The 72,089-nt window shown below is 36.3% G+C and overlaps 2 protein-coding genes across 2 annotated transcripts; one reads left to right on the forward strand and one right to left on the reverse strand.

The window, feature by feature from the left end:
* Nucleotides 1–3,245: 3,245 nt before the first annotated feature.
* Nucleotides 3,246–4,851, forward strand: LOC143579773 (cell division cycle 20.2, cofactor of APC complex-like). Its single transcript, XM_077062983.1, has 4 exons — nucleotides 3,246–3,314; nucleotides 3,400–3,945; nucleotides 4,037–4,618; nucleotides 4,705–4,851. The coding sequence occupies exons 1-4, from the start codon at nucleotides 3,246–3,248 to the stop codon at nucleotides 4,849–4,851; spliced, it is 1,344 nt and encodes a 447-aa protein (XP_076919098.1).
* Nucleotides 4,852–11,001: 6,150 nt separating this feature from the next.
* Nucleotides 11,002–18,802, reverse strand: LOC143579782 (uncharacterized). The gene is made up of 27 exons (XM_077062988.1): nucleotides 18,719–18,802; nucleotides 18,500–18,638; nucleotides 18,356–18,427; nucleotides 18,200–18,271; nucleotides 18,051–18,122; nucleotides 17,606–17,677; nucleotides 17,423–17,494; nucleotides 17,266–17,337; nucleotides 17,114–17,185; nucleotides 16,969–17,037; nucleotides 16,816–16,887; nucleotides 16,648–16,719; nucleotides 16,491–16,562; nucleotides 16,080–16,151; nucleotides 15,934–16,005; nucleotides 15,777–15,848; nucleotides 15,636–15,707; nucleotides 15,487–15,558; nucleotides 15,330–15,401; nucleotides 15,177–15,248; nucleotides 15,010–15,081; nucleotides 14,849–14,920; nucleotides 14,683–14,756; nucleotides 13,593–13,724; nucleotides 13,183–13,521; nucleotides 12,238–12,608; nucleotides 11,002–11,492 (listed from the first exon to the last, which is right to left on the reverse strand). Exons 1-27 carry the CDS (start codon nucleotides 18,735–18,737, stop codon nucleotides 11,130–11,132), a joined length of 2,874 nt encoding a protein of 957 aa, XP_076919103.1. The 5' UTR covers nucleotides 18,738–18,802; the 3' UTR covers nucleotides 11,002–11,129.
* Nucleotides 18,803–72,089: the final 53,287 nt, after the last annotated feature.

Raw genomic sequence — 72,089 nt, forward strand, 5'->3', positions numbered from 1 at the left:
TAAGATTTGATGCTGAACCATATTGAAATCTTGATATTTGTAGACTTGTGGTTATGACTGCAAATCTTTCATGGGGATATTAGTCTCCTTGTAGATGTTGGTAACTGTGAAAGAATATTGTGTGAACCAGCTAGCCCATTATAGCAACTGTTTATTTGGGAGAGCTTTTTTCTTGAACTATAGTATTTCTAGAAAAGATGACACGTCCATTTCAATAAAAAAAAAGTTGTGACCGACAAGGTGAAAGTGGAATTCTTCAATTCCTCTTTTGACCACCATGATATCTTTGTTTGTGGAGTGATAGTCCTTTTCTGGCTCACCAAACGTGCCACTTTTGTATCCATATATTGATCTGACACCTTTGTCGTCTTCTGCAATTAGTACCACTGCCCAATACTCATCACTAGCTTCAGTCTGAAGGATTCTTTTGTTAGTTTGCGTGGGAATCTTTATTAATGGCATCACATCAGTTGGCTTATTTATTTCTTTTACAACATGTGGTTGCTTTTCGTACCACTGAATTGTATTCCTTTTCATCATGGGAGACCGGGGTACTGTTTGTTCTGACAATATTGATAGGGAATCAGGGACATGCTGTATTTCTTGGGTTACCTTAGGATGGGGAGAGTATGGGTTTTCATGGAGACTATGGATTGTGGTATATGAATTGACGTACTCCTTCCATTTAATTCCATTGTAACCAAAAAGCGTCATCTCCGGTAGCTCGAAAATAATATCCCAACCAAGGAGAAGGTCTCTTCCATGGATGCTAGATCCCAAAACCTATGTCTAATAACATACTTGGAAAATAGTCTAATGTATATTGGCTTGCTAATTTTTTCGATGGAGAAATTCTGACCATTAGTAGTTAGAAAAAACTGTTTGTGAGGGCACCAATAATGGGGGGTAGAATGCTTGGATTTAGGACTGATCTCTGTGAACCGGAGTCTAACAATGCAATCGCTGGGATGGGTTTAGTGCAGTGATTTAGCAGTAGATTGAACTTGACTAGAGGTTATGGAATTTGAGGATCTGGGGACGATTCTCTAGCTCTTGCCATAAACATTGGACGAATGTCACTGCTTTGGCTGTCTGTGTCTGAGGAATCTGTATCTGTTTCATCATCTGAATCGGAATAGCAGATTGAACATATTCCTCTATCCCCTGGTTTGTCACACCCCAACCTAAGGCAGAAATGTCGAGGTGCAAACCGTTGGTTCACAGCTCACAATGTACTATCATACAATATAAAATATGACAATATCTAATTAATTTATTTATTTCAAAAATTCCAATAAAGTGCACAAGTTTCCAAACATGACAATAATAATTCAAAACAATTAATAATTCTAAAACTAAGAAAAATAGAGCAAATATTATTTATTTTATTATCTAAAGTCTTTCTATGCGTTCTTCACCTCAGCTTCAAATCAACTAATAACTTGCATATGCGTAGAAAAAACATAGAATTTGTCAACAACACATGTTAAGTGAGATAATCACCAGTTTTGACACTAATAATAATATATAATGAATAATAAATGATAAATGAGCAAACAAAATAATGTGAGTATAAATCAATCAAACCATGAGCAAATAGTTGGGTCAGTTGACCGTTGCCTTGCGATTGGGCATTGGCTACTATGGCTAGCAAACAAATGTGAGCGTCCGGTTGACCACGCCATGCGAATCAGGCTTTGGCTACTAAGACGGCGTATGATCATACTTTAATCCGAGATGTTACATGGTTCGTCATCGAGTGAGTATAAGGACCTAAATCTGAGATATCAATTTGCTCTACTTAATTGATCGTCTGGAGTAAGGCCTGGGTTTTCTTTCTATCTTTGCAATTGCTTGCAAAATGGCCTTTTTGGTTGCAAATGTAGCATCTGTCTATGCTCTTTCCTCCAAAGGATTTTCTCCTCAGGAACTTCCACGTACTTCTTATTAGAAAATTTTCTTCTTGAAAAATAATGCTTACTATGCTTCTTCGAGAAGTGGGACTTTTTCGAACAGCTGCATGCTCATCTTTGCACTTGATTTTGAGATGACTATCATTGCAAGCTGAGCCAAGACGACTGGTCATCTTTTCATAATCACCTAGGAACTTTCTTTGATTACAAAGCTTAGCAAGAGCGTTTGTAATAAGTTGATATAGCTCTCCTAGGGATGCTTATGCACATGTTGTGTTCCAGCTTTCCAGGGTTCTAAATGCTTCCTTATAGAGTGATTCTGGAAATGATTGTAGGAAGATCTACTTGAGATTTACGTCATCTACGCCATTTACTAAAGGTTCGGATTAGTATGCTCTGTGACTGCCGACCTTAAGATTAAAAGTTGTATATAAAGGACTGCAACGTAGAAAATACAATAAAAAACATTATTTGAAATCAAATTTAATGTCGTTAAATCCTTGACTAAGAACAAGTAAAATAAAATATTATATTTAGTTGCAAAATCTAATATAAACACATTTAAACAAAATCCAAGTTCTAACCCACTTGACCCACCCCTTCACAAACAACATCGCCTAATCTAAATACAATCATTCCATATTTAGCGTAGTACATCGCATGTCAACAGAATTGGGAATCCTAAATTTAACCCTAGTTTGACAATGCATTCTTCGCTTATTGTACAATCATGCCATTGTAAGTTAACGTTACTGCATTAATCATTGCATAACCCAAAACCTAATCGATAAAAACAGCAGGGTAATCAATTAGAGTATATAAAATTCTGTAATAGATGAAATAAACGTTTTACCAAAAATCAAAGTTGAAATCCTCTATAGCATTCTTTTAAGTGATCAACAAACCAAATAATGATGACTACTCCTCTTGAAGAACTCGGTCGTTGAATCAAGTAAAGAATTTGTAAATAAAAAATGTTGAAATGAGAATTAAAAACAGAGATTTGGGCGCATGTCAAAAGGATTACAATTAACGGCTATATTTTAATACTCACCCGCCGACCATCAAAAGCCCTAACCTATATAAACCCCCATATTCACACAAACACAATCACACAATTTCAATCGCCAACGATCTGATTACTATTACTGTTTCATTAATAATCTGATTGATTTCTGCTGTTTATTCATCTCCGTTCATCATCCTTTGTCTTCTCTTCTGTTGTTGATTAATCTCTTTTTTGCAGGATTTTTTAATATTTTTTGCAGGTTTCTTTGATCTTTTTCGTTGCAGGTTTGTTTGATCTTTTTGTTTATTATTACTACTAACATCATGACTGCAGGATCACGAGACCCGCTACTCGATCGATTCTTCAAACGGAAAACTTTTTCTCCAGAAAACGTAAGTTTCTCGTTATTTCAATCAAGAAAGATTTTGCTTCTTTGTAATCGGTTACTGATCTAGGGTTTATTATTACTATTTGCAGTTGGATCGATTCATACCCAACAGGTCAGCCATGGATTTCGACTACGCCCACGGCGTGCTTACAGGAGCCATCGCAGGTGCAAAGGAAAAGGAGAACTCGTCACCTTCTCGGGATGCCTTCAGGAAGCGTTTGGCCGAAAGCCTCGGCATCAACAGGACCCGCATTTTTGCCTTCCGGAACAAGCCTCCTGCTCCCAAACAGACGCCTGCAGACGACTACTGGTCTTCCTTCCAGCAATCGAAACCTGTAAAAGCCATCACCAGATACATCCCTCAGACCTCTGAAAGGACGCTCGATGCACCAGATCTTCAGGATGACTTCTACTTGAATCTACTGGATTGGGGGAGCAACAATGTTGTTGCAATCGCCCTGGCAAACACCGTGTATCTATGGGACGCCACCAACAGCACCACCTCTGAACTCGTCACCATTGATCATCATATGGGCCCCGTTACAAGTGTCAAGTGGGCCCCGGACGGTCGCCACATATCAGTCGGACTATACAACTCAGAAGTCCAGCTTTGGGACTCTAGTGTTAGCAAGCTGGTACTAATCTTTCTTTCATGATTAAACTTTTTGCTTTCTGATGAATACTGTTCAAATAACTAAATTATTCTCTTTTTATTGTTTCAAACAGATGAGAACTTTAAGAGGATGCCATCATTCCCGAGTCGGGTCTTTGGACTGGAACAATCATGTTCTCACAACCGGAGGGATGGACGGTCGGATCGTAAACAATGATGTTAGAACAAGACAACACATGGTGGGAACATACTCGGGCCACCACCAGGAAGTCTGCGGGTTAAAATGGTCGTCGTCCGGTCAACAGCTGGCCAGTGGCGGAAACGACAATCTCCTCCATATTTGGGACCGATCAATGAGTTCTGTTAACTCGCGAACCGAGTGGCTCCACCGGCTGGAGGACCACACTGCAGCAGTTAAGGCGCTCGCGTGGTGCCCATTTCAGGCCAACCTTCTTGCTTCGGGCGGTGGTGGTGATGACCAGTGCATAAAGTTTTGGAACACGCGCACGGGTTCGTATTTGAACTCGGTTGACACCGGGTCTCAGGTGACTTCACTTTTATGGAGCACACGTGAACGCGAGCTGTTGAGCTCACACGGGTTCAGTCAGAACCAGTTGACTCTATGGAAGTATCCGTCAATGGTCAAAATGGCTGAGCTCACCGGTCATACATCCAGAGTACTTTTCATGGCACAGGTATAAAATAGTTTTCAAAGTCAAAATAGTTTTCAAAGTCAAAGTCAAAATTGGCAACTAACAACAATCTGATATGTTTTGTGCAGAGTCCAGATGGATGTACAGTGGCATCAGCTGCAGGAGATGAGACTTTGAGATTCTGGAACGTCTTTGGGAGTCTGCAAGTTGCTGCTAAATCTGCTTCTTTAAAACCAGTGCCCGGCCCGTTCACGCATTTGAATTGTATTCGTTGATTCATTGTTATTATTCAGAATGGTTTGCAAGCCGACGACTCTTGCAATGTCTCTTTTTCGGCAGTTGTTTTGTTATTTGACTGGTTACTTTTGAAGCTTTTGATTGATAGTTATGAGTACTGTTAAAATCAGTTGACGCTGGTGGTTGTTATGCGTTTTTTATTGAAGTTTTTGACTCCACACATGTACTTATTTACATGAATATAATAGTAAAAAAAAATAGACAGGCTTTATTACTTGTTAGTTGGTTGCATTTCTAGCTGCGCACATCGATAAGAATTTGCAATGTTCAAATCAAACCAAAGAAAATTGGTCACATAATTATGTTATCTTTGCATAGGTAGAATAAAACTATTTATCAAACATTTAATTTAATTTTAAGTTGAACAATATAACCCGAAACATAGCACAAAAATAATTAGGTTTGATCTATCATATCATCATGTAAGTATCTTCACCCACCATGTATGAGGTAACAACTATTCCTTCCTGAAAACCAATCACATTTTCATTTCTATAGTGAACCAACTATGGAGAGAAATTTGTCATGGTATCTAAACCGTTTTTAGTGGAGACAAGCAATTGTATCGTATAGGTGGGGTAAACTGACTCATGTATCTGTTTGTATCAAAGTCATCAATCTAATACTTGTAAAGACAAAACACCCCCAACTCATTTATCTCAACTCAAACAGTCTGATTGGCTGTATATTGGATTGTAATCATTGAATACAACAAGATTGTATTCAATAAATAAATAAATAAATAGGTTAAACAGGTAAGTTATAATTTTCATTCATACAGTTTGATGAAAACTCGGTTTCAGAGTTGTACCTATTCATACTTTTCCGTTTAGCCATAGAATGTAATGGATGTTACTCTCAATTACTAAAATGACTTAGAAATGAAAAGCTGGCAAAAACAAATCTAGGGAACGGAACAAAGATTTTTCGCTAAATCACATGAACAAAAACTATAATTAATTCAAAAATCTAATTTTATTTTTCCATATTTTATTGTAGTTACCAACATATTTAATTAAACGAGAAAAAAAAATGTCAATTTGGACCCAACCTGCTCAATTAAACGTAGGGCTGTAAGCGAACCAGACGTTCGGCGGTCATCCGGGCAAAGAAATTTTGTTCGGTAAGTTTAACAGACGAACACGGACAAAGGTCGCGTTCGTTCAATAGTGTTCGTGAACGACCGGTAACTTTCGTCTAATTATGTCTGGTAATGTCCGTTTCATAGTGTTGTGTATGTTGAAATTCCTTGAAGAAAGAAGAATTTGAAGCTTGTTTATCGTGAAACACTATAAGTTTGTGAGTTTTGAACACCAAAACATTATTTTGATATGATTATGTGTTTGATTACTCTTTTTAGTGTTAAGTAATGTGGTGTAATTTTCATTAGTGTGTATGTTAAGTATTTTGATATGTTTATGTTTGTTTGTCCATTAACGTTCATTAGTATCCATTGGTGTTTGTTTGTCCATTAGTGTCCGTTAGTGTTCGGTTGTTCATTAGCATCCGTTTACAATACTAACGAACGGACACAGACACGAATTTCTGTTCCGTAGAGTGTTCGTGAACCGTCCGTTTGTCCGACAAAATCTTAACAGACGAACACGAACAAGGTCTCGTCCAGTTTAGATCAGTTCGGTCCACTGTTAAACGAGTTATATTAATATAAGTGAATGTATATAGTATATTTAAATATGGTTGGGCCCACACTACATTATTTTCAAAATTCCGTTAGCAAGGGGGAGATTGTGGTCGCTAATTTTCAACCGTCGCTAATAATTGGCGGTTCATATTAATATGAATATGAATATCCATCCATCCACCTCTCTCTAATTCCAGACTCGGTGGTTTCAAATCAATCGGAAACTCAACCTTCTGCACCCTCCGTCCGTCCGCCATTGATTCCCTTTGAACCCGAAATGGGAATCATGGAGGAGTTTGTCGGAGGCGACCCCTCGTTCTCGGAAGATATTGATTCCGAATACGAGTTTGATGCTTATCATTATTATGACTTTTCCAAAGACGAAACGGAGTCGGAGGCCGAAGAAGCAGAAAACTGGTTCCGATACGCTCGTGAATATCCACCGTCACGTAAGCCGTTTGATTATTCGAGTCGATTGTTTTTTGATAAACGAATTTAATTGCTAATGGTTTCATTCATAAATCATGACACAGTTTATGCAAAATCAAAATTAAACACCAAAACACCATTATGTTTTCGTAAACACCCAACTTATGGTTTGGTTTTGGTTTTGCATTTAAATAACACCCAAAAAACCATTCGAATTTTATATTTTTACTTTTAAGACATTTATAGTAACTTAGTTTACAGTGTAATCTAAATATTTTATTCCGAATTTATAATAATCAATTAATTATCAACTAGCCAGATATCCAAAATATTCATACCCAAGTTCATTATTTTTGGCAAAAAGAGATTTGCAGTCCAAAATTTTTAATTCCAAATGGCATAAACAAAAAGTTATAAACCGAAAGGTTTTTCAAATACCAAAATATCAGTTTTTGGTTCGGTTTGTGCCCAAAACCGAATCATGCACACTAATGCAGAAAGATTATGGCATTATTATGATTATTATTTTTATCTAATAGAAAGAGGCACTTGTAGATTTGCTCTAACATGCCCATTTATTTTATCTTAGCTTTTATTTTGAAGATGAAGTTGATGAAAGCAGCCAAATCCATTCCTAGGAAACCTTACAAAAGCAGATCCTTAAAAAAGGAAGCCATTAGCACATCTAGCAATTCAGATTGTGACAATGATCATAAAGCTGCCTCAAGAGAAGTCAATGGTAGGACAGTGACGGACCCAACAATATTTTTCATGGTTTCAATCGTTTGTTCAAATACATAATAACATATTAAAAAGTTATATATGTGTCAAGTGGCACAGTGTTTAATATGTGGGACCACCCATGTGTATGGGTCTCTTAATTTCTATATAAAAAGGATCAATGTATAAATGTACGTCAGTCTCTGTCATATCATACATGTTGTATGATGTCACATGAACTGTATGGCATGACTAAAATTGGTCATGTGATCATTTTCTTTCTGTTATGTGTCCCATACGACATGTCATAGGCGTCCGGACAGTGGTGTTTGTTTAGCTCTTCCCTAAAACATAATTAAGAGTTTTTCATTATCAAGTTTTAAATTTTTTTGCACTTCAATGATTGAAGACACAGACAAGTATGATTATTTCTCTATTTGTTTTGGTTTTCCTTGTTCTTTAGGTGTGAATTATCATAGTCAAATTCATCAAGATAAAGTGAAAACCAAGTCAAAGTCCTCGGTCAACTTATCGTTCATGAAACCTACGGCTAGCCATTTGGCAAAGCAAAATAGACGGTCTGACATACATTTGGGCGGCGGTTGTGGAAGGTTGTTAAACTAGGTTTATTTCTGTAATCTTTCATTTCCTTTCATATATTATGTTTTCCATTTATAAACTCTTAGGCTGCAGAAACCATTAGTGATTGCAGGTGAGAAGTTGCGGTCTCCTATCCGAAGTCAAAACCAAACCACCAGAAGGCAGAAGCTAGAATTCGGTTATTTGCATAAGGTGTGCATGGTTCAAGTCCTCCATTTATGAATTTTCGTTGTATATATTTATACAACGGATAGTGTAAAAGAGACCGAATGCTGTGATAAGAACCCTCGACATATATAGGAAAGCAGACATACTAAAAAACCTATAATATCAATCAATCAATCAATCATGCCCAGTAAAATCCCACCGACAGCAAAGCTATAAGTAGGGTCTGGGGAGGGTGGGATGTAGGCACACCGTACCTCTATCCAAAGGAATAAAGAGGTGGCTTCCAGAGAGACCCTCGACTCTAAGTACATGTGTATGAAGCAAAATAAAGGAAATCAAAGTTTAACAGTTATATAAAAACTACTACTAATTATAATAATATTAATAATAAGATCACAGTTTAACAGCTATATAAAAGCTAATAATAATTATAATAATAATATATGTAAGGGAAATACCATTATGGTATGTGACCTAAATAAGTTAAATCTAAGCCCTAAGGTATTCAATTCTCTCTAAAAATCCTTAACTTTAATTCTACTTCTCCACGAATTCCTATCCTCAACCATGTCCTCGGAGAGGTTTAGGTCTATCAAATCATGCCTAATCCTCTCATCCCAAGTCAATTTCGGTCGTCCTCTACCCCTCCTCCCCTCTATAGTAATGTTTTCTACGGATCTAACAGGATTCGTCGTCTGTCTTCTCTTTACATGTCCAAACCATCTCAATCTCCACTCTCTTATCTTGTCTGCTATGTTCGCCACCCCTAATCTCTCGCGAAACACAAAGTTTCTTATTCGGTCTAGCCTTGTGTGCCCACACATCCAACGTAGCATTCTCATTTCTGCTACCTCCATCTTCCGCACTTGTGCCTTCTTGATGGCCCAACAATCTGTTCCATATTGCATTGCAGGTCTAACTGTCACCCTATAGAATTTTCCCTTTAGTTTAGTCGGGAAACTCTTGTCGCACAATATACCTGTGGCTGCTTTCCATCTACACCATCCTACCTGAACTCGGTGAGTCACATCACTGTCTAATTCCCCATCGCTCTGTACAAATGATCCTAAATACTTGAACTTCGTTACCTGCGGGACCACCTGCCCTTCAATTGTGATCTGTGCGTCTTCATTGTCGTTTATCCCACCAAAATCACATTGGAGGTACTCCGTCTTAGATCGGCTAATCTTTAAACCTTTTGTCTCTAAGGTTGTTCGCCACTCCTCAAGCCACATGTTTAAAAAACCTATAATGAGTAAAGAAATCTAAACTCTAATAATTACTAATGTTAGTTTATAAATAAAATTTTCAAATGCTAACATTGACTGTCTTAAATTGGTATTATGATTTACATTAAAAATGGCAAGCTGCCTATGAAAGTTTTCCAAGCGTCTGGTCTAATGAGACGTTTTTGTTCGTTCCTTATGTTTGTTTTAAACACTACACTAATGTTTTTGTTTTGTAATTAGGCTGCACAAGTGAAACACAGGGCTTTGTTTTTGCACAAGATTGCCAAGAAGGTAAAACTTAACTCTACTTTGTCATAATAGAATTTAAAAAACAAAACTCGTGCACGTATTCAATGAAATAATCGGTTTTTTTTTTCACAGGCTGCAAAGTTTGAAGGCAGCTCAAGTTTTAGAGTTAAAGCTAGTATTCCCAAAAAAACCTGCATTGGTAGCACAAGAGAAAACTCGTATGTGTATTAATTTTCAGTATTTTTGCTACTTAAATTGTTTGCAGTTGTACAAAATAGCAATAACTAACTGCTATTTCTTGAAATTTAGGTCCCCGAATAAATATAACTCAATCCAACAACCGAATATGTAAAAGCTTGCACTAATGATAACTTGGAAACAGCTTCACAAAGTTATCTTTCAAGCGTCTGAATATTCACTACTAGTAAACCAATACTCTTATATATGGCAGCTGGTTTACATTGAATGCAAAACACAATTCTCGCTTGCCGCCAAAAGAATTGTTTAAAAAGGTAACAATTTTTTGGTTTACTCTGAGAACACGTCAAGGAAAACAAACTCTATTTATTAATTATCTGGTTGTTTAAATGATTTTGAGTTGTTTTTGCTATTAGTTACCGGTGCAGGAGCTTGGATAATCAAGGTTGCAACGAAGGTTGTTTGAAAATTATTCGGAATGAAGATAGACACGCAATGTGCACAACTTCTTTCTTATTTGGGCTACCAAGTATAGAAAAAAAAAAACTAACGTAAGACAGAATCCTTAGCATTAGGAAAGCTTGATTACCAAAGCCAAAGATATATATCCCAAAATGCATCTGCATTTCTATAATTAGATGCTGTTACACATGGAGATCTTGTGTGTTCAATTAAACGTTTGTTTTCTATGATGGCCCTATGCTTTCGGATTCATGTTAATTTTCTTGCATACCATACTGATTGAAACTTGCAAATGGAAAGTGAATGTGATTAACTAGTTACAGATAAAAAGTTAAAAAAACCGTTGCAATCCATCCTATATAAACGAACTAGATAGACACAATATCTGTTACTTGTTAAACCGCTAAAGTATGCCATACAAAAAGTCTAACTACATAAATATATTAATATCAAGACAAACAAACATTCAATCCTAATCTCAAACTATCCTAAGTTTTTCCAAAGCACAAAACATAATTCTAAACAATTCCCAAAACAAGTTTTACCATAAAACCATAACCTAAAAAGTGTTATTGGATACAAGTTCACGGAACCTGAAAAACCACTGAGCATCAGATGAATTCTCATTATCGTTGTGCTGCTGCTGCTGATGTGGTGGCTGAGAATGAAGCTCCTTTCCCGTCACATATTCTGTATATCCCGTCTTCTTCTCACCACCCACACTTGGCTTTTTGCCAGCTGGCAGTAATGACTGTAGAATCCCTGCAACTTCATGCATTGTGGGCCTCTCAGAAGGGTGGCGCCTCGTGCATAATAACGCAAGTTGAAACGTCTTTTTAACGTGAGATAAATCCATGCATGTAACGGAAACTTCCGGATCAACCGCTTCCATTATCGTATTATCATCCGCCTTTGATAATATCTGCATGATTGGTAACTAGTCAAAAAGAGCTCGGAACCCATAAAATAGATTTTGGGATTTTAAACCAGGGCATGACAATTTCCAACACTACCCTAAACATGACACGGAAATAAATAAATGAAAATTTTACAGATTTTGGGTTGGCGTATCTAACCCCGTGAACAGGTTGACCTGTTTGGTTGACCTTAAACAGGTCAACCCACTAGCCCGCGTTTAACCCATCTCTTTTACAATCCATCAAACCTGATTGGCACGTTTAGGTAAATGGATTAAACAGGTCATATCCAGTTAATGTGATTTTAAATGAATACGGGTTATGGTTCATCTTTGTGACACAAAGATCAAACCTAAGCCAAACACAGCCCATTTAACCCTTTTATCCAAACATGTCAACCGGGTTGCAGGTAATAATCAATTTGTAAACGTGTTAACTGCCAGAGGTAGTAAAGAATGGGTTAAAAATAGTTAAATGGGTCGGCCCGCCAACTAATTTAGCGCTTAACCCATTTTTTTCACAATTCAACCAGATTAACATGTTTACAACTTGATTATAACCCACCAACCAGATTAATATTGTGTATCCAGGTTACACAATATTAAGTATTTTGTGTTCGGGTTGATCTTTTGACACGAATAAAAATACGGATCGTGTAACATTTAAACCCATTCAACCCGCCAACTTATTCACAACCATTAACCTTAAGCAGCAACCTCAAATAAAAACAAGAAAGAAATTGGTTAGTACCAGTTGATGCAAGTTGGACTCGTTATCAACCGCCTTTCTTCCCGTTAATAGCTCCAACAGAACAATACCAAAACTATAGACATCTGATTTTTCTGTAAGCCGAGAGATCCGGGCATATTCTGGGTCAATGTAACCGATGGTCCCGAGAACATAAGTCGATGCATATGTTTTAGTGGTCGGGAGGAACTTCGCAATGCCAAAATCAGAAAGATGAGCTTCAAAATTCTCGTCTAGCAAAATATTTGATGATTTGACATCCCGGTGAATGATTCTCGGGTTGCAATCATGGTGAAGATAAGCAAGTCCTTGTGCAGCCCCCACCGCGATCTTCTGAAGGGATTCCCAATCAAGTTTAACCTTCTTTGATGGCCCTGTCATAAACATGAATCACATTACACCGATGTCGTTTTATTCGTGTTAAGTTTAACCTTCGAGCTGTTTATCTAAACGAGTTAAACAAGTCAACAAAACACAACCCATTTATCTAAACATGTCACCAAGTTGTAAACATGTTAATGGTATGGTAGTTTTTAAAAAATTTTGGGCTAGACGGGTTAGCGGCTCGACCTACTAACTTCACGGGTTAGGCTGACTGTTTAAATGAGAAGCCAACCCGTTTTTATTCATGTCAAATGTATCAACCCTAACCCACATACACTTAAAATCTTGTAACCCAAACACTACTTGTTTTAACACATTATATCTAAACGTGTAATAATCAAGTTGTGTGTGTGTATCGGTTAAATAGGTTAAACAAGTCAACCCGAACACAGGTGAGCACGACCCGTGTAGCTAAACTGGTCATTAACGAGTTACTGGATAGACCTTTTTAACTAAACCAGCTAAAACAGGCAACACGAGCACAACTCGTTCCTTAAATGGGCTAGATACGCTAACCCAAAACCCGTTACCCAGCCCAACTAAATTCAAGACCGTTTTACTCACCATGAAGAAGATCCCAAAGAGACCCATTTGGCATGTAATCATAAAACAGCAAGTTTCCGGTCGGTGAAAGTGAATAACCATGCAGACTCACAAGATTTCTATGCCTAATGCTTCCAACTGTTTCAAGCTCAGTTTCAAACTCTTGAAAGTTATGCTGGTATTGTGTGTAAAGCCGCTTAATCGCAATAGGTCGGGAATTCTTTAACGCGCATTTGTAAACCGTGCTCGAAGAACCATATCCAATTATATATTTTTCACTGAAATTCTCAGTTATTCTCAAAATATCATCGTATGTGTGAATTGCCATGTCCATGTGAAGAACCACAAGTTTCGGTGGGCCTACATGAAAGTTAGTTAGAAATTATAAAAAGTTAATTATAATGTTAGTTATGAGATTTGAATATGGAAACCTTGTAATCCCTTGCTTGGTTCTTTCGTATATTGTTTCGGTTTGCTCGATCTTAATATGGTTAGGACCACCATGGCAACGAGGACCACGAAGCCTAATGTCATGCAAACAACTGCCGTTTTTGAAAATACAACTGCAACAGAAAATAAATATTAGATCTTTAATTCACTTTACTAAGCCTGGTTTAATGTTAAATTAAAAGATTAAAGTATAGCTGCAGCAGTAAAAAATTACAGCTTTAACTAACTGAACTAAGGTTGGTTTAAAAATAAATTAAGATTTTATAATAGCTGCAGCGGTGTCTTAGATCACTTAATTAAATTATGATTTAAATTTAGCAGCTGCAGCAGTAAAAAAAGGTACAGCTATTATTCACTTAACTAAGGCTCATTTCAAAGTATTAAGGTTTAAACATAACTGCAGCAGTAAGAAATTTACAGCTATAAACACTTAATTAAGGTTAAGTTAAAATTACTGAGATTTAAATATAGCTTCAGAAATAAAAAAATATATATATAGCTTAAAGTAGCATAATTAAGGTTGGCTTAAGATTAAATGTAGATTTAAATATAGCTCAGCAATACAAAAATGGTACAGCGTTTAGTAAAGGTTAAGGTTAGTTTCAGATTAAGTTAATTTTTAAGATACAGCTACAGCAGAAAAAAAATGATACTTAATTCACTTTAATAAGGTTAATTTGAAATTGAAACTAAGATTTAAATATAGCTGCAACAGTTAAAAAAAATACAGCTTTGATTCATTTTGTTATGGTTGGGTTGGTTTAGAATTAAATTAAGATTTAAGTATAGCTGCAGCCGTAAAAAATATTGCAGTTGTAATACAATTAACTAAGTCAGATTTCATATTAAATTAAAATTCAAATATGGTTGCAACAGTAAAAAACTTACAGTTTTAATTCAAGGTTAATTGGAGATTGAAACTAAGATTTAAATATAGCTACAATAGTTTAAAGAAATACAGCTTTGATTCATTTTTATATTTGAAAAAAAAAATACAGCTTTAATTCACATTAATAAAGCTGGTCGCATTATTAAGGTTGGTTTAAGATTAAATTAAACTTTAAACAATACCTCGTTGTTTCGGTGAATACGGGTCACATATGGAACCCAACCAATTCCCACATAGTAATGGATTTCCAAGAAAGCTGGAAAAGAGCATTTAGAACATGAATTATTAGATTAACTGAATAAAACAAGTTCAGATGTACTAATAAACAAAAAAAATACAAAATGTTACCTAACGGGTGGAAACCGAGAAAAGATTTTAGTAGGTGGTACGACCCCGGAAATGTTGTTGTAAGAAACATTTCTGATGCACGTGAGATGATTATCAATTAATGTATAAAATTAGAATAATTAAAAAGTACGGGTTTAAAAGAATAAAAAGTAAAAACTTACAAGTTAACTAAACTGAAACAGTTAGATAATTGGTTGGGAATTTCCCCGTTAAGTTCATTATTGTTCAAGATTCTGCAAATAAAAATATTATTAATTAGAGAAGTTAATAATAAAGATGAACTGTCAAATGCGGAAAGGTGAGCTAAGTAAGAAGAAAATCAACTTACAGAGAGAGAACATTTTGTAACTGGCCCATTTCGATCGGTATGGCGTCATGGAGTTTGTTAAATGACATGTCGCTAAACGTCAAAAGTTAGACGAGAGAACAGTTTGGTTTAAAGGAAGTCAAACTGGGAAGGAAAGTGATCAAGTAAACTTACATAATTTGAACACTTCTTAGATTTTCAAATTCTGGAGGTATTGGACCCACAAGGTGATTTCGGCTCAAATTCCTGTTGAATAAATAGAAATTAAATTCAGGAAAACATGATTATGGATATTATGAAATTATGATATAACAGATTGCTTAGTGCTTACAGGGTCAAAAGATGCTCCAAGTCCCCAATAGATGCGGGAACAGAACCCGAGAACTGATTACTTGAAAGATCCCTTCATTCATAGCATTAAGACTACATTATATGAAAAATATAAATACGACACGATTTAAAGTTTAAACATGAGCTTACAATGTATCTAGATTGATTATCCTCCCGAGCTGAAACGGTATACTTCCCTTAAATTTGTTTGAAGAAAGATTCCTGTAGCAAACATGTTAAGCTTATAAATCCAAAATAATAACTAATGTTGCTTATAAAAATTTGACATACAAATAAGTTAAGCTCTCTAGATTGCGAAACCCCAAAGGAATAGAGCCATTAAGGAAGTTTCCATGCACATTGCTGCAAAGAACATGACAGAATGAGTATAAAATAATAAAATATTAAACACAATACAAGATATTACTAATAACATAATTAGACTTACAGTTGATTTAAAGCAGTGCAAGAACTAATCTGTTCAGGAATGGGCCCTTCAAGGTTGTTGAGTGCAAGATTCCTAGGAAAAACCGAAACCGTTAAGATTTTTTATTTTTTTAAAAGTGTATGAAAGATTCCAGGTTGTGAACTCACAGTTCAAAAAGTTGATCCAGATTCCCGAGTTCAGCTGGAATCCCACCCGTCAACTGATTATTGTTCAACTGCCTGAAAAAAAGACATCCATCCAATTTTATTTATATTTATATGGTATATAAGGTTTTTGACCATATTGCACAAATGGTCCCTGTGGTTCGACCGACCATATTGCAAGTTTAGTCCATACAATTTTAAAATGGCACGTGGCTTTACTTTTCCATTAAAAGCTAACTGGAATTAATGGTGGGGGACTAAATCTACAACCATCTCACAAATGTCTGACTAAGCTTGCAGTTCTTTAAAATACGGGGACACACGCAATATGATCAAACCTTAGGGACCGTTTGTGTAGTTCTCTTTAAAATATTAAGAGTTTAAGACACAGGATTTTATAGGTTTTGTATTTACAGATAACTAAGTTTTGTCATGTTCCCAAGCTCGGATGGAATTGGTCCTGTGAGGTGGTTCCCATGAAGATACCTGTAGGCGTTCACAAACGTGTAAACAAAGAAACCAAACATGCGGGACGGGTAATCAAGCATGAGATACTTGGAGCAATACTTACAATTTGCCTGTGAATGATAAGTTGCCAAAGATTGACGGGATTGGCCCGACCAATTCATTCTCACTTAGATCCCTAAAAAGTAAGTAAATCATCAAAGAATCAATGTATTAGTCACATAACTAAAACAGGATATGTTATTCTTTAAATAATAATAATGGAAATCCTTACAATACAGCAAGTGCTTGCATAAGACCAATGACTTCTGGGATTTTTCCAGTCAACTTGTTACCTTGAAGTGACCTAAAATATAACAAGGTATCTTAGACAAAGTATAAATATGTAACAAGTTAAATAATAACCAAAAAAAAGACAGATGTTTACAAGGTTGCCACTTGAAGAAAACCGATATTGTATGGAATTTCACCGGTAATCTGATTATAAGATATATCTCTGCAGATCAAACAATTTTAGTATGCATATGCATACATATATAAACAACTTATACTTCAGCGAAAATGAGACTTACAGTATCTCAAAACTGGTACAGTTACCGATGCTATCTGGGATTGTGCCAGTCAAGTTGTTACCGCGAACATCACTAAATAAAACCATAACTCCGTAATTTTTAATAAATGAGCCAAGAATTTAAAGCGCAGTTAATAAGTTGGGAATACATACAAATACCAAAGGCCCGTTAACTGGCACATATCAGCAGACAGAGTCCCGGTTAATGAATTGCCTCGCAAACCACTACACATGCAATGCCACATAACGCTTTAGATTAAACAGTTAGTAAAAAGTGTGTCCGATTTAACCGTGTTTTAATAATACTCACAGATACTGCAACACTTCATTCCAGTATATTAATCTTGGAATCTCACCGGTCAGCTGGTTTTGTGCCAAATCACTATAAAAATCAAATTAAGAAAAGCAAAACCGCACGTTTAAGAAAGGTCTTCAGATTATTGGGAAAAAGACGTCTTTTTATAGGAAAACGAAAAGGACGAATACGGCTTACAGTGTCTTAAGGTTGGGAATTTGAGTCAGCGTTGAAGGAACGGGGCCTGTGATTTGATTGTTCTTCAGATTCCTGTTTTCATGGAGATTCTGACCATCATAATCGGCTCCTTTTTGAACGAACAGAGCCAAGCCAGCTCAGATTGTAAAAGAGTCGCACTTGGCTCTTTTTAATTTTATAAATATTATAATCAAAAGTATAAACAAATCATAAATCCTGCATTATGTGCATATTAAAAACTTCAAAATATTAACTCTGTTTTTGTATATCTCAACATGTGTAAAAAGCAAAAACATAAAATTATAACTTTTTTTGCTAACGAGTTGGCTCGAGCTTTTAATGAGGTTGGCATTTCAGCTTGTTAAGGTAAACGAGTCGAACTGGGTCGGCTCTGTTTGTAAACGAGCCCATTTTTAACTGTTATAGTGCAGGATGATAAACTCACAATAATTCGAGGCGTTTGAGCTTGGAGATGGAGAAGGGTATGTCCCCGTAAAGCAGGTTATCCGATAAGTCACTGCAAATTTAAAACAACATAATATATATATATATATATATAATGTTTAGTTAAATAAAGAAGGGGGGTGGGGTTACAGCAAGACGAGGTTAACACAGGTTCCGATTTCATCGGGGATTTGTCCGGTGAGCTTGTTCCCCTGCAAATCCCTGTTCATCATTCAAATGAAAACTAACTGTTTCGGGTTATAATAATAAATTTAAAAAATAAAAAATAAAAGGTTAGAAAGGTACAGAGAGAGTAAATTCCTGAAATCCCCAATTGCTGGGGAAATTTCACCACCAAGGTTCAGATTGGACAGATTCCTAAATTCAAAACCCAAAGTTTAAAATAATGATAATAATAATAATAATTTATGAAATGAAGCATAAACTTACAAAGCAACGACAGTAGTGCTGATATTATTACACAAAACCCCTCTCCATGAACACAAATCGTCGTTATGATCTTCGTCCCAATCCAACAACGCATTCACCACGTTGCTAAACGACGCCTTAATCGCCATTAACGCTTTCCCTGCACCACAACACAACAATTATAAAATAAAACAGCTGACAACTGGACTCCCGATTTTACAAGAAGCGGTACACGCATACCTTGGTCACTGACAGACATGGACGACGGAAACAGAAGCAGGAGAAGCACCGAAATAAGAGCACAAACAACAAACTCCTTTGTTTTCACCATAGTTGATGAAAGAAAGAAACAAAGCTTGGACAATAATAATGAGGTGCAATTAAGTGAGTCAGGGCATGATAGATGGTAAGAGTCACACTGTATGCGTGCGTGAGAGGGTATTTAGAGAGAGCAGGCGTTTTGTTACTGTATTATAGAGGAGTAGAGTGTGTTAATGGCGGAGAGAGAGAGTGAGTAAACGGCGGTGAATGGACGTTAGTAAATGAAAAGAAAAGTGGCAGCGGCCGTCACTCATGATCGTACTGCCGTTTCCCCTACTGCCTACATTTTTACACATTTGTCATTGTCTCACGCGCCCCCACGCACGCTACTAGGATAATACGATTTTATTCCCCCATCTCGGTTTGCTTTGGTGAATTTTTCTTATCTGTCTTCTTCTGCTGTATTTTGTTATTATGATTTAAATAACACTCTTTTTAAAATAGTTAAATATAGGTTATGTAAGGAATTCATTGGAGAAAGCAGTGTCGAATCCAGAAAATTTTCTTATAGGGGTCGGAAATTTTTAGGGTTGGTACTAAGTTATATATATATAAAAGTCGGTCCAGTTCCAGCTTTGGGTCAAGTCAAATCCGCATATAAATTATTATTGATCCGTTTCCCCGTTCCGGTCGGGTCGAATTGGGTCGGGTCATATATAAAAAAAGGATTACCAAATAAAATATTAGATAACTAATATATTTAAAGTTGTTCTCTACGAGTTTTCATTTTTTAAAAATCTAGCCATTACATCATATACTTTAACATTGATAAGCAAGTCTTTCTCAATGTAACAAACACAACTATCGCTTAAATTTTCATCACCCATTCGATTACGCAAATCGGACTTCACATAGTTCATCGCAGAAAAGGATCTTTCAACGGTTGCGGTTGCGACAGGTAATACGAGAGCTAACTTTAATAAGCGATACACCAATGCAAAGGAATGATGCTTCTTTGTTTGAACCATCAATTGAACAAGACTTGCTAAACTATTCAAATTTTTAAATCGTTCATCTCCTTTCAAATTATCGATGTATGTCGCGAGTTCAACCGGGAGTCTTCTTTTATCACTTTCATCAAAATCGACTAATCGTAATATTTTTGGAATAGAAAATGCCCGAAAATTATCACAAGGAGTCAAACAACTCAAAGAAACAAGTAAGTCGGATGTTACCTCGTTATAACGGTCCCCAAACTCTTGGATTTGCAAATCTAGAACCGCATTGAAGCAATCATACTCATAATAGTGACGATTTTTCATGTTTGTTTTCTTTCTTGGCGTTAGTATGTTAATGTAGTCATCATCCATCTTTACTTCTAAAATATCATGTTTTTCGCAAAAAGAGCTAACCTTCTCCACAAACTTGTTATACCCCTCCAACCTAAAGTCTTCAAGTTGGCGCTTGGTTGAAGAAACCAATGAACTCGCGTTCACCAAATCTTGCTCTTTCCTTTTAAGACATTGAGACAATAGGTTTGTGACGTCTAGAATATGCAACATCAAGTGCAAGTAAAATACAAAGTCGTATTTTTTCATTTCCAATTAAAGTCCTTGTGCTTGGCTCATGATAGCTTTCGTCTTACCCGTTTCTTCAACATATTTAAGCACATTCTTGATCATTGGATATAAAGTAACCAAACGATCAAGTGTTTTATAGTGGGAATTCCAACGTGTATCCCCGGGCCTTGTAAGAGATAGCTCTTGATTCAACCCACTTCCGGTAACAAAGATACCTCCCAAGTGTTTTTTTTTTTACTTTCTCGAAGCTTATCTTGTCGTTTACTTGATGCACAAACGACATTTGCTATAGATGCAACCATTTCAAAAAATCTCCAAATAGGCTTATGTTTGTTCGCAACACCCACAACAACAAGTTAAAGTTGGTGAGCAAAACAATGTATATAAAAAGCCGAAGCATTTTCTTTTAAAATTAAAGCCCTTAACCCGTTGAACTCACCCGACATATTACTTGTTCCATCATAACCTTGGCCTCTAATCTTACCCAAACTAAGTCCATGTCAGCTAAATAAATCATCAATAGCGGATTTTAGAGTTAACGCGGATGTCTCCAAGACATGAACAAGCCCAATTAACCTTTCCTTAACCACCCCATATTTATTCACATATCGAATAACCACGGACATTTGTTCCTTGTTGGATACATCACATGATTCATCAACTAATAAAGAGAAATAATCTTCACCAAGATCTTCAAAAATTTGTTTTAATACCTCTTGAGCAAAGCAATGTTTAAGATCTTGTTGAATTGTTGGACTTGTCATTTGGCTATTCCCAGGTGCATTACCTAAAATAACCTTGCCAAGCTCTTCGTTTAGTTCTCCCAATAATTCTAAAATTTCCAAGAAAAGTCCTTTATTTAATGAATCTTTTGATTCATCATGACCACGAAATGGCGCCCCTAACTTCACTAATCTTTTTGTAAGACTACTAGAAGCACCTAATCTGAGTCGATAATTGGATTTTTCCTTCTCACTCTTTTTATCAACAAAAGTTCGTATCGATTGATCTTGGTTAAGCAAATCTTCACTGATATAATACTAAATCTTCACTGAAACGAACCGGACCGGTCACCCCCCCTCATCCAGAGCGTCGCGCGACCGGGAGGCCAAATCCCGCCGCGCAGCGCGCCGGGCATCCCGTTTCGCGTATTTTCTTCGGTTTTTATCAGTTTTGGGCTCAGGAAACCTATTTAAACACCCCTAAACTTAATCCTGAGCATACCCTGCGAACCAGAGCCGAATTTGGAGTTTCCTGGAGCTTAGGATTGCAATATTTGGTGGGTTTGAAGGCTAGGAATCAGCCGGCGAAGTGCTTATCATCCAAGAACGATGACCACGGGTTTATCGTCTTTAATCTTCCGTTCTTATTTATTTTCGTCATGATTTCGTCTATTATTGTTTTGTTTGATTTTAAGATGCCATGCTAAACATTATAGACTGCCTAGGCTTATGATGAACCTTTTTTGACGTTTGATTTTGAGTTGGGATTTATTTATCGTTATGGTTTTTGTGAACTAGTTAAAAGGTTTAATTATATTAAATTGATGCATATGGATATTTAGGATTGTTTGATTAATTATTATTATTCCATAGTTGCCTTGATTATTGTTTGTCATTATGATAGGTCGCTATTAGGTCAATTACTTTGTGTTCTTGATTATTTTATGATTGATATGCATTAAGATCATAGGAATAATATTAGTTAATCAAATAAACCTAAGTGTGATGCTAACCTAAATAGCTGTAAGGTGCTAGGTTATTGATAGGTCTTTGTTGATCAGGATTGCTAGATTTAGTTCTTCGTAAGGAGTCCGTCTAGGTTTGATCGGTTAACTTTGTCTATCGAGTCAATTGAATATATTAGACTGCCTTTGATTTCTGCGCTGTAAGTTAGGATTTCGTGTAAAGGAACTAGTTTGTAATCAATTAGGTGACCGTAAGGAAACTTTATTTTTAGTACTGGTGTGCGTTAAAACTTATTAGAAATCCATAGGTGTCTCTTGAGAAGGGTCAGGGGTCCTATTCGGGTTTTCTCTTAAGCGTCTATTTTACGATCCCAGTTCCATAACTAAGTATTATCCCGGGTTAATTGATAACTGAAATTTAGGGGATTCTAGCCTAGGTAGTTATCTTGTCATCATTTGAATTAAGTCCAGGGGTTAAGTCGTTTTTAAGTCTTTAGTTTTATTAATTAGTTTAATTTTAGTTTTTAAGTAAAAACCCCCTAATAATAATAGATAAATAGTCGTGTCTGTAGTTAAGTCTAAATTTAGCTAGTTAACGTAATTTAAAGAGTCATGTGGGTTCGATATTCGGACTTACTTAGCTATACTAGAGTCGATCGGTTCACTTGCCGGTTAGTAGTTTAGTTAAGTTTAAGAGTCTATAATTTATTACTTAGTGTCTAGATTAGCGTGTTTTTATATAACTACTTTTAGCACATCATTCACCCATTTTAAATGCTTTGTTATGCAAACTATTAAACTCCCCTTGATGACGTAGAACCTTATCTTGTTTATTCCAACCGTTAAACCCCTCACTAACGAAAGCTTCTTGGAGATTTTTAACTTGATCCTTAAACAAGTAGTAATGTAAGCAATAAACACGATCGTTTTTTATACTATACTCTAACCACCCCTTAAAATTAGTATACCAAGTAACCGGAAAACGTCTTGAATCATTACCGATCATTCTATATGAAAACTCCACGCCGCTTGGTTGACACGGTCCTCTAAGTAGGTATGTTCTTCTTATTTCATCTCGTTGATTCACGTTATAAGTAGAGATTGGTTTTCTATCGGCGGGATCCGAAGGAAGATCATCCAATTCGACAAACTCGAGCGTCTTAGAAGACGATCCTTGATTACCTTTCTGTTTGAGAAATCTCTCCATTATCGGATTCATTGTTCTTTTTTCCTATAAGATTAGCAATACAACAAATTTAGTAAGTAAACTAGTCAAGTAATTAAACATCATTAACCTAAAAATCACAAAATTCCCCCTTTTTTTACATAATCTAAACATCATAAACCTAAAAATCTAAAATCCTAACTAAAGTGGACATAAATTAAATGTATTATCTAAAATCCCTAACCAATATACCTTGTGTTTGTGTGATTATATAAAGGCTGGAGGGGCACAGAGTGGTAGACAATTTGTGGTAGTGGACGGGAGGTCGGAATTTTACCGATTTGTGGTGTGACTGGTGATGTCGTGAGGGTGAAGAAGAGGAAACGGCAAAAACAGAATTGGAAATGTGGGTTGGTTTGATTTTTGAATTGGTTTATCAAATTAAAAAGAAAATATATTTTAGTTAGGGATTGGGTATTGGGCTAAAAATTGAGTAGGGTTTAAATTAGATTTTGGGCTTAAAAATTGGATCGGATATTGGACTAATAGACTTATTGATATTAAAGTCAAATTAATAGGAAAAATTGTTTATACAACGTTTATATAATTATATTTGTAAAATTTTCTTTGTATTTTTATTAGGGTTAGTCTCAAAATCTCATGGGGGTCATCTCGAAATTATACAGGGGTCGGCTTCAAAATTTCATAGGGGTCGGTGCAAAAATTTTACAGGGGTCGGTCGGGAATTTTCCGGTATATTAACACTAAAATTTTTATTTTCACAGGGGACGGGGGACACCCCACACATGTATGTATGTCCGCCACTGGGAGAAAGGGAGCGGATTCGGCATGGAGCGGGACGGGAACCACTAAAGGTTTAAGTGTCACCTCCAGAGAGGGGATATGGTGAACATGAGCTTGCATATTTAGGTATAAAGCAAAAAAAAAATCTTTCGTCCTTTGTTCCCTCCACGTCACCACCATCACTTTCTTTCTTCTCTTACACTTTCTTCTCTCTCCTCTCTTCCTTCTCATAAAACCGTTCGGTACTATAGGCGTTTTCTTATCTCTCTCTCTCTCCTCGTCCTCATTTTTAGGCGATGCATGTAACCACCATCAGTAATGCTCTAGGCTCAACCAAATGTGCGATTTATTTATTTTTATATGGAACATATTTTATTTACGATCACATGAGCTAAAACTATGGCGACATGAGTTACGAATGTGAGGGTATGAGAAAGATAAATAAAAACAAATCTATGTATGTGTTAAAAGCGTCATCAAGTAGGACTAGAAGAAAAAGAAAATAAATAAAGTTGTGATACAACGAAGACAATGGAGAAGAAAGCCAACAACCAAGATTTTGCAGCAGAAGAGAGATAAGAATGAGAAAGGAAAAAAAGACAAAAGCCCTAGAGTTTTAATGTCACGTCTGATAATGAAAACAACGAAAGTTATTATATAAAATTGATCAGCTATTGAAGAGGTAGGTCCCAGCAGAGCCCAGTTGGACCCGCAAGACTCACCTCAAAGAGGGACGTCTGCGCAGTTGAAACCGCAAGACTCACCTTCAACAGGGACGTCTGCGCAAAGGCTAAACTCGCAAGACTCACCTTGAAGAGAGACGTCTGCGCAGAAACCAACTGGATCCGCAGGACCCACCATGCTCAGAGACGTGACGTCCTTACGCGCAGTACGCAAGCTGTTCCCACAGAAAAAGCCTCCCAATGGTCGACGTACTCCGCCTGTTCCCGCAGTAACGGATACTAGCCATCAGGGAAGGCTACCCGCGCAGCAAGGCTACACGCACAAGGCACTTAACTCTTGAATAATTCAGTAATGTCACCTGAAGAAGGAGTGAGCAAGCCGGGAACACTCCCGCCCAAAGCCGGGAATACTCCCGCCCAAATGAGCCAGTCCGTACGCTACTGGAGGACCTTTTGTATTATACCTGACGAGGTATGGACAAAAGGTCTGACCAAAGCAGCGACAGCTCACTGTGACAAAGGAATAGTACACAGCCGGCCTGGTCACTATCAGCCGCTGCCTACTCACCAACCCCTGTCACTATTAGCCGCTGCCTACTCACCAACCTGTCGTAGCACGTGCATAGCCCGCAGTTGGTGGAAAAGAATAGTACACAGCCGGCCTGGTCACTATCAGCCGCTGCCTACCCACCAACTACCAGCATGGCATGTGCGTAGCCCACAGTTGGCAGAACATGAATACTATTCAGCCGGCTGTACCTTCTTGGAAACCTACCTTCGGCTATAAATACTCCAACACCTTGGAATGGTATGGACACATTACATTATCTTACATTACCTGATATCTCATTATCTTATCTTCTCTAGCAATCTCTTAATATACACTTATATTCAAGAGCAATCTAGTCTGATTCTCACGCCGGAGGGTGGTCACAAGGAGGTACCCCCCCTTCTCAGTGACGAGCTCACGGTGTCTGTTTTGCAGGTCATCAGAACCATCTTTGCCGGACCTAACCCCTCGTGGGAAACATCTATTTAACCCCCAGATTATCCGTAATCCGCCCGGGGTCAATTAGTGTTTCTTCATTGGCGCCATCCGTGCATAAAAGCTAGAACTAATTCTCTCAGTTTTCTCAAAACCTCCGAAAAGATGGTTAACGTTACTCCGGTCCCCAGGCCAGGGAGTAACCAAGATACCCCGGTAATCACAACCCCAGCTACTGGGGGGAACACCGGCGAATACACACATTTTACGAACACTACCCCGGTTACCCGAGCCGGGGCAAGTGCAGTAAACAATCCTCCCATGGGATTCATTGATACCCAGGTGGAAAGACAACAGACGAGGCCCCCCCGCCAAACACTTGAACAAGTTAAAGCGTGGGAGGAAAAACGTCAAAGGGAATTCCAAGCTGAGTTGGACGAACGCTTACGTTCACTCCAACAGGCTGACGAATTCGGAAGCACTCGACAACAGCTCAACATGAGCAATGAGTGCGAGTACTTGGACGATGTTTCGGAGGAATCCGACACCGACGTAAAGCCTCGCCATAAGGCGAAAGGGAAGCGTAAGGAAACGGACTTCCAACCAAGAAGGAATTTTGGAGAAACCTTCAAACCAAAAAACGCGGGTGGAAACCCACGTGACTTCTCTAAAACCTTCAGACCAACCGCTGCAAATGCGGGAACCTCCAAGTTTGCAAGGGACATTGCGGAAGCAATCGCCCCAAGAAGTGCCAAACAGATGTCCAACATCGGCACCTATGATGGTATATCCGACCCAGACGATCATTTGAACAGATTCATAGCGGGGGCAACCGTCAGCAACTGGACGGAACCCACGTGGTGTTATATGTTCCAGATGACGTTGGTTGGAGTAGCCAGAGCGTGGTTCGACCGTCTACCGGTCCACCACATCTACGATTGGGCGGACTTCCAACAGAAGTTCAGCCAACACTTCAGTCAACAAAGAAAGTACACTGAAGAGCAATGGACAATCCTCAACTGCATCCGAGAGGAAGATGAGTCTTTACTAGACTTCATCACGCGCTTCAATTCAAAGAAGCTAAGTCTGGGCAGTATTAGCGAAGATCTTGTTCGCGCTGCTTTCATCCAGGGCGCGAAAGACCCAGAGCTCATCCGCACCTTAACGGGTAAAGATGGCATGCCATCCACATGGGATGCCATCATGACAGCAGCTAAACGCTTCGCAGAAACGGAAAAGCAACTAGGTAGAGATCTTCCCCAAAGCACAAACCTCTACACCCAGAAAACAAGAGAAAATAACGTCCTTACCGCCCGACTAAACAAAAAGAGGAAGCTAGGTATTTGGCAGTCAATGGTAAACTTCGACACCTCATCCGGCTCGCACCCTCGGTTAGGCGGAAAGGACAACAGGCAGTCGTCGAACCGGAACCCCCGGTGGACGCCGCTCACCAAAAGTGTCACCGAGATTTTCGACACCGAGAGGCTCCCATGGCCAAAGGCTCCAATAATCCGAGAGCGTCACAACGCTGATCAGAGCAAATTCTGTGACTCCCACAGGACAAAAGGCCACAACACCGACGAATGCGTAGACTTGAAAGACATCATCGAGACATTCGTCAGAGATGGAGAACTTGCACACCTCGTGGCGTAAAGGATGCTGAGCAGGCCAACGCGTGTAGAACCCCAGTTGGGAAAAACACGAAACTACAGCTACAATGTTGGAGACTACATACTGCGTAAACAACGAGATTCCGAACCAAGTGCATATCGGCTCGATGGCACTCCCATCCAAACAACATGGAAGGGAGCTCAATTACACAGTGCATGTAGATCAATTCCAAACTTGTAAAAGAAAAGGCCCAGAGCCATTTCTAATGGAAATGATTCTCCTTATCACATTGACGCTGATAATCTTACATTTATACTTATGAACTTTCCACACTGATATGCCGGTCTTCACCGCATACATAAGTGGGGAAGTAAGTCGTTGCGTGTGGAAGGCGGCAAAACCCGCATAAACACAAAAAACGGCCAACCTTCACGCAGGTCAGTTATAGGTAAAGTTGGGTCATCCCACTAAATGAAAGTGCCGGTCCTACCCGCACAAATCATGATAGAGGAAACCGAACTAACCTATTGACAACCGCGCGTCGAACGGTTAATTTATTCAAAACACTGATATGCCGGTCTTCACCGCATAAATAAGTGTGAAGAAGTCGTTGCGTGTGGAAGGCGGCAAAACCCGCATAAACACAAAAAACGGCAAACCTTCACGCAAGTCAGTCATAGGTGAAGTTCGGTCATCCCACTAAATGAAAGTGCCGGTCCTACCCGCACAATCATCATAGAAGAAACTGAACGTTAACCTATTGACAACCGCGCGTCGAACGGTTAACTTATCCAAAACACTGATATGCCGGTATTCACCGCATAAATAAGTGTGAAAAGAAGTCGTTGCGTGTGGAAGGCGGCAAAACCCGCATAAACACAAAAAACGGCAAACCTTCACGAAGGTCAGTCATAGGTGAAGTTCGGTCATCCCACTAAATGAAAGTGCCGGTCCTACCCGCACAATCATCATAGAGGAAACTGAACGTTAACCTATTGACAACCGCGCGTCGAACGGTTAACTTATCCAAAACACTGATATGCAGGTATTCACCGCATAAATAAGTGTGAAAAGAAGTCGTTGCGTGTGGAAGGCGGCAAAACCGGCATAAACACAAAAAACGGCAAGAATTTCTAAGGAAAAGATGAGGAAAACCTTCACGCAGATCAGTCATAGGTAAAGTTTGGTCATCCTACAAAATGCAAGTGACGGTCTTACCCGCACAATCATGATAGAGGAAACTGAACATTAACCTATTGACAACCGCGCGTCGAAAGGTTAACTTATTCAGAACACTTAGAAAATCTCTTAAGGAAAAATGAGGAAAACCTCCACGCAGGTCAGATATAGGTAAAGTTTAGCCATCCTACTAGGTGAAAGTGACGGTCTTACCCGCACAATCACGAAAGAGGAAGCAAAACTTTAACCTATTATCTGCCACGTTGAAAGGTTAACTTATCCAAAGTACTTAAGAAATTGCTAAGTTAAACTAAAGTATGCACAAGCGAATCATATATTGTTTATGCGGCAAAACAAGTGCCAAATTAAACTATAATATGCATGAGCAAGTCGTATAACGTTTATAAAGCAAGAGTGACGGTCCTACCCGCACAAAAGATTTATATTCCATAAAAATTCAACTGCTACAAGAATGGCCGGGTATCTACCCGCCTACAAGAATATAAATCTATACAAAGACGTAAATCTATCCTAACAGTGGGAAAGGATTTAAAAGATCAAGCTTCAGGGCCACTCCCTCCAAACCCACTTGTACCCGCACCATCAGTTGGCTGTGGCGGTTCAAGGAAGGTCTTGAGAATGGTTAGCCCATCATCAGCAGCAGCAACTTCGTTCACCTTCTCCACCACCGGGTGCGGGAAGGTGGCATACTGGTTCACTGCTTGGTCATATACAGCTTCAGTATCCACATCATATAAAGGGAAGTTGGAAGGCGGGATGCCCTTCTCAACGAACCCTAGACCAAGCAGGAAGCCAGCCTTTTCCCCATCCTCATGAGAAGCGTTGAGGGCTGCGCTCATGGCATCGTCATATGATGTGTCCGTGAAGACCCGATGCACAACCTACAAAACAAAAATACAAGTATCAAAACCTTTTCTAAGTACAAAGAAAAGCGTAAAGATATTATGAAGCTATACATACCTGCGACAACGCTTCTCGTAGAAGCCATTCCTTGGTAACTAGAGCCTCCTGGAGGGCAGCTTGAGCTTCATTACGGGCGCGTTCGGCTTCGTTCTTTGTAAGGTTGGTAAGCAACACATCTTTGGCAGCAGCCTCTTCGACGCCCTTTAGCTTACGCTCAGTGTGGTCAAGCACCCCCCTCTGGTCCAAGATCTCTTGGAGCTTCTTGGCATCTTCCATGGCCAAGGCATCATGAGCCTGCTGGAGCCTCTCTAATTTGGCTTTGAGCTCCTCATTCTCAGTGCGTAGAGGCTCAGCAACAGCTTCAGCCTTGGTGGCCCTCTCAGTTGCGTTCCGTGCAGTTTCTTTAGCCAACCGAAGCTGTTCATTACCAGCTTGGGTAGCCTTGGAACGGGCCTCGAGACGGGCCTGAACTTCAACCTCGAGGGCCTTGAAGGCCTTCTCCTTCTCCGCAACAACGGCGGAGAGTCTCCTGTTCTCCTCCCGGATAGCCTGCGCTTGAGCTACTTCTTGGATACGAGCCGCCTTTAACTTGTCGTTTTCACGACAAAGCAACTCGACGCGCGGCTGCATCCGGGCAAGGAGAATTCAAAGCTCTTTTGTCAGCCTACCCTCTTGGTAGCTCAACATAGCTTCTCCCAGTGCACCACTGGGGGCGGCGTGGCGCGCCCACTCGACGCAATCCACAGCCGTCCGAAGGGTGGTTCCCCGGCGGATGTTCCACCGCGGAACAAACACCTCATTCGAATCCGACACTGCAAAAACAAAAAGCAGTTAGGAAAAGATGATAAAAAACAAAAATATATATAAAAAGGCCAAAATAACCCTACGCACCTGTAGGGTCGATAGTAGGCCGGTAGCCGCCAAACCCATCACCCGAACCTAACGGATATCCATCCAAGAGGTCAGGCAGATGGGAAGGAGGCAGAGATTGGCTTGAAGCCCCGAACATACCTGCTGAACCGGCCGGGGACGAGGTAGTCGCCGGCGCCGGAGGCACGGTCGAAGCCGCTGCGGTAGAGACCATCGGAGGTGAACTCACTGGAGGTGAACTCACAACCGTGGCCGCCGCTGCGGAAGAACCCGCGGAAAATATCACCTCCGGCTCAGTGAAGGATTCTGTGAAGATCGCACTGATAGCCGGCGGGGATGATGTTACAGTTGGAACAGTTGCCTCAACCGAGTGAGCAACTGAACCAACACTTGAAGCAGGCGCAGTTGCCTGGGTCATCGCCTCGGGTAGGTTGACAAAACCTATCGTCATGGGTCCAGAGGTGCTCCTCCCCGCTCCACCCTGGAATGCAGTTGCATCCACGCCTGCGTGAAGACAAGATAGTTAAATATAATGGCGGAAGGATATGCAGTTTAAGTAAATGAAAATTATACTTACGAGTTCTCTTCAGCTTGAAGGTTCTGATAGGCGGGGACGAACCCGATGGAGCCGGCCTCTTCACGCCGCTCACCGTCGTACTAGGCTGCCCGGAGGTGACAGCTGTCTCAACCTCCGGAACAGTGGTCTCGTCACCACCGGGGTTCCCCGCCACCTCTTCACTCTCGGTCTCTGACTCTGACCGATTCCCCTGATCGGTAGTAGAAGCAACCTTCGCCTTACCCTTCCCGCCAGCAGCCTTCTTCTTCCGCGTGAAGAAAGGACCATCTGCGGATTCCTCATCAGAAGAGGACAAAATTAGAGGAATTCCAGCAGAGGTTTGAGCATTGACAGGGCGAGGGTTAAATAACTCCTTACCTGGCCGCGTGGCGCTCAGAATCGGGTGGCCCGGCGGGTAGACCTCCACAAACCAATCCGCCGTTTGCTCCAAGATGGGCAACTCGTTCTCATCAAGAGCACGGGTACCCATCCGAGCGGGACCACCAGCCTCCCGCGGATGCAGGAGCGATTGTAGGTCGTTTCCTTCTGAAAACAAAAGAAACAGTTAGAAGAAAACTTTAAATCAGCAAAGAAGATGAAGCATACCGTAAGGGATAGAGTTCAAACCGTATTCAAGGACGATGGGAACCTGTGGCGCCTCCGCCCCAGCATCTTTCCACACCCGGCTCATCCCGAGCATCACCATCCCGGACTCCGCAAAGCGGTAAACCGGAGACTGGACCCGGGAAATCTTGGAGAACCATTCCGCCTCCTCATAGTTGAAGGCGTGAAGGTTCAAGAGAGCTCTCCCGTTCTTAAACGTCATCGCTATGGGGACGACGCGAGCGGAGATATAGAAGAACTCCCGTTTCCAAGACCGAAGACTGCGCTCGGTAGCGCATATCTTCAAACCCTTGATCCGAGTGACCAAGGTATACCACCCCTGGATGCACCTCCAGGAATAGAAGGTCATCAGGCGATCGACATGGGGCTCCACGCCCAGAATGAGGCACACCCATTCAAAATGGGGAATCTTGGCGATCGCCATTGGGTGTACCTCCGTCAGATGTACACCGTGTCTCTCCAAAACACGGTACACAAACTTCGTCAATGGGAACCTGAGATTCCCATAAACGAAGAATGCGGCATACACCCCTATCTTGCCCTTGGGGGCATCGTACACCGTCTGATGAGGCTTAGGAAACTCAGGCTCGAAAGGCTCGAGCATGAACTTCCTAACAATGTACTTGTACAGGTCGACGGTAAGAGCACACTAGCACTCACCAGCAGTACTCTTATCGTCCTTATCAGAAGTAGACGACGGATTCTCGGCATACACGTCAGACTCCTCGGCGGTAGCCTCAAGATCATGAACGGAAGACATGTTTTGAATGAAAAGAACGATTTCAGGAGAATGCTCGACAGAAAAGTTAAGAGTATTCGCCGGAAATCGTTTAGAAGAAGAAGAGAGTTGAAACTGTGAGTTGAGATGCAACATCTCCTCCCTTTATATACTCATCGCAATGAATGCGATGAATTTAATGCGGAAGAGAGAGGAAAACGCAGGTGCAATGAAACTATGACACGTGGAATATGCAAGCTGGCAACAACTGTTGACAGGACGCGTGCCGTAAACTTCGCGGCCACGCGCCCGAAAACTCGCGCCCACACGCCTGAAAAAGCGTCTGGAATGACCATATACTGTCACGTCGCCATAACTTCCTGCACGTCCTGAAACTGTCAGAAGAAACCGTCGGACGACGTTTCAACAGTCTGGACTGTTCTTATCCTTTCACCAACTCTTCAAATTTCAAAAAGATTCAAAAAAGATTCAAAATTAAGCGGGACTATACCCCTTACCTTGGCAACCAAGTAACTATAAGACAGGTGCGAGTACAGTGTTAAGGCAAAACCCTTCACATACTTAGCACCCGCAGGGAATTGAAGCCAGGAATACCTTGGAAGTAAAGTAACTATAAGACGAGTGCGGGTACAGTGTCAAGGCGAAACCCATCACATACCTAGCACTCCGCAGGGAATTGAAACCAAGAAGGATCTTCTGGGCCATGCTTGCGGAAACGGGAATAACATCCCCGCATAGCGGGAACGTCGAGAACTAGATTGTTTGAAGCTCCAAGATGGAATTGGTTGTTTAAACATAATTGATCACTATGTTCAAAACTACCAAAACCTCATGGAGAATCTACACAAGTGGAACTCAACGCTCCTGACTTGCGAGGAGGTTACAGACCTACCCGCATCATACCCAAAGATCAAGCAGAAAAGTCGGGAATTTCTGCATGTGACATTAGGACTTCCGCGGGAAGAATCCCCATGGAAAACCTTAAAACTAAACCATTTTCAAAACCCTTTGCTTAAGTCCAAAAGTTCACCTCACTTATTAACAATTCATGAGAAGAACATTGGACTGGGGGGACTTGAAGAGGTAGGTCCCAGCAGAGCCCAGTTGGACCCGCAAGACTCACCTCAAAGAGGGACGTCTGCGCAGTTGAAACCGCAAGACTCACCTTCAACAGGGACGTCTGCGCAAAGGCTAAACTCGCAAGACTCACCTTGAAGAGAGACGTCTGCGCAGAAACCAACTGGATCCGCAGGACCCACCATGCTCAGAGACGTGACGTCCTTACGCGCAGTATGCAAGCTGTTCCCGCAGGAAAAGCCTCCCAATGGTCGACGTACTCCGCCTGTTCCCGCAGTAACGGATACTAGCCATCAGAGAAGGCTACCCGCGCAGCAAGGCTACACGCACAAGGCACTTAACTCTTAAATAATTCAGTAATGTCACCTGAAGAAGGAGTGAGCAAGCCGGGAACACTCCCGCCCAAAGCCGGGAATACTCCCGCCCAAATGAGCCAGTCCGTACGCTACTGGAGGACCTTTTGTACTGTACCTGACGAGGTATGGACAAAAGGTCTGACCAAAGCAGCGACAGCTCACTGTGACAAAGGAATAGTACACAGCCGGCCTGGTCACTATCAGCCGCTGCCTACTCACCAACCCCTGTCACTATTAGCCGCTGCCTACTCACCAACCTGTCGTAGCACGTGCATAGCCCGCAGTTGGTGGAAAAGAATAGTACACAGCCGGCCTGGTCACTATCAGCCGCTGCCTACCCACCAACTACCAGCATGGCATGTGCGTAGCCCACAGTTGGCAGAACAGGAATACTATTCAGCCGGCTGTACCTTCTTGGAAACCTACCTTCGGCTATAAATACTCCAACACCTTGGAATGGTATGGACACATTACATTATCTTACATTACCTGATATCTCATTATCTTATCTTCTCTAGCAATCTCTTAATATACACTTATATTCAAGAGCAATCTAGTCTGATTCTCACGCCGGAGGGTGGTCACAAGGAGGTACCCCCCCTTCTCAGTGACGAGCTCACGGTGTCTGTTTTGCAGGTCATCAGAACCATCTTTGCCGGACCTAACCCCTCGTGGGAAACATCTATTTAACCCCCAGATTATCCGTAATCTGCCCGGAGTCAATTAGTGTTTCTTCAGCTATTTATGTTACAAGATTGAAGATAATTACTAATGAAACTTAATAAAAGATCATATATTCTAATTATGGTAATAAGAAGATAATGATAAACACTAGCTAGTATTTTCAACAACCTCATGCATCTTTAATGTCGACCTCTAAGAAGTTTGAACCTATTTAAAAAGATATTTGGAAAACAAAGTGAAAAGCTTGTTGAATTTGATTAAGTAGTTCAATTATTTTTTCTAAATGCAAACATGAATGGGGCTTTTTTTTTTTGTCATAACTACCTAAATAACTTTACAATAATTAGTTTTAGTAGCAATATTGTCATAATTTATGTAGATTGTTGAGTTGGAAATTTTCTAAGTAAGATTGGAATCTTCTCAACCTTCTTTGAAAATGGCTAAGTATGGACTTCGAGCAAGCTTGGGCCTTCTAGCATGAAGATTACTACCTCGAGCATGATATCTTACGCTTGTAAGATTATCTTCTGGAATTTTTCTAAGTGTTGAATCATCGAGCAAGGATGTTCTTCATCACGCAAAGTTTGCTACTCGAGCAAACACTTGATCTATCCAGCTTAAACCAAGTCATTCGAGCATCTTGGTGGGTCGAGCATGGATACAATAAAGGAAGATCTCAATATGTTCTAAGTATAAGCTTCGAGCATGGTTCAATCTCGAGCAAGTTTCAGTACATGAGTATGCTGGAGTTGTTCACAATAAATCCTAAGGAAAGATTGAAGAGATCAAGGAGAACATGTTTGCTCGTGGGACCTATTTGAGCAAAGTTTGAATATGTTATGAAGATTGAAGTTTGTTGGAGTAGAATATTTTTTAAGGAAAATATTATAAGTAAAGTCTGCTCGAAGACATGTTTCGAGCATGTTGTGCATTACAAGGTCTGCTCGACAAGGATACATCATACTCAAAAACCAGTTTACACTTATATTTATTTGTCAATCATTATGTAATCACTAGGGTTTCTAGAAGGAATGTCTATGGGTCTATAAATAGAATACTAGGTTTACCTATTAGTGTAACGGGTGCATAACGATCATTGAGAGAGTATTCCTCATTTATGTTACCTAGTACGGCCGTCATTCAATACATGAAACCCTAGACATTCCATGCAAACCCGATAAACTATTCCACTGTTCATCAACGATTTACATAATATATTGGAATATTTTGTTTATTGTGTTTGTGCTTGCTTTAACAATCATTTACTCAACCCAACACTTTGTTTATACTGATTCCGCCGGTATAATCAGAAGGTCTTCATTATTTCTTGTGTGTTCTTGTCGACTATTGTTAGTTTTACACGAGATCCGGTCCTGACATAGATAGACCCAGCTGAACATAAAGAGTATGTGCTTAGTTAAGAGGCATTCTCGCATAAAAAAAATCGGCCCTGGTAGAAAAAAAAATTGGGTCTATCACCATCTACTGAAGCGATCGGAAATGTTTTGTATGCAATATGATTTGTCGAACGTGAGAAAAAACTTTTGATGTAAGAAAGCGAGTCAAGAATGCCTGTATGCAATATGATTTGTCGAACGTGAGAAAAAACTTTTGATGTAAGAAAGCGAGTCAAGAATGCCATATCAACCACATGCTTTGGAAAAATTGAAAAAGGATGGATATCCCACTAGGTTGTTTTTAAAGGGGTAAAGGTGGATTACTTTTGTCATGAAACTCTGTATGTGGAAACCAACCTATAAATTAGTAAGTGTAACATCTCAGAAAAAAATCCCATATTTATTTTTTACTAAAAATGTCAACTTTGAAAGTTTAGGGATTAAAAATAATCTCAAAGATAAGTGATGGAAAAAATGAGATAAGAAAAACAAAACATCTTATGTTAAGGAATGAGAAAATTTCCATCTCACATGGAAAGTTAGAAGAAAGTGGAAGCATTCCACATGGATATAAATAAGAAAGATAACTTTCATCTCACATGGAAGGGGGAAAGAAAATGGAAGCTCTTTATAAGGAAGAGAGTTTCCATAGTAATATTCTTATGTGGCTAACCACTCTCCATAGTTCTAACGGAGGGTGCGAAGCACCCGACGCGCACGGACTCGGGCGAGGGAGATGAGCGTAATGTAGCGTTTTGATGGCACACTTTGCACTTCGCACGCTCGCATAGCCGCGAACCACATAAGGGCCGCTTTAGTATTTCTGGATAGTACAAGGATTGGAAATGGAAATATAAATTTCCTTCCTTCGCGTGACGCGAAGGATCAGGTTCCAAGTCTTTGTGCCACGCAAAAGACAAAATACATTAAATCGACTTTGAGTATCTTCGTGCTACGCAAAGTAACAAGATAAGGTTTCTTCGCGCGACCCAAAGTAACTCTTCTGCATGCATGACACGTGTGGACAGGTGGCACCACGTCAGGCTACGTGGCAAGACGTCTGATGACTCATCCAACTTTATGGCGGTTCACGTGACTCGAACGGCCAGGTCAGTTGTCCTTCGGGCGACGCGAAGAAGCAGAAATTCAGCTATAAATAGATGGGTGTTCGGCACATTCTAACTCACACCAATCACACACTACTTTCACACATATAGCCTTGTTTTGCGTGCCGCATTTCATAGTATGTGCCAAGCTCCGAAGCTCTGACAGTCTAGGCTCTAGAACACAATATAGAGTAGAAGTGCTGCTCGATCAGTCATAGGCATGTAACTCCGAATACTCGTGTGAGGTAGGGGTTCTGCTTAAGTTATTATTTTATTATTATAATGGCTTAGACCATAGCCGGGGTATAGCCCAAACATTGATTACAGTTAAGCATAATATAACTTTTCATAAGCAAATGTTATAGTCAAATTATTGTTTCTTCATGATTAAGAAACGCAAGCATTCACACACAATGGGTATGGTTAAATAGTATTTTCTTAATGATTTAAGAAATATACTATTCACAAAGGTTATAGTTCAAGTAATGTTTTTTCTTGAAGAAGAAAGCCGATATAGATGTTTCTTCCTAAAGAAGAAACCTAGCATATAATTGATAAATAAACAAAAGGACTAAAGGTCCAAATGTTTTATATATAAACAAATGATTTGTCAAGGTTAAATCTGTACAAAAAAACTATGTGTCTGAAGCTAGATCATTGATATAGTTATTTATACAAATTTTATTCTCGTACTATAGGTCCGAGATAGCAATCAATCAGAAAACAGAAATAGGAATTAGTAACAGAAACTGATTACAGATAGGGGTCAATAACCGAAACTGATCATAAACAGGAATCAGTGTCAGAAACTGATTACAATCATAAAAGGTGAATACGCCATAAACTTTTACAACTCTTTTAGAGTCTGAATGTTTGCATAAGATTTACGAATCCATAAAACTTTGTGTTACAATAATAAGAAACGGGCATACTCAGATTAAGAGTATACATGTGCCTGGATCCATTCATACATGGTGTCTCAGATTTACCCGGAGCCATGGTGTATATGATTTATTGTACATGTACTTAAGGTAATTTCATCCCAATTAAGTTGGGTGCCTAATGAGTTGTCACAAAGATATTATTGTTGATTACACAATGATATTGAAAAGATTTCACAACTGAGTCAGCGTCATTCACCGGCTGTGTGCTGACGTATTTTTCCCCACATTTCAGGAAAACTGTAAAGAATAGAACTGACAGGAAAGACATATTAGAAGATTGGATATATAGTCATTAAACGTTATTTGATGGCTCAGATATTTTATTCAGAATATTATAAAGAAACATATTTAAAAAAAAACAGGTATTTGAAGTATTTAACGGGTATTCAAATCCCGAGATTTCAATATAATAATATTATTTTTTTTGAAAGACTTCTGCTCATATTTTATCACACTATATTCAATAGGTATTTTAACCCGACATTTTAAATGAATTTAATATTTAAAAGACTTCCGCTAAAACAAACCCGCAACTCTGATATATTTTCAAAACATATACCAACTAACGGACGTTGCACCCAGGCCTTATGCCGGGGTAGCAAGACATACAGCTTGATCAATGTAGTTGCTCTACAAAGCAAATTAGTTTATGAACATGTCCAACATACACAGAACAAGATACCAAGTCAGTTTGCCACAACGCATGAATTCAATAACTAGTTTGATCTTATAAGCCATAGGTGAACAAGACTATAGAAAACTAAAGTTGTAGCATTGTTGTGTTTTTTTAATACATAAAAATATTACACAAAAACTTATTTCTATGTTAAAAGGTATTTCAAAGCGTCTCATGGAGTATCAAGTTCATGGTGACATAATTATCATTGGTATTCTCGAAGAAATATGTTTTTACTCTTTACACATGGGGAGTCCTTTCATTCCATTTTCCTCATTTTATCTCGCATTCCACATCAGTTTTTTCACAATTTCTTCCCTTTTTACCCAAACATCATGGTATCATCCTATTTTCTCTCATTTATTCCCAAAGCCCAAAACCACTCAAAATGGAATAAGGAGAAACCAGCTTGTACATCTCGGATTATGTGGAAAATACACAAGACAAAACCAGGGGCGGTATTTCTGGCCTGCCCCGTTTTTTTCCCACCATTTCCCCGCTTCCCATGGAATTCATTTCGTATGCTTTTATAATTTAATTATCTCACACACTTATGTTGAAGAGCTATTCGATGTTATCATTTAGACACACCCTTCATTTAAGAACACATGGTGAACAATTGACATGTGGTTTCCAGAAAGAATAGATGATATTGTCAAGTATTTGTGGTGGAACAAGAACTTTTCAAATATAATAAGAAAAGACATTTACCCATCAGGATAAATAAAATATATAGACTATAATAGTATAGTTTTCACTAGTTTAATTATTAACAATCATCAAATAGCTTTTGACCTAGTGATATCAAAGTATTAGTTAAGAGCATTAATAACTATTTCTCTATTTTTTGTGAGTGGGGTTTTCATAATTTAAGGTGTGGTTTTGAGTTGTTGTGAGCGATTGTGAGTGAAAGAGAGAAAATATTATTATTCACCTGTATATTTGAAAAGTTTTGTTACACCCTATTAATTTTTAATATTTTTTAAAAGTGGTTGTAACTTGTGAAGAGAAAAAGATAAAAGATAATGATAAAGAAATAAAAATATTATTTAATTAAAAAATAGAAAGAAAACATAATAACTTTTAGTGTAATTAAAGTTTGGAGATGTAGAAGGGATGCATATGCTCTAGGCTATAACAATATATAAAAAAACGCTAACAAAAACTATTAACAATCAGTTTGTTAAAAGTGACTTTATTTTTAAAAACATATAAGAGCATCTACAACAACAAACTTACAAACTTATATAAACCGTGACATCACATTACAAATTTTTACCCAAACACTTCATTTTCTTTCACAATAACAAAGATTCACAAATCACATTAAAAAATGTCAAATGTGTAATATATATATATATATGTGTGTGTGTATGAGTGAGAGAGAGAGAGAGAGAGGGAGTGTCACGTCATTCGTCCGTTGCAGGTTTGCAGAACCGAACTTCTCACCTAAGAACTTCACTCCACAATAAGGAGGTTTGCGTTTTCCAAGTCCGCTCATTACCACATACATCTAGAACTTGGGACCTAGAGCTCGTTATGGGTGCTATAAGAGCATTCTCATCTCATCCATCATCTTCTCTCTCATCTTTAAATTTTAAAAAAATTTACTAAAAACTAACTCCATCCCATTCACTACTTGTATACCCCAACCTTAAATTATAAAAAGTTGCTACACCAACTTTTTATATATAAAAAGCTACTATTCATCATTCTTTAAATTATTGTAAGTGTATAAAAACGAGAAATATAATAAAATAATTGTTTGAGAGTATGATAAAGATAAAAATGGTGGATGGGTTGTGAAAGATTTTTAAAACTAAGTATCAAATTTTGAAAACTATAAATTTTAGTTAAATTATAAGATAAAAAATGATAAATAAAATGTGAATGCTCTAATTGCTGTAAACATATAATAACAAAAAGAAGTTGGTTTAGTAAATACATTATTTAGATTGAAGAGGAAAAAAATAATACATTTTGTTTTATAACCAATTTACTAGGCTTGTTTAACATCTATAGTTCTTATAATTTAACTTTTTTACTTTTATATTTGATTTTAGAAATCACTAGAACATACGAAACATTGTCTTGTAATTGTTAGTATTATGATATAAGTTTGCTATTCTAATATATTATTACTTTATGGTATTTACAACAATAGGGGCGGCTCCGTAAAAACAAAAAAATTTTGGGGCGAAGACGAAAATTGTTTTGGCTCTTAAGTAAAAAGAGTATTTTGTTGGGTTTAAACAATTTAATTTTGATATGGGCTTACTTGGTTAAAATTAGGTTGTGTAAAAAACTTTTGTATAAAAATAGGATAAAACATGCATCAAATGAGACTAGAACCCATAACCTTTTGGTTGAAAGTAATACGCCTTTGTCACTAGACCAAGATAACAGTTATGTAATTGAGTTTAAACAGTAATATACATAATGATTTATTAAAAATACATATAATTTAGAAAAAAAATCTGGGCCTAGCGGGGTGTCGGGCCTGTAGCCGTCGAGCACCCCGCTACACCTCATGGCCGGCCCTGCACAACAGGACCTCCAATTTTTTGTGAGTGGGTTTTGCAAATTATATGATAGGGTTTTAAGTAATTGTAAGTAGAGTAGAGAGAAAAGTTAGTGATTTTTTGAAAATTTGAGGGAAAATTGATGCATTTAATTTTTAATATTTGTTGAATTCGTTGTGAATAGATAAGAGAGAAAACTGTAATGATGAAGGTATAAAAATATTATTTAATTGAATAAAAAAGAAATGTAATGATTTTTAGTATAATTATAGAGATAGGGATGAGAGACCTGCTAGGAATGCTCTGATGAAGTTAAATTTAGGGTTTTACTGTTTACACTATATAATTTTTTAATATTTTATGAAATGGTTGTGAATAGAGGAGAGAAAAAATTTAACAATAAAGATATACAATAATATTTAATTGAAAAGAAAAAGATAAAATATGATTTTAGTGTAATTATATGGATATTGATAGAGAATAGGCTGAGCATGCTCTAAGATGGTTAAGATGTGAAATAGGAGGTTATTAGTTTAACCCTATATAATTCAAAAAATTTAGTCGTTTTAAAAAAACAAAATATTTGAGAATATTAAACCATACGTGAAATTAAATTTCATAGTAAGAATTTGAAAATTTGTGCCAAATTAAAGTATATGATTGGCTTACTAAATTATATAAGAGGTTCGGTTTCTGATTTTTGCCTCTTATGATAAAAAAAACAAGTGGTAGAAAGCTTGAGTGAAAACAAGTAAATTTATATTATAAATAAAAAAACTATATAAAAGAAAACGAAAGACTCTCCACTGAGAATAAGCTCATGCTGAACTCCTTCCACGACCACTTAATAGGGTGCAGCACGGTGTTGACGTGACAGTGATCCCTAGGTGTAACATACAACATATATTTTAATTTTTAAGTGATGGTCAGGTAAAACAAATCTTATAAAATTATTTTATAATATTTTATAAATGAATTTGTTTTGTAGTAGAGATATAAGAGTGACGCGCTAAGGATGCATGTGGTTAGGAGGTGGGTAGCGGGGACATGCCTAATACTGTCGTACTGGAAGGATCGGACACTGGTTGGCTTGGTCTATTGGTTTACAGGTTTAAGCCTATTTCCACTCTTAAATTTTACTTTTTCAGTATTCTAAGCGATTTGTGTTTGTCTCTGTCACTTTTTACCTTTTCACAATATCAAACCCATCTATCGCTCTCTCCCTTTTTACATTATTTTACTCTGACATTTTATTTGTAAATCATTATTCATACTACATAAAATCACATTAGTTTAAAACATTTCTCATGTCCAAAACTTTTATAGTGTCTTGAAGTTATTACAAGGGTATGCTTATTTAGTTAAACATATTTTATCAATAAAAAATGAATATTTACAAACTTAAATAAATAAACAAGACGAGTGTTCATTTTCATTTAATTAATTGAAAAAAATATTTTCATTAATATCTATTTGTTACTATTTATCCGATTCTTGGTCATACCACTTGTAAATAACGTAGAATGAAGTTCTTATGTAAACAATATAGTGAATGCTCTATTTAATTGCGTTCTAAGACTATGTGTTATGGAAATAGGGATTGAAGAGTGGGCGTCAGGGAGTACCACTGCCACATCAACATTAGGGGCATGAAGGCGGCATGGGGTGGTGGAGTGGACAATTTCACGGGGTTGAGGGGGGCGATGATGTTTATTTTATATATTTCTTTCAATTGTTAATTAGTATAATAAATAATCATTTAGCTTCACCTTAACCCACCAACATATTTTCACATTAAACCCTTCACATATCCCATAATGGATAACCTAAGTATAGGAACTCACATTAAAAAGAATGAGAAATAAGAATGGTATTATTGTGTGTAAAATGATATCCTTTCCTTGAGGTTGAAGGTTCGAATATTGACGATGCGTATATTTATAAGAGCATGGGGTGCGCATGGGTTAGTTAAGTCATGAGCGTGAGCAATACTATGTAGACGTCACGTAGACGCCGCATGTGTCGGATATGAATCCCTACGCTTTCATTGGAAAGGATACTTGACATGAGTGGGTTGTTAAGTAAAATATAATAATAGACAAATAAAAGTGGGGAATTGTCTTTAATCAAAGTCTTAATGGTTGACTCTTACTTTGTTCCATGCTTGTTGCCACAATCACACACTCCTAACCACATTCCAATTCATGGCCGCATGATACAACGTGCCACATTGTGAACGTAAGCAAATATGATGACTCTACTCTATAAACACCCTCGCCCCTGCCTTATATATAATGTGTGTGAGTGTGTGGAAAACATGCATCATGGTCCCATCACTACCTTTGTTAACGTCCTGGTAGAATTTTGAAGCCCATCTCCATACCGCCCCTTCCATGAAGCCCTGGTGCGATATTGGGGGCGGTGAATGTAAGAACACACACACAGGATGAGTATCATTACAGAACTCTAAAATTACTTAATAACTTGAAAGAACTTTTAATAACTAACGTTTTTAATAAAAGAAATTGTATGTTAATGTTATTAGAGTGTACTTTTATCGCTTTTTATATCTATATTCACGATTACAATTATGAAAAATAGATTTGACACACATCTAAATTTTTTTTACATATATGAAAATTTGTTATTGCATAAATTTTAAACACATGTAAACTTGTTATTTATATATGTAATAAAATTTTTTTATATAAAATATGGTAAAATTAGTCTTAGAAAATGTTAATATATGAAAAAAATTAAAAATATGTTTGGTTCTTTTCAGTTCCTATAAGTTCTTAACTTTTTTAGTTATGAAATGATACTAACTATATATATATATATATATATATATATATATATATATATAGAAAATGATCAAATAAGAATAAGGAGTTTCTTAGGAACGGTAAGAACCAATAATTTTTTGACATGCGGCATTATAACCTATGGTGAAAGAATAATTCTAGGAAACTATGTCGGTTATAAAGGTGAAAGAGTAATTCTAGAAAACCATGTCGGTTTTTGGTAATTTTAAATCTCAACCATTGATTAACATGATCTAATGGCTATGATTTATTCCTAATATTTATATGAAACTACTTCTTTTTACTATAACTCTCTCTCTCTCTCTCTCTATATATATATATATAGGATTTGGATCAAGTACAAATGAAATTAACGTGTTAATTGTCAGAATCAAGTAGAGTAATTATACATACTTGATTCTCACAATTAGCACGTTAATTTCATTTATACGTTAACTGTCTCATATATGGCTATCGTTATCATTTATATTATAACTAGATTTTATCCCCGTATTACGGGGGTTGTTTTACATTATTCGTTTTTAATATTTATATATGCATATTTGGATTTTAATTTTATTTATTGTAAAAAAGTTAATAATTAATATACTTGGGTTTGATGATAAAATGGTTTCACAAATAAATGATATGTTATAATCCGGTTTAAAAGCTATCTGGGTTTGGTGATACTCATTACCCGTTTATTTTCTTTATTATAAAATTGTTTCTTAATTATAAATAATATATTTTTTTAAAATAAAATAGGATATTAATTTTTAGTATATTCCTATTTTATAGGATTTTCATATCAAATATTTGATGAAATTATTTTTTAATATAATGAGATATTATAACCCGTTTAGGAGCTCATCTGGGTTTGGTGAGGCCTTTACCCGTGAATTTGGGTCAAATGCGTGAGAAGCCTTCATTTACAAATAAAGTAATCTGATGGCTTGAGAGAACGGTTGTTTTACATTTTTCGTTTTTTAATATTTATTTTTTGGATTTTAATTTTCTTTATTGTAAGAAAGTTAATAATATACTTAGGGTTTGATGATGAAAGTGTTTCATAAATAAATGAAATGTTATAACACGTTTAAAAGCTATCTGGATTTTGTGACCCATGACCTGCTTATGTTTTTTACTATAAAATTGTTTATTAATTATAAATAATATCTTTTTCTTTTTAAATTTGATATTAAATTTAATATATTCCTATTTTATAGGATTTTCATATCAAATAATTGGTAAGATTAATTTTTAATTTAATGAGATGTTATAACCCGTTTAAGAGCTATCTGGTTTTGGTAAGACCCATACCCATGAATTTGGGTTAAATCAATGAGAGGCCTCCATAAAATGGGGGAGCAACCACATTGCGACACGTAAGATTTTTGGGTTTTCGTTTATCTATATTATAGATAGATTAAACTATTATTATACTATAGCTTATTATATATTAGCTTGGTAATTGTTGATGGGCCACATTACTCTTACTAGCTAATAAAGGGTTTCCCTTGGGTGTATATATAAAGAGAATAAATTAACATTATAACCTAATCTCACACACATAAGAAAATCATGTGCCTCCTTAACTATACACCATAAAGGAGAACTTGACCAAGCTGACAATCATGTCGTCTACATCCTTCTCTGATGCGGTTACTAATCTCCATGTTGTAATATGTACGCATATAATTATAGCTTTATCATATTATCATGTTTTTCTATTACTAACACGAAGAACCGATCAACATGTGGTATCAGAGCGATGCTGATAATCAGTTCTTCACGTTTTCCCTAAATCTGGATTTAAAATCGAAAGACATGAATTTTGATTAAAACCCTAATTTTTCCGGTTTTCTGTTTTCATTTTTTGTTAAGAAAACTGGCTATAATTGCTAAAATTCATATTTAAAACTCTAATATACTCGAAATTTGTTAAAAATATGTTTAAGATTTCGATTTCAGAGAAAACTAACTAAAGATTCTTGAAGATGTTCTTCATAAAATTCGAAGAATCGTCCTTAATTTGGATGAAACGTAGGAATAAAATATGTGTTTCAAATTTTAATTGATTTTTATTTATTAAAAAAGGGATTTTCTAACATGTAAGAAACATTAATTAAGTGAATATTCTTGTTGAAATCATAATTTTATATTAGTTACATTCATCTTTTAATAATTAGCATATTTAACTTTACATTATTCCCTTTTAAATCTTTCCTAAATTAATGACTACTAAATAAAATTTTTCTAATTCTCTCCAAAATTACCTTTTCATCTCCTACCATTTTTCTATTCATTTATATGTAAAAAATATATTCAAATATGAAAGTGATTTTTTTTGTGTAGTCTTTTTTAGGCTCCGGTTTTTCATTCACGATAACAAAAAAAATCACTTCTTTCCGTATCTCTTTTCTTGTTCACAAACCTTCCTTTTTGAACGGAATTTTGATAAAAAAAAACAAGTGCCCCCTTTTCACTTGGAAAACATTGACCAACGAATTGTTCCTTACAAATTTTTTACTTATTTTCACTTTGTTCTTTGATAACATCTTCTTCAACAGGAAGCTCATTCAAATCTAAAAGAACACGTCCATCCATTTGCCGAATAACAGTAATACTTTATATTATCTGATCTTAAAATAATAGATAAAAAGGTAATAAAAGGTGTTGTTTAATAGTGAATACTTATTAAAAAAATGGTGAGAATTAGAAGAGATGAAATAGTAATTAGAAAATTTAGGAGTCATCGATTGAGGAAAAATTTAGGAGGGAACAATAGATAGAATGCTAAATATGGTAGTTATTAAGACATAAATATAATTAATATGAAATTATAGTTTCAACAAGAATATTCACATAATTTATGTTTTTACATGTGCCTTGCCTTAAGGGCACATGTTAGACAATCGCATTAAAAAAATTTGAAACATGATATAGCTTTTATCAATGAAAGATTTCAAAATCTTGGATAACCATAACTAAATCATTTACATTAGGAAACAAGATAATCCATTAAAATTCGAATTCCATATTTATCATAAATTAGTTAACGGGATTTAAAATCATTTATGAGATAAAATAATTTATGGGTTAAAGATAGTTTATGGGTTAAGGATTTAAAAATAGTTTTCGGTTTTTTCTAAAATGGTTTTGGTTTACCAAAATCCCGAAAACACTCATAATCCCGAAAACCGACTAAAAGATGGGCTCACTAAAATTCCCTAGAACTCATAATTCCCAAGAACTCAAAATTATCGATAACTAATTTACCGAGAACTCTAATTTTCCCATAAACTGTTCCTAATTAATTGTTTAGTAAACAATTAAATCTTATAAAATTTTAAAAAACATAAAAAGCTTGAGTGAATTTTGATGTATCACTTCTGCCTAAAGGTGATGTGTTACATTTACCATATCATTCAAGTCTAAGTGAAAGCTTTTGTTAGTTTTTGCCTAACATGATACAAATGTCTCACTTTTACCCATAGGTAATGTGTTACATTTTTATCTAACAAAACTAGCCCGTGCATAATTAAAATAATTATCTCACTTCTGCCCAAAGGTGATATGCTATAATTGTTTGCACACATACTTAAATAAATTTTAATTCTGCCCAAAGGTGATTTATTTTTTTGTTTAAGTGGAACTTTTAATTTTAGTCTATTAATTTGATATTAATAATAAACATATCACATCTTCAATAAAATATAATGATCCTCACATTAATGACCCTTCATTAATCTAAGGATCATAAATTTTAATATGTATTATATTAATATCCCATAACATTACTTACTATGACATTACTCTCATCCAAATCATCCACTCTAATATTAAAACATAATATAAGTTTTGCATCATAAAGAGTTTCAATAACATTTAGATCTTCTCAGTTTTAATTATCCCTTAAGACGTGATATGACTATCCTAATGCTATTTCTAATAACAATCATTCTATTGAAAATTAGAGCATAACAAATAGGATGAGTCAATCACGATGTCTCTTATGATAATGACAATCAAGAACTTATTTAAATAAATGATATCACTAGAGTTATTCTAGGTTTAGTTTTTCCTAAGACTAATCAAAATAACTTTTAAGATGCATGCATTCATTATAAATTCTAACTAGAAGGTTAAATGATATCTCTGAATACATCATAATGTACAATACAATGACCCATAAAATTAAAGGCTTACACATGGGAATAATTACACTTTTCCAGTGCATTACATACTAAATTTTAACTAGTTAAATTTGATGCCTCAAGAATCAACTATAACACTCAGAAGTACCAAAGGAAAATGAGTGTGTTGATCGGCAACATAGGCACAAGAAAAGAAATGCCTGGCACTGTAAATAAAATGCAATTCAACTCATTACCACTAAAACCTAAAAGATGACAATTCTAATGTTCATAGACAAAATACAAGTATTACTTCCAGCTTTAAGTTCTCTAGGGAGAAGTTTCATTGCAAAAACATGCCATTAGACAAAAAAACAACTATCTAAAATTTATAGTTGCATATTAATGATATTTAAGTATGCTAATCCTATATTTCCATTAACACATGATTGGTTGAGTCTAGTTCTATATGTTTACCCGAAATCAACAAATAACTAATATGAATGTTAGTGAAAAATTTATTTATTAATGTTACTAGAACCATGATAAACTGTTTTCTAATTACACTTTATGATCCCTCAAATATTCTGGAGATTAATAAAAATTTAGTATCAATACTTAAGCTACATTATGACAGTTATAAGGTTTGCATAGCCAACATAAAGTCACTCTTACCTTAAACTCTCGTATTATTTGTTATCAATATCTGAATTGAAACATTTGAAAAATAGAACTAGATGATACTATATACTTTCACAATTTTCGTTATCATGCAAATATAAATTTAATAAAAGACAAATGAGACCTATAAAATTCATCCATTAAAACCAAATTTCATGAGAAATCATGACATGGTTAGTGAGGGTGATTTTTCATATTATAACACCCTGGCTAAAGCGGAAACGCCCGAGTGTGACGTACAGATTGTTCAAACACACGTGACACTATTATGTGACAACATTATCATTAATTTATTTAAAATCTCAAGTACACAAGTTCAAAGCAAGGAAATACATTTAATAACGAAAACTAAATCAACTTGTCCATTTATTTTTGTAACCTAGGTCTAATGTCTTCAATGCGAATCAACCTTGGATAATTGTACATGTAGCATATGCATAAACTAATGCCAACTATATGAATAGTTGGTAAGTTCACACAGTTTGATATATACATGAAAACCATACAATTCACGAACAAGTGATAAACAAGTAAGTAAGGTCCTTTCTAGCTGGTATCAACCAACGTACCCGGATAATCGTGCAAGTAAGGTCCTTTCCAGTTGATAACAACCAACGTACTAGGATAATGAGGCCCTTTTCCACTCATAACAAAATGGTCCTGAGTGCAAAGGGGAGCGTGTGATCATACTTATTGAGGCTACCACGTGCAGATAATTTCGAACAAGTAATCAAGTAACACAGAAGTCCATATAGTGAATTATAGTTAGTAAGTGGAATCATAATACTTTGAATTTGTAATAAAATACATATGCTACCGCCAAAGATAAAAACGTTTAAAAAGGGGGTGTGAGAAACTCAACTTTGATAAGAAGTGAAATTAAAAGAAAAGCCGAAGATGCGTCAAAGAAGTGGAAACGGTTGAACTTCGCAAACTATAAATAAAATAATACGAAAATTTAACGACTAACTAACGGGATTATTAAAGTTATTTAATGTATAATTTGTTGAGAATATATATTATTTTATTATAATTTTTACTAATTTTAGGGCATTTAATATTTTAATAATACTTATGCTTTAACGGAATTTTAACGGTTTAATAATATTTTAATAACGTTTGGCTAATAACCTAACATTAATAAGGGAAATAAGTTATTTGCAAGACACAGTTTAACGTTTATGAGTTAAACTAGTTTTTAACGGTTTAACGTAACAGAAGTTAAATAATTAAAGTTAACAAATCAACATTAACGAACGAATTAAAGTTAGCGGGTTAACGGGTTTAACATTGGTTTTTATATGGGGAATGGTGGAATAGAATTTATACTTAGTTTATAAAATTTTTATTTGGTTTTACATAATTTTATTTTATTTATTATGATTTTTAATTGATTTATTTAATTATTATATTTAAAAAACGGTTTTAAAAAATATAAGAAAACTATGGCCTGACCCGGGTTTCGAACCCGGGTCCTTCTGTTGACAATCAAACTAACAAATCAGCTGCTCTAGATTAACCATTCATTACAAGAATGAAAACAATTAAATAAATATAATAAGTTCATCTTCATCTTCTACTTTACAAACCCTAGCAATCAAAATTTCTTAATTTGTTCCATGTAAGTTCAATTAAACTTAGGGGTTTTGATTAGCAATAACAAACAATGAAAAGCCTTATAAAAATTACCCTGAAAATATCCTCGGTGACGGTGAATGGAGACTCGTCGGAAAAACGATTATCGGACGGAATTATGGTATTTTAGAGAGAGTTTTGGAGAAATTAGATGTTATAAGCAAGTTTGTGCATCTTGATCTATTATATTTCGAATTAGTCCGTTGGGGTTTAATTGTGCGTTAATGGATTTTATTCGTTTTCCGATGTAACACCCTAGGCAAATCCCACATCGGTCGTGGACAAGAGAGATCCTTGGTTCATAAGTAAATGTTCCGCTTCTTAAATCACCAACGCGTTATGGGCTTAATGGTAGTGGACGAGAGGAGAGCTCCATAGTTATGCGTGCTTAGGTGAGAGTAGCAGCAGGATAGGTGACCCTCTGGGAAGTCTCCACCTGGGCAACCAAAAACAAATCCGCGAGCTCTTCGTGGGCAAAGCAAACAATATTGGTGTTGCGAGGGAAAGGATGTTACAAGTGGTATCAGAGCCACTCCTGTGCTGTTCGGGATGGCGGGGCAAACCTCGTCAAAGAGGGTGAGTCCCCGGCGGTGTCGCGAGATACACCTTAGGCGAATCCCACATCCTGGATTGGATGGTGGGGCAAACTGTAGGTTCCCAGCCGGATCTACACGAGATATCTCGTTCTACGTAGGTGCGGAATCCCTACGTAAGACGTTACGAGCGTAGAAGACGATACGAGTTAACACAATCGAAAACACGTTACAATAAACAAATACTCGTTATATTGCAAACTTAAACACGTGATATCAATCACTGATTACAGGACTCTCTGACTCGTAAACTCGAATAACAAAACTTCTTCTTGATTAAGCCGTAACCTAATCAATATATATCACGACAACTTCGCCTGGCATGTTCAGGCGAAGTTGTCCCAAACTTCGCTTGTCTAACAAGTTCGCCTATATCAGCGAACTTGTTAGCTAACTTCGCTTACATCAAATACAAAACATTACAAACTCGATTACAGACACTAGACACTGAACTACTGACATCATGCACCAACACAAACCTCATCGAGGACGATAAGTCCAGAAGGGGGGTGTTTGTACCACCCTAGGTAAATCCCATATCGGCCGTGGACAGGAGAGATCCTTGGTTCATAAGTAAATGTTCCGTCTCTTAAATCACCAACGCGTTTTGGGCTTAATGGTAGTGGACGAGAGGAGCGCTCCACAGTTAAGCATGCTTAGGTGAGAGTAGTAGCAGGATGGGTGACCCCCTGGGAAGTCTCCACCTGGGTAACCAAAAACAAATCCATGAGCTCTTCGTGAGCAAAGCGACAATATTGGTGGTGCGAGAGGCCAGATGTTACATCCGACCGTTGGGGATTAATTCGCGTGATTATATGTTGTTATTTCATACTAATATGAGCGATTAACGATTAACATTGATGGAGAAAGGTGTTACAATCATTTAATTGGTTAAAACGCGTTTCTGGTCGTGCAATAAAGGTCGCCAGAAAAAACATTCCGTCGCCGGCGTGGCTGATCAGAAAAACGAGGAAGGGGATGGTGGGGGGAGGGTTGGGTATATAATTAATATTATTATATTATATTTTAAATTTTAAACTTACACTTTCCCTCAATTATCAAGTTTCTTTAAAACTGAATTAATATTATATTTACAACTTTAACCCTAATACTTTGCAATGTTAATATAAATGAATTGATGGTTTATAACTTTAGATATTTACGAAATAAATCCGAAGGATTAATGAATTGTTTTAACATTTAAAATTTGGTTTCGTTAATTGGACAAAAGGAATATAAAACAACGAATGATGAACTTCAATCGTCGGAATTAATTTAGTAATAATAAAAATTACATCGAAACGGCCCAACGGGTCAAGTTAACGAATACAAATCAAATCCAAATACGAATCAAAACTGACGAATGTCACACATATAATTTCATTCTTAGTTATTTTAAATCATGTGTTAGATGCCCTAAACATTACTTGGCTTAAAGAAATAAGTATGGGTCCACCAGAAGTTATATTCACTTATATTCGTGGAACTTATTCAAACTGAATATTAAGACATAATTCTTTTATCATTTAAAAGACTATTTACTTGTATCTAATCTGTTTTCTATGGCCCACGGTCTTAAACAGATCCATTCATATGTACTTAATATGATTTATTCTAAATATGTCCTTAAGTTTATTATGACATTTGGACGTTAATGAAATCAAATCAAGTCTAACATATACATGACAGATTCTCACGTCACGTACATCATTGAAACTTTTCTTGTATTTTTCCTAGAGATATTAAAGATTAGTGGGATCCTTAAGTGTCTCAATCATAACTTACAAGATTTACAAGAGGTTGGGGAGTGAAAACCTAATATTATTTCAATTACACCTCTTGTACAAGACACTGCTCCATCACAACACTATTTTATCAAAACTTATCTCTTTAGAATTTACTACTACTCTTACAGAAGTTTCATTGTTTCTTAAATGTGGGCATACTCCAATTTCTTACTAAAATAATCCCCACAAGAGAAACTACGACGACTTACATCATTAACTTGTTTCTCTATTAGAATCTATTGATCTTTAAATATTGACTCTAAGCATGCAAATTTTCTAAAGGCTTCTAAGGTCAGTGGGAGTAGTAAAAGTCCTTATAGTGACTTGTTAGAAGTACAAGAGGCGGGGGAAGAGAGTCATTAAATTTTACTCCGATTGCACCTCTTGTACACCATACTACACCAACTCTTACACACTTAGAATCTTGAGAATGATAGCAACCTAACCAAGAGCTAATCCCTAAAACCGAGACTTTTAAAATTACCCAATAATCAACTCAGGAGGCCATCTAGGTTTTAATACCTACTGACATTGATGATTATGTAACCTCCCTAACTAAATTTGAAATGGATGTTTGAAAGTTTAATGATCATACCCCTTATAATTAAACCATTAGCATCAATCATAATTGACTCCAACGTTTTGAGATTTGGTTGAATCACCTAAGAGTGTTCATAACTAAACTAAATCACAATACGAAACGTTAAGACAGTAAGAAGCACGATTAATTGTTAAAGGTTATATTCAAGGAGAAACCAATTATCAAAGAATCATTTGACCTATATTACAAAAGATTTCTTTAAGGATCATTACTGTTCTAGTAGCTTATAATAGTTTAGAGCTACATTAGATGAACATTAAAACAACTTTCCCTAACAACCGGCTTATATATTTAATTATTTATATGTTCATAAAACAAACCTAACATTTATAAACTGAAGGCTAAAAGAACATTTAGTCTGTAAGTTAATAAAATCCATAAATGGGTTAATGCAAACATCAAAATGTGATGAAATATTTATATAATTATTTTCATCAAAAACCAAATGGATTAATGTGCCTACCTCAAGATGAGTGGGAGCAACTAAAAACAAACTTGTCCTTATAAATATGACATTTTCTGAGAGGTATATGTTACATAAGTCAAAGCATTGTTCACACATACTTTTATATGATAGATCTTAGAGATATTTCTTACACATGTAACAAACAATACTGCTCTACTTTAGAGGATGATAGGATCACATAGATTATTTCCTTATGCTCCATTAAGTAGAAGCCTTATAAAAGTTCAAGTCTATACTTATTCAGATATTACTCAAAATTGCAACAAACGCTGGATATGTATAGGTTAATGTGAAGCATCTAAAGGGTATTAAAATATCTTTAAAGGAAACGAGAGACTATAATTTAAAAGAATAAGTGAGAACTCAAATCGATTTATTACTCTAAACTTTGTTATATTTAAGATAACAAAATGTAATTTTCGGGATATATTCTTATTTCAGCAAATATATCTATCTCACGAAGGAGTCATAATGAACTGATAATAATAATCTATGTAATACCGATATAATATGTTGATTATTCACAAAGCAATTGTCATTAAATGTTGTTGAAAATTTATCAGTTGACTCTTAAGTTTATTAACTTCATATAAATTATATATTGAAGACTTACTGTGATAAAGTCAGCCACCATGTTTTCTCAAATAGTAACAGTTTGAGATGTGCTGCATTAAAATTTCGATATGAAATCAATTATTCGTTTATGAACGAAATGAGGAAACTAAATTTTCGTATTGAATACATTCATGATATGCTTAAGGATCCGAAAACTAAAAATCTATCACCATAAGTCTTATGTAAGCGCTTAATAATTAAGACGGGATTACTAATGACCATATATATTTGCATATCGTACTATGAATGACTAATTATTAATTTTTCTCAGTTTTGATTTTGTATGTCTCTTATTATGTTCTGCATGCATAGTGACATATAGACAAATTATAATACAAATCAAAGTTCTGAATGGCTTACTTGAAAATTTTGACTATAACTACTTAGGTTTTAAATAAGGACTACAGTATGATTAATGGGGGTCTTGAGCTAATGTTCAATTCAATGATTGTATTTCTCTGCTCTAGTCTGAACTTAAAGCTAAAATAAATGCTAGCTCCTGATCATGCTTATCTAATACTAATAATAAATGATTACTCGGCCAAGCGGGAGAATGTAAGAATATATATATATATAGAAAATGGTTAAAATAAAAATACATAGTTTTGTAGAAAGAGTAGGAAGGACATGAAATTCAGAGTTAGGAAATTATGCTAGCTTATTTAGGGAACTATGTAGCCTAAATTCTAGATCCTAGGAAACTATTTGGTATTTTGAAAACTACTAATCTCACCTACTAGATGCTAGATCCAAGGGCCTAGATCTATTCTTACTCTTTCCAGAAAACTATCTATTTATACTATAACCCACTCCTATATATATATATATATTATTTATTAATATGACCATCGTTATCATTTATATTATAATAGATCAAAATTATTATTATATTATACCTTATTATATATTAGCCTGGTAATTGTTGATGAGTCGTATTACCCTTATCAGCTAATAAAAGGTTTCCCCTTGGGTGTATATATAGAGAAAATAAATTAACATTATAACCTAATCTCACACACATAAAGAAATTCATGTGCCTCCTCTCTCTTTCTTAAAACTAGGTTCATCTCAAGAACCCTAACCCCATCCTTAACTATATACCTAGGAGAACTCGCCCAAGCTGACAATCATGTCGTCTACATCCTTCTCTAATGCGGTTACTAATCTTCATATTGTAACAGGTACGCATATAATTATAGATTTATTATATTATCATGTTTTTTCATTACTAACACGAAAAACTGATCAACAGGAAAGCCCCTTCCAAGTCATTTTGAAGGGCACAATAGCTAATCTATGTAAGTTTAGACTGTGTATATTAAATATGAAACATTTATCAAACGTGCCAACTAGATGCCATTAAACCATCATTTATTGTAACTTATTACACATCAAATACACATAAAAGAAGCTGTAAATAGGAAAATAAATGGAGCGAAGAAACATAAAAGCCAATAAATTCGTGGTAGATTGTGAAATAAAATTACATTATTTGTTAATTTTCAATTGAATGTGCGAACCATTATTTGTTTTAGGTAGCTTTTTTTGTTTGTGTTTTATTTGAAAAGATAAAAAATAAAAAATGACACAAATATATATGATTTTAATCCTTACAAAACGAACATAGCAATTTTTTTCTCCGGATCACTATGTGATCCTGAGTCTCGTTTAAGAGAAGAAAAGAAAAGAAAGGGAAGAAAATAAAAAAAGAGTTGTGTTCCTAAGTTTTTTTCTTTGAAAAGAAATGAAAGAAAAATCACAATACGTTGTGTTCCAGATATTTATTTTAGAGGAGAAAGAAAAACAAAAGGTGCAAAAGAAAGAAGAAAATAGAAAAAAGTTATCCTTTCAAATTGGAAGGAATGTGGGAAGAAAGAAAAGGAGAAATAGAAGAAAGGAAAAGAAAGAAAAATTTTTCATTTCATTCCTTTCTCTTCTTAATTTAACTCGGGAGCACAACAAGTTTTGATTTCATATATTCTGTCAACTAAATATAGAAAAGTTTTTAGTTTGATCCGGACCAAATCTGGTCAGACTCAAATGAAACGTATCAATATTTTTTAAGTTTAAACTTGCTCTAACAACCTTAAAAATCAACATGTAGCTCTAATCATGAAATCACCTATTTGTTGTGAGCATTAACTATAAAACACGACACACATGAAACTTCTGTTTATAAGTAGCTAGTTAAGAAAGCGTATGACAAAAATACCCTTCGAGCATGGACATTAATTTGAACATTATAAAACGAAAATGATGACTTTCTACCGGCAAAATTTACATCATCAAAACATTTAATGAAATCCATATATAAGTATCTACCGAATTATGCGCGTCTCAAATGTTTCAACTTCATAATTTACCGTTATCCAATTTTTGGAAATAAATGATTGTCTGACTGGCAAAAGTTCATAAATTACACTTTGGAAGTAAATTTGATTTATAAAGATTGTTGTTACTATTATTTAAAAAAAAAAAAAACCTCATCACTACAAGATGCCAAAAAGATTTCAAATCATAAGAAAAATTGAATAGACTTAGGCTATGTATATTAGAGAGGCTATAAAATAGAGAAAATTTTTGACACGTGGCCAATGGGGATAGCTCAGGGGGCGGTGTTGTACCCCGAAAATCGTCTCTCCCACCTATAATTGATCACCATGTCAGCATATCCATAATACAAGCAGGCGAAAAATATATGTCGCTGTCACCCCCCCTGGAAAAGGCGAAAACACTTGGACGTACGCATATTGAAATCATGCACACAGTATTAAATGTAAAAACTCTTATAAAAAATAAACCAACACATTGTTCAAACCAAACATAATCCAAATATAAAACATGGCATAGCGATTTATTCATTAAACTTCTAGGTATGACTCATCCCCTATATATGTAACATTCGTTACTTTTCAAACCTGAAAACCCGACCCATTTCGAATTTTCGGTTTTTGTTTATATATATATATATATATATATATATATATATATATATATATATATATATATAATCAAGTTTCGTTGCACGTATTCGTTATTTTTATTTGGATTTGGATTTGTATGCGCATTCGTTAAATCGACCGGTTCGTCATTTCATTTTATTCATATTTAAAGTTCATCGTTAATATAATGTCACAATGATTTACGATGATCGTTCGTTCGTTTTCTATTCATTTGATTCACTAAACGAAACTCCGGGATTTAAAGTTTAAAGCTTTTATTTAATCGATATGCAATCTATCCGAGCATAATATAACAAATATCCAAACTTTATAACTTATTATTACACATTTCAAAGTTCGAGATTCAATTTGGAAATTATATTTTAATTATCATCCTAAACAATTTGATAGATCAAGGGCTCATTTGGTAATTATAATTTAATTTCTGAATTAAAACAAGTTGAAACTCCTAGGGCCATTTTTGTAAATAATTCAAAATATAATATTAAATTAATAAAATAACCCAGCCCTTCCCTTCCCCCCCCTTTCCGGCCACGTTTTTCCGGTACACCGGATTTCCGGCACGGAGGTAGCCCCATTACACCCATAAATCTCGTTCTTTGACTCGTTAAATTAGCATAACGAATATGGATATAACGTCCTAAAATCCGTTTTAAAATCTCGTAACCATTGCTGGATAATCGGCTAAGACAATTAACACCAATTAACGACATTTCATCTCAATTTCTAGTATAAATAGGACCTCCACACCAAGCTAAACTCTTTCATAACCTCCAAACTCACTAATATACACTCTTGATTCCCGTAATTTTTCATCCAAGCTTGAACTCCGGCCAACTCCGTTCACCACCTTCCCGACACCATTCAAGGTAAGTAAAACATGGTTTTGAATCATTTTAAGCCGGTAATCAAAACCCCTAACTTAATATAAACAAACATGGGACGGATTAAGAGAATTAAATCTAGGGTTTCATGTTGAAGATGATGATTTGAACATATATTTATCTACTTTTGTTTATGTCTTATAACCAAATTGTTAGAATGGCCTGGTGGTTAGAACTCTAGTATGTGAACCACTAGACCCGGGTCTGTGCACCTTTTTCTTGTTTTATTTTTAAACATCTTTTCCTATATTTAATTAATCAATTTAAATTATTAAAATTTATTAAAAATAATAATAAATTAAATATAATTATATTAAATTAAATAAAAATAGTTATAATTTATAATTATCACCTTTCACCTAAAAAAAAACGACCTTCGTTTCCGTTAAATTCTCGTTATTAATATTTAGCTAACTTTGCAAATCGCTAAAATAAGTTTATATCATTCAAACCGCATTTAGTAAATATTACGAACCTCATTACAATAGTTATTAAAAAATTCGCCATGACCTTAAAACCCGTTAAAGATTCCGTTAAAAACTTTAAAAAATCTTAACGCTTTAAGATAGTAAAATACATATTAAAATACTGCAACATATCTAGAACTAAAGTTAATTAATCTCGATAGCTAGTCTTGACTTTGTTTACATTTCGTTTATAGTTTTTGACGTTTGACCGCTTTGGTTTTCTTTAAACTCGCTTTCGACGTTCTTTCAAGTTATCTCCAATCTCAAATGTGAGTTTCTCAGATCCCCTTTTAACGCTTTTATACTTTTAGGGGTAGCATATATATCCTATCCAACCAAACTGTTTATCATATTCGTTTTCAAAACTGTAATTTGTATCATGGACTTGTGTGTGCTTATTTGATTACTTGCTCAGAATTACTTGCTCATGGTTTCCTCAATAAGTATGATCATACGCCCCCCTTTTGTAGTCAGGACCATTTTGTTATGAGTGGAAAAGGGACCCCCGATCCGAGTAGGTTGGTTGTTACCGACCGTAAAGGACATTGCATGCATGATTATTACACTTGTTCATGGAAGTGCAGGGGTTTTACGTACTTATATAAAACTTGTGTGAACTCACCAACTATTAAATTAGTTGACCGTATTTTATATATATGCTACAAGTACGATTATTAGAGGATGAAGCTCGATGAAGACACTTTAGGTTATTTAAACAAATGAACAAAATGTTTAGTTGTATTTATATTTTCCTTGTATTTCTTGTTGCAAATTTGTGTGCTTGACTTGTAAATTAATTAATGATAATGCTGTCACTTAATAGTGTTACATGTGTTTTGAACAATCTGTACGTCACACTCGGGTGTTTCTGCTCAAGCCGGGGTGTTACAATATGAAACTTCAAGAATCTTCCTCACTGATTTCCATTACCTGAAAAACATGAGAGGGTGTCAACTAAAAATAGTTTGTGAGAACGTAGGATTTTAAAATAAGTTTTATGTTGAAAACATTCCATATGTGTTAAGTTACTTGTATACTTTTGTGATTACAACCAAACCTCTGACGCGTTTAGCGAATCGTCTAATCCACGATTAGACTAATATGTTTAATGTTTAATGATCGTCGGATTCTGAACACACAGGCCTCTACCCAAGGCCTGAGTGGGCGGATCATCATACTACCACGGGCTTAACAAGCTAATGGTTGTATATGCGATTAAGTATACACTTGTAATAATCACACACAATGAATATCATGAAATAAAGCTTGAATCAAATAGCATGTAAAACAATTGATTATACATGTTTTCTACCCCAAAGTATGAAATGTTTAAAAGCATGTAAAAGGTGTTATAAACTCACCTGGTTTGATGGAACATGAACAAGTAGTTGTTGAACCGGTCTCGAGACACCCTAGATTATGTTTAAGATTTATTTTTAGAAACCGAGTGACATAGACTAGATTGTTAAAAAAACCAAAGAAAACCGATCAAAGTTATGTTAGTTCGTGTGATATGTGAGATGCTTTGGCCTAATAGGTTCCAACACTCTCATCGCCCCCACCAAGAAAGTAACTAGGTCCAGGGGTTGATTGGATATATGCGCATTACTTTCATTAGATTAAATAATCCTTTTGTCAAGGGTTTGAATTGCGGCGTTGTCCCCCTTCCAGTGACTACTTGTTCGTCACGTTGAACTTAAACTTTAATGTTATGAAAAATCGAAAACAACGAAAAGACCACATCTTAAAAATATATAAAAGAATGAGGTTTAATTTGAAATATTATATGGTGTTGGGTGTGATTTGACATTCATGAAAGTGTAGGGTTTAAAGTGTAAATATTATAGTTTGGAATGCTTATTGACATTTGTGAAAGTATAAGGGTTTAAAGTATAAATATGATAGTTTAGGATGTTTATTGACATTTGTGAAAGTATGAGAACCAATTATGCAAATATTATGATTTTTAGTTATGATAATATTATGAGTTTTTGAAAATCATAAGAATAATCATAGTTGTTCACGGAAAAAATTTTACCTATGATCCAAGATCTAGAGAAAATAATTGTGGTTTATTGGAATAACATGATCATCATGATCTTTTAAATCAAAAAATACGATTTTTATTAACAATTTATGATGGTCATGATAAGAGTATATGAACAACTATAAAGATTCAAAAGAAGACTCAACAACATAAGAACAAACAAAAAATATTTCATAATAGAAAGCAAGAATGTATAAAAAAAAACAACAACGAAAAGCAAAATAATTATAAAGACTTACTTGTTTATGCTAGAGAGAATGAGATTTGGTGTGAAAAATAATAAGAATAAGAGGCTCTATTCATAGTAGAGTGTAGGAGGTTTGAATATAATTGTGATAGAGATAAAACTTGTTTAAAGATCAAGATATAACTTAATGATAAATATAATAATAGTAATGAAAATAACAAAATCAAAAGAAAATGGAGATAACGTGGCTCACGGCCAAAACTTTGTTTCTAATATATATATATATATATATATATATATATATATATATATATATATATTAGATTTTATCCCCCGTATTACGGGGCTTGTTTTACATTATTCGTTTTCAATATCTATATATGTATATTTGAATTTGAATTTTATTTATTGTAAGAAAGTTAATAATTAATATAATTGAGATTTGATGATGAAATTGTTACACAAATATAAATGATATGCTCTAATCTGGTTTAAAAGCTATATAGGTTTGGTGATACCAATTACCTATTTATTTCTTTATTATAAAATTGTTTCTTAATTATAAATAATATCTTTTTTTAAAAATAAAATAGGATATTAATTTTTAATATATTCCTATTTTATAGAATTTTAATATCAAATATTTGATGAGATAATTTTTAATATAATGAGATGTTATAACCCGTTTAAGAGCTATATGGGTTTGGTGAGACCTTTACCCGTGAATTCGAGCCAAATGTATGAGAAGCCTTCATTTACAAATAAAGCAATCTGATGGCTTGAGAGAATGGTTGTTTTACATTTTTCATTTTTTAATATTTTACGTTTTGTATTTTAATTTTTTTTTATTATAAAGAAAGTTAATAATATACTTAGGGTTTGATGATAAAAGGGTTTCATAAAAAAATGATATGTTATAACCTATTTAAAAGCTATCTGGATTTGGTGACCCATGACCCGCTTATGTTTTTTACTATAAAATTGTTTATTAATTATAAATAATATCTTTTTTTTAAATTAGATATTAAATTTTAGTATATCCCTATTTTATAGGATTTTCTTATCAAATAATTGGTAAGATTAATTTTTAATTTAATGAGATGTTATAACCCGTTTAAGAACTATCTGGTTTTGGTAATACCCATACCCATGAATTTGGGTTAAATCAATGAGAGACCTTCATTTAAAAATCAAGCAATCTGGTGGCTTCCATAAAAGAGGGAAGCGACCACATCGCGACACGTAGGATTTTTGGGTCTTCGTTTATATATATTATAGATATATATATTCCCTTTTAACAATAAACTAAACAGTTTATTCTTATAATTTAAATAACTACATATTCATAACAAGTTTCTTATGATAAATCTACAAATTCTGTACTCACAGGGAGAAAATGGTGTCAAAGAAATAACTCTACATGGTGGTGAGGAAACAAAATTGGTTTAAAGAAAATGCCTTAAAATTATATAGGGTGAGGATCCTAAGAGAACCATTGACAAATTGAAAACTTTGAGAATCATTTTGGACCACTAAAAAAACCTCTAAAAATATTTAAAAAATTATAAAACAAAAAAAAAAGAAAACTTTTAAAAAGTAAAAAAACCAAAATTCTTATATTTAATTCCGGTTTCATTAAAAAAAACCGATTTTTTTTCTTTTTAATTCGTATTATACACATACGTATACTTTCATTTAATATCTAGTTACGTAATGTACACATAGGCACATTAGCATTTACCTTAAATTATACATATGTGTATAGGAAAAAACATGTATGTACATATTATACATATATGTATAACAAAAAAACGATTTTGTTTTCTTTTTAATTCGTATTATACCTATACACATATGTATACTTTCATTTAATATTTAGTTACGTAATGTACAGATATGTATATTATCATTTACCTTAAATTATACATACGTGTATAGGAAAAAAACATGTGTGTACATAGATGTACATATTATACATATATGTATAATTTAGCTAAACCAAGAATTTTTTTTACGTTTTTTTAAATTTTTTTAAGAAACCGGGATGATAAATAAGAATTTTGGTTTTTTTAGTTTTTTTATTTTTGTGTTTTTTTGTTTTATGATTTGATTTTTATTTTTGGGTTTTTTTGTGGTCCAAAATGGTTCTCACAGTTCTCAATTCTCAAAAAATTCTCACATGATCCTGATTATATATATATATATAGGGAGAGGATCAAGAGAAAACTCACATTTAGAGAGAAAACTAAAAAACTCCTAAAAAATTATTTTTAATTAAAAATAAAAAAATATTTTTAAAATTCCGTTTTAGCCATTATTCTTATATTTTCTTATATTTCACTCGAAAAATATAAAAAAAAATAAAAATAATAATAAAAAAAACCCGCTGTAATGCACATATATTTCTGTGCGATACCGTTGTATTATACATGTGTATTACTATGTGTTTTTGAGTTTAATAGTGTTTTATTGCATATATTCAATATTTATGTATTGTATATGTGTAGTAATGTTGTATTATATGAAAAAAATAATAATAATAAAATAAAAGTCGATATGGTGCACATGTGCGTTTATGTTGTATTACACATACGTACTAATGTGTATTCGATGTGTGTATTAGTCTTATATTGCATATATATAATAGTGTGTATCAAATATGTGCAATAGTGTATCAAATATTGCATATATTCAATATTTTTTTATTGTATATGTGTAGTAGTGTTGTATTATATGAAAAAAAAATAATAATAAAATAAAAGTCGATATGGTGCACATGTGCGTTAATGTTGTATTACACATACGTACTAATGTGTATTCGATGTGTGTATTAGTCTTATATTGCATATATACAATAGTGTGTATCAAATATGTGCAATAGTGTTGTATTCTATGCAATACAAACACTTTTGCATATATGCAATGCACACTATTACACATGCGCACTATACCGACAAGGTTACCGACAAGTTTTTTTTTTTTAACCAATAACAACATATAAGAATAACGGAAAAAAAAGAAACTTCAAAAAAAAAATTAAAAAAAATGTTAAAAATAGTTTTTTAGAAGTTTTTAAGTTTTCTCTTTAAAAGGAGTTTTCACTAGAACCCACCCCTATATATTTATATATATATTACAAAAAGGAACTAGATAAATTAAACTTGAGGAATAAGGCTAAGTTAGAATGTTCTATTTTTAAATCAAAAGATTCATTTAAATACTAGGATAAAATTAATAATAACAAAATATTTTTGTTACATGTTATAAAATATTAATATAGACATTTCGATTCAACGTGCCATATTAACAATTAAACATGCATATAATGAGATGAACATAGAATATAATTTCGAATACAAGAATAATATTATTAAATAAATAACATACAACTCGATACTAATAAGGGTAGACGACAAAATATATGAGTACCAAAGACTAGTATGTTTGAACACGAAAAATATATATGAGTACTAAAAGGAAAAAACTTATCGGAAATCTTAACAAGTATTTTTTATTTTTAGCAAACTAACCGGAATATTTGACATGTGCATTTATGAATAATGTATGACACGCGCTTCTTGCGGTGCGTCCATATAAGGTATATATGTGTGAACCATCGGGCGGCCAAATATGAAATTGCACAAATTTTGACATTATTTTACTAATCTTGGGAAAATAACGTTAAAAGTGGCGGAAGGTTAATCAAGCATCATGTGGTGGCATTGATAACCGAAATACAAGGGTACACGCACCAATCGGCCGGTGTCCCGGTGGTTAAGTGTTATGTGACTTATGTCCAAGGCTTGATGCAAAACTACTATCGAGTCGGGGGTCTCATCGAAAGCAGCCTCTCTATTTCTTTGGGGTAGAGGTAAGGCTGTCTACATCTTACCCTCCTCAGACCCTACCATAGCTTTGTTATTGATGGGATTTACTAAGTACGATGAAGATAATGGCTTGTCGGGTAATTACATGACAGATACCAGACTTGTATTGGATCTGGTATGGGACATACTTATGCGATCGAATATGAGACTCAAATTACCAAATACATGTCTACCCCAACGTTGGATTTAAATGTTACTCATGCGTAACTACTAAAGCGTACATATATATAATAAAGGGCTGGTTCCGAGAAAGCAAAATAAATTTTGAGCTGAAGGCAGAAATTTTTGTGGGCATTAAGTAAAAGTAATATTTTGTTGGGTTTAAAAAATTTAATTTTGATATGGGCTTACTTGGTTACAATTTAGGTCGTGTAAAACACTTTCTTTATAAAAATAGGATTAAACATGTCTTAAATGAGACTAGAACCCATAACCTTTTGGTTGGGAGTAATACCTCTTTGTCACTAGACCAAGTTAGTGGTTATGTAATTGAGTTTAAACACTAAATATACATATTGTTTTAATCAAAATACATATAATTAAAAAAAATTCAGGCCTAACGGGGTATCGGACCTGTGACCGTCGACCACCCGACCACACCTTATGGTCGGCCCTGATATAATACAAAAAGAAAATAACCATTATGAACTTAATTTTTACTAAATGGCTAACACATACATTTCCTAGAATCTACTCCTAAAAGCCACATAATGCTGAACTAGGTTGTGACCCAGCGCGCTGCGTCGGGCACTTCTTTGTTGGTTACACCCGGGCGTTGTTTACGTAAGTTGACACTTATTCGGTTGGTATCGGCAACGTTCTTTACGGTATCAAAACTAAACTAAAAAAATAATCCTCAAACTAACGTATTTAAAACAAATTAAAAAACGAAACACTACACCACCTTACTTTTTCATTGCTTGATTTAGTATGAAGTCTATAAATACAAAAATCTATTTATATTAAAAAAAATGGGACTTGTAAGTTGCAACAACAAAACAATACCACTACAGTAGCTTCTCCCTTTTTTTTGTTTTACTTTCAAATGAACAATTACTAAAAAAAATCAGCTCAAAGAGGCTCGAACTCGGGACCTAGAACTTGCAACAACACAACAAAACCAACACATCAACTTCATTAATTTTAAATGATTAAATACCAAAACAAATGTTGAAATACTAAAAAATGGAATTAGTGGATGGCACATGGAAATCACTGATTGGACCTACCTAAAATTACTATAGCTTAAGGTTTCTATTTATATATAGTATAATTTGTGAGACTCCAACCCAATCACGTTGATGAGGATAAACGCTAAGATCACCAAGCTAAGAGTTTATCGGCTTAAAAAGGTATTTTGTATAATCTAACACATCACGTGTAAAACACCAACGTCCCATATCTATTATGAGTGCATGACTAAACCTTAAAATAAGGGCGCGCTCGTTTTACAGAACGAAATGGAATGGAATTTGAAATTTGCATAGGATTTGAAATTTGAAGGAATTGGATTTGGAATTTGAACATTCCAATAGGAATTAGAATTTGAAGGAATTGAAATCCAATTCCATTCTTGATGTGTTCGTTTGACAAATGAATTGAAATCTTTTTTTTAACGAGGATAACGGCGGAAACATTTTATTTTTTTTAGATTTTTTGTTTTTTTATTTATATTTTGCATTATTATTTTTTATTATTTTTTTGAATTTTTTAAGGGTTTTCTATTAAGATCAAAAACCCCTCAAAAAAAATTCAAAAATAATAATAAAAAATTTATAACTCAAAATATAAATCGAAACAAAGAAACTAAAATGTTTTATTCGTTGTTCTGGTAAAAAAAAAACTTGAGAAAAGATTCCAACGAATTCACTTGAAATCCTCCACATTTTGTAAGGATTTAGAATCTCTTTATTTAAAGGAATTTGAAGGAATAGAATTCCAATTCCAATTCCTTGACAAGTGAACACACCAAAATGGAATTAAGATTCCAATTCCAACGAAACGAACACGCCATGTCATGGAATTTTATTTCCAATTCCTTGACATTCCATGAATTTTGTGAAACGAACACGCCTTAAAGGTTTTTTTATCAAGAAAAGGACTGAAACACAAATATACAAGCATTATTGCCTCTTAAAAATATATGAATCTTTTGGGATATTTAGCAACCTCTGCGCCAGTAAATGCCGGATCAGTAACTCTGAATTATTAAGAGACTCTAAGACAGTCAGTGTCGAGTACGCTGATGTGGTGATGTTTGGTGGTGATGGGTAGATGAGGTGGTGCGCGAGTAGCAGACTCAGAGTAATGAGCACATGTGAAACGATAAATGGGTAAACTTTTTGTTCAACGTCATTTTGAAACTTAATGGGTTAGAGGTTTACTGACCAATTTAGAGGTGTCATTCTGGTGAACCAACAAACGTAATGCTGACTGATTTAGAGATAATATCTTAATAGAATCATTAGGATGCTATCAAACAACCCTATGATCTTTTTCCTTTTCACCTTCTAGACCCATTATTGAATTTATCATCTCGTTATTTATGTTCAATAACTAATAACTATTTCAGCTCTTTCTTTTGATTTTGGATGCATACGCATCCCTATTGACTATTGAGTCTGTAGGGGTATGGTACTAAACCCGGCTTACGACCTTAATTTATTATGTTTGGCTTATTTTATTATATGGACTAATACAATATTATTGGGCTGAGGGGGTTTTGTGGAGGTAACCCTAACTGGGCTAGGCCCATTAGGGTACCATGATGGTGGCCATGAGGCTCCCTATATAAGGAGGTCTCCACCTCCTTATTAAGGGTTGTTGTTGCTCTCAATAAGAGCCACCACCATAACCATTTTTGTGTCTGTAAACAAGAGATCCTTGAGATTTCTTAGCAGTCACCTCCACACCCCCAAAAGCCATTGCAGATCTCAAGCTACCGGAGAAGAAGATCGAGTCGTGGTTCGTTCATCTCGAAGACCGGGGAACATCGTCATGGATCAGGTCAGATTCATTTCATGTTTCGACATTGGCGCCATCCGTGGGACCCAGAGCCGCTAGCAGAGGCAGCATTGCCCGCGTCATCATCGCTGCCACCAGTCCCTTCACATTCGTCAAGTAATTTCTTTAGCGCGCCAAGATAAGGCTGGTCAGCAAGCGCGGCTATCTGCAAGTCACAAGGAAAAGTATGATTACAAAAGATTAGGAAAATAAGTCAAGGTAAACTCATTAAGGTTAAAATACCTGCTCAAGGATGGGAATTGGAGTATTCAAGTACTTCTCCCCCACCTCGGCCATGTCAGCGCAGACAACGTCGAGCTGATAAGGGTAGTCGGATGGATTCTTCTTCAGCATGCCATATTCATAGCCATCCTTAAACCCTTCAGCTCGACCCACCAAGCGCGACGCAGCATTGCAATCCATCACAAGGGTCTGAAACTCGTCTGAGTATTTCATCGCATAAGCGCAACGAGTCACACCCTGTGAAACTAGCCATTGACGATCCTGCGCGAGGGAAGAAACAGACGTCTCAAGAGCAGGAATCTGAGAGTTTAACAACTCAATAGTTTCCTTGGTTTGTTTTAGCTCTTCTGTGTCAGACGCTGCTGCCGCCAAGGTTTCATTCTTTTCTGCTCGCGCAGCATCGAGCTCTTCTCAGTCAGACGCTGCTGCCGCCAAGGCTTCATTCTTTTCTGCTCGCGCAGCATCGAGCTCTTTCTTCAGGCGCGCAACCTCACTCTCTAATAAAGATTTGTCAGTGTTAGCCTGCGCAAGAGTTTGATCACGCGCCTCTGCCTCCAACTCCAAGTCACGCGCTCGACGCGCGTACCTGGCCGCATCCGCTTCTGCCGCTTGCAGCTTCTCCCGCGCAGCCTGCAGCTCATGCCCACGCTTCACAAAGGCAGCGTTGGCACTTGCTCGGTTCTCGCTAAGTTCTGCTTGGAGTTTCTCAGCTCTCTCTCGAGCGTCAGAAAGATTCCAAGCAGAAATCTTAGCCTCTTGCTTGGCCTCCACAAGGGCATCACGCACTTTTATATAATCATTGCGAAGCTCTTGGGAGGCAGCAAAGAACGCAGACCCAGCAAAAAGGTGGTCGTTGAGCAAGTCCACGCGAGCGCGGTCCTCCTGAAACCTCCTTTCAGTCGGAGGAACAGAGTGAGCCCAGAAGTCTTCACACACGCCCATGGATTGAAATGAGCTATCTTCAGTAATATTCCAGCTCGGGCGGTATATGTGATCGGCTTCCTACAAACACAAAGCAACGCAAAAGAAACGTTTTAGTTATCTAGACACTAATTTGGAAGTCCGCACAGCGGAGAAAAACAAACTTATACCTGCGGAGAACCGGCAGAAAGGTCAGCGCCAGCTGGTGAGCTCCTGCCTGCCCCACGAGAAGAAGGCTGCGCCACGAAATCTCGTGGCGCTATAGGGCTTGCGCGGCCACCATCGGAATCTTCAAAATTGACCTCCTCATCATCCTCTGTAACAGGCCTTTTCTCCTGCGACTTGGAAAAATCAAAAACAGTCTCACGAGGAGGGCTGCGCGCAGGAGGAGGTGAGGGAGGTCTTGATGCCGTTAGATCAGCGGGTAAAATAGTCTCCTGCTCCTTAGTGATCCCAATGAGAGGAGATTCAGTGCTTGTTGAAGCAGGAGCAGAACTAACAGCGCCGGCGCCAGCAGTGCCATCAGCAGCTTGTGTGCCAGCTATAATTCATATGAAAAACCAACAAGGAGAAATGATTCATAACTTGAACTAAAGGAAAAAAAATCAGAAAATCAAAGCGCAATAAATACCCGCCGTCCGCGAATTGAGCATCGCCATGAAGTCCATTTTCCCCCTTTTCAAGGGTAAAGCAGGGGACTTCAAAGCAACCTTCGGCGCAGCCTCGGTACCTTGCCGCGCCTGAGGTTGAGCCACCAAAGTCGCCGGCTCTACAAACATTTGAGTGAACAAAGCTTCATTAATAACTCTATCGGAATCACGCTCATAAAACCACAAAATATAAACAAAGTATACCTGTTGGAGAAGATGAAACAGCAGGCGCAGCGCCGCTTCCCTTGTCCGCCGCGCGAAGAGATGAGGTGGCAGCACCATACCTCGTGTGGACGGGAGGATTGCCCACACCTCGAGGCAAAGAAGACGAGGAAAACTTGGAGGTAAATCCCTTGGTTTTCTCAAGTCCCTTCGCTTGGGTAGGAGGATCCTGGGCAACAGGGGCATCATTTTTCTTCTGTTTTTTACTGGCCCCTGCGCCAGTTTTGCCTTTAGCTTTGCGCTTGAGTTGTGGCGCCTCAACTTCTTCCTCCACCTCCTCTTCCGCAAGCTCCAACTCATAATTCTCGAGCGCATCTACAATACGTGCAACAGAATTGTTAACCAAATTTGGTATTCTAAAGGCCTAAGCATAAGTAGAAAGGCTTACCAGGCGCATCGCTGTCAAAGCAAAATTCTAAATCGACAGGGATGAACATATCATCGAAGCGATCGGGGAAAGCAACTTCCCCAGCGCTCAGCGCGACAGAGCCACCCTCCATATGCTCGTCATAGGCGGCGTGGACGTATTCCTTGCTTACTGCATAAAACAAGACAAATGATATCAGCAAAACGAATTATATTCGCGCAGAAATAATGCAATGAGCAAATAACTCACCTAAGCCATCAACATGGATGACAGGCTCAGTCGCGCTGTCGGTCCACCTCTTGCTCATACCAACCCCCACCAGCGCCTCCTCGCAAATATTCTTGGCGGGGGATGGTTCAGCAGATAACTTGTTAACCCATGTGCCCGTTGGGTTCTTAAGAACATTCTCATCCGCGGGCGCAGAAGTGATCGCGCGCATGGTCATGCGGATGGGAATCACACCAGCCTTAATATAAAAAATTTTTTCAGTCCAGTCATGAAGGCTTTTGAAGGAAACAGTGCAACACTTAACCTTCTGACTGCGCGGTGTGAATGAGAACCAAGAATCTTGGATTTTTGGCTTGTAAAAATATTGAAAGCGCCGATGGGTGGGCTCCTCGCGCTGAGCTTTGCACATGAACTCAAAATGAGTCATGCGCCCTAGTCCACAAGGATGGACTTGGGATATGTGAATCCCATAAAACTGAAGGAGCGCACCTATAAACCTTGTCATCGGAAGACGAAGGTTACAGTGAGTGAAAAAGTGAGAGTATAAAGAGATATAGCCGGTGGGCGGATCTGCCGCCGTTTGCCCGGTCGCCGGGAGCAGACAGCTGTACTCAGGGAGAAAACCCTGAAAGGCGACGAGATTTTCGGAGTCAGACTATTTCAATTTGCAGAGAATCTCATCCCATCTCTTCACCGTTTTGTTCTTCCCCACCTCCTCCGACGAGGCCTCGGCAGCCCGTTTACCCTTGCCGGTCTTCTTCAAAGTGGACATAACTAGCGATTTTACACGGCGTTTGCTGGGGGAAATTGTGGTGTCTGGGTTATCAGACATACAATTGTGAATCAAACAGCGGTTACTTTAAGCACGGAAATCTGAAAGCAAAAGATAAAGGCTCTTAATCGGAATGAAAATTGAAGGAGAAAGAGCTCTGAAAATAACAATGAAGATGAAGAAAAAACCACTCAAAAGGCTTGCTTTTATAGGCCCAGGAGAGAGAAAGAAACAGGTAATGATCAGAGTTACGCTCACGCGCCCCCACTCGCAGGTGCAGGCCAACATGAGCGTGACACGTGTTCCTGACACTGTATGCGGAGACATGAAAGGCCACTGTAGCACCTCGAGCACACGAAAAGTCTGACACATAACGTCTCCATCTCTGACGCATGTCAGCACCAACCAACCACGTACATGGACGATTCATTTCAACCAAAAGGATAGAATTTCGCGCAACGCACATATAAGAAATGAAAAAGAAAAGACAAACCCTATTAAAAGAGCAAACTATTAAGTCTAATATCTATCTTACCTCGCTCGCGCGAGACAAGACATGCATTAGACTGGGGGGGCTTGAAGAGGTATGCACCCGCCTTAACATCGAGCGGGGCGGGTCAACCCACAAGATATAGACAAGAGGCTTGAAATCAGGATGTCATGAAGACACAAAGCCAAAACCTATGCGCGTGGCGCATATCACATATGCTCACGCATATCACATATGTTCACGCATCACATATGCTCACGCGTATCACATATGCTCACGCATCATATATGCTCACGCATATCACATCTGCGCGTGGCGCATCTCACATATGCTCACGCATATTACATATGCTTGCGCATATCACATCTGCGCATGAAACATCTGCGCGTGAGAATAAAGAGAAGACCTCGCGCATCCCCAGGATAGGTGCATATCACACATGCACATAATCAACCACGTCCTTATCCAAATCAGGATAAGGACAACCATGATTGTGCTCATCAGACAACCTTTCAGAAGGTATCCTTTAAGG

This window comes from Bidens hawaiensis, unplaced genomic scaffold (genome assembly GCF_021521415.1).
Source record: "Bidens hawaiensis isolate Kalapana, Puna unplaced genomic scaffold, B.hawaiensis_p1.1 tig00001463_1, whole genome shotgun sequence".
NCBI classification, from domain to species: Eukaryota; Viridiplantae; Streptophyta; class Magnoliopsida; order Asterales; family Asteraceae; genus Bidens; species Bidens hawaiensis.

Bases quoted from the DNA above. Each gene is read 5' to 3' on its own strand.
- LOC143579773 (XM_077062983.1), top strand. From the start codon at position 3,246: ATGACTGCAGGATCACGAGACCCGCTACTCGATCGATTCTTCAAACGG. The intron at 3,315-3,399 runs GTAAGTTTCTCG...TACTATTTGCAG, and splicing joins AAACTTTTTCTCCAGAAAAC to TTGGATCGATTCATACCCAA. The intron at 4,619-4,704 runs GTATAAAATAGT...TGTTTTGTGCAG, and splicing joins GAGTACTTTTCATGGCACAG to AGTCCAGATGGATGTACAGT.
- LOC143579782 (XM_077062988.1), bottom strand. The intron at 17,338-17,422 runs GTGAGTATTATT...TTGCATGTGTAG, and splicing joins AATGAAGTGTTGCAGTATCT to TGGTTTGCGAGGCAATTCAT. The intron at 13,725-14,682 runs GTATTGTTTAAA...TTTCTGTTGCAG, and splicing joins GTATTCACCGAAACAACGAG to TTGTATTTTCAAAAACGGCA.